General features: G+C 36.2%; 2 protein-coding genes, 1 long non-coding RNA gene and 1 pseudogene across 4 annotated transcripts; 2 read left to right on the forward strand and 2 right to left on the reverse strand.

Moving 5' to 3' along the window:
• Window positions 1–21,461: 21,461 nt before the first annotated feature.
• On the reverse strand, window positions 21,462–25,432 carry LOC142163294 (uncharacterized). The gene is made up of 2 exons (XM_075220566.1): window positions 24,866–25,432; window positions 21,462–21,542 (listed from the first exon to the last, which is right to left on the reverse strand). Exons 1-2 carry the CDS (start codon window positions 25,430–25,432, stop codon window positions 21,462–21,464), a joined length of 648 nt encoding a protein of 215 aa, XP_075076667.1.
• Window positions 25,433–26,964: 1,532 nt separating this feature from the next.
• On the forward strand, window positions 26,965–38,310 carry LOC107797388 (kinetochore protein SPC25 homolog; annotated as a pseudogene).
• Window positions 38,311–38,584: 274 nt separating this feature from the next.
• On the reverse strand, window positions 38,585–42,061 carry LOC107797389 (short-chain dehydrogenase TIC 32 B, chloroplastic-like). 2 transcript variants are annotated; one of them, XM_075219608.1, is made up of 7 exons: window positions 41,701–42,061; window positions 41,159–41,390; window positions 40,394–40,473; window positions 39,985–40,172; window positions 39,274–39,552; window positions 39,073–39,153; window positions 38,585–38,945 (listed from the first exon to the last, which is right to left on the reverse strand). In XM_075219608.1, the coding sequence occupies exons 1-5, from the start codon at window positions 41,921–41,923 to the stop codon at window positions 39,436–39,438; spliced, it is 840 nt and encodes a 279-aa protein (XP_075075709.1). In that variant the 5' UTR covers window positions 41,924–42,061; the 3' UTR covers window positions 38,585–38,945; window positions 39,073–39,153; window positions 39,274–39,435. The 2 variants fall into 2 exon arrangements, with proteins under 2 accessions (XP_075075709.1, XP_016475759.2); XM_016620273.2 differs by lacking the exon at window positions 39,073–39,153.
• Window positions 42,062–45,887: 3,826 nt separating this feature from the next.
• On the forward strand, window positions 45,888–47,547 carry LOC142163615 (uncharacterized). The gene is made up of 3 exons (XR_012694561.1): window positions 45,888–45,989; window positions 46,321–46,387; window positions 47,319–47,547. It is a non-coding gene; the product is annotated as an uncharacterized LOC142163615 (long non-coding RNA).
• Window positions 47,548–72,089: the final 24,542 nt, after the last annotated feature.

Raw genomic sequence — 72,089 nt, forward strand, 5'->3', positions numbered from 1 at the left:
ATGCAATGCAACTAGGCCGTTAACCCTTTCTATCATGCATTTGCTTCAGTTACATGCGTCATTCCAGCTTCTTGTAATTGTGCTCTCTTTTTTTCTTTTTTTTTTAATGGTGGTCGAATCTTATGTTGATTGCCTACGTATCATGTCTCCGCATGAATCAGACCTTGCGTAGTTCGGACCAAAAAGATAAACAACAATAAAATATTTTATTTTTTTTTGAATTTTCAATTTTCATAATAAAACAAACATGATTACAACGGTTTAAAAACTGACCATACTAACAGATTTTGACGAAAAGATGACCTACAGACTTGAAAATCAAAACATACCACACCCTAATCAAAAGAATTACAAACTAAAAAACAAACGGCCAGATTCCTTTCCCTATTTGCTAATTTTAACCAAATGGTTGTTTTTGCAAACGTGGCCCCTTCCTAATTTCACATGAATTTTGAGGTCGTGGAGGATTATTTTATGACACTACAAACTGGTCCGTTCTTTTACAAAAATAGCCTTTCGATAACTGAAAAATACTCTGAGGCTATCTCGGCAAGAACGGTTTAATACATCTCCGAAGCTGGAATGGCTTATTTTGACTAAAATCTAAGCTGTATTTACTTGACCACTGACTCTTTTTTTTCAAATTGAAAAGGCCAGGTTTTGCAAAGACGGCCTTTTAGCACCTTGGCGGCGAAGATTTTACGGCTGTGTGGGTCAATTGGCCAAAATCTAAAAAAAATGACCCAAAGGTGGTTGTTTATGCAAAGTCAGCCTTCTGGCGCCTCTTTCGGGAACATTCGGTTATTTTTGACAAAAACAGCATCACCCGACTTATTTATGATTTTTTTTCAAAATAAAAGACTCAATATTGCAGACACGGCCTTTCAGCGTCTCGGGGACGAAGATTTTAAGGTTGTTTGGGTAAATCGACCGGAAAACTAAAAAGGGACCTAACGTGGCTGTTTATGCAAAGTCAGCTTTCCGGCGTCCCTTTCGGGAATATTTGGCTATATTTGACAAAAAACGGCATCACCCGACTTATTTATGACAAAAATTAAAATTTTGACACATATTTTTTTTTGTTGCTATTTTTGCAAAAGGGGAGGTTGGACCCGATGAGGGCTGCCTACGTATCTCACGTCCTGTGAGAATCAAACCGGCTTAGTTCGGGCAATTAGCTGAACTATTTTAAAACAGGACTTTTTTTTCGTATTTGGCAGCAAATAACAAAACCACTTTCAAAGCACGACTCTTTTCATTTTCGTTTTTGGCATTTTCATAATCAAATAAAAAAACTATTTTAAAAATAAGACTCTTTTTCATTTTTCATGGCAAGACAAACTATTTTCCTTTTCTATTTTTGAAAATAAGACAGAACAACGACTCTTTTTTTTCTATTTTTCCTTTGCTTTTAGTAAAACAAACTAATAAAACATTTTTTTTCATTTTCTCAAAATTTCGGCAGAGTTTCGACAGTATTTGGGCATTGGGTTTTTCAAAAATAAACAATTAACTCCCTAACCGCTATTTCTCTTTTTTTTTCCTCAATTTCACAATATTCCTGATATGCAAAAGCCGGTCAGCATGCGGGCGCGAGACAAATAAATGCATGGAAAACAAATAGGATGCATCAGGATAGTCTTTTCATTTCAGGTTGCTAGTCCTAGACGGACCCAACCCCTGTGTTGAGTCCCCTAAGTCAAATGCAACATTGCAAATAAGCGTTCCTACTAGGGATCTGACATGAGGTTTTGTTATACTAGGTTTATCCTGGGTATATGTTCTAGACTGTGTACCCGAGCGGACAACTTGAGTCGAGGAGGGGGCTACGTACCGGGAACCAAAAGGCCATCCGGCTTAGTAACTTGTCCGGCCTCTTTCTTATTTCGGGTATTGACACTAACAGAATAGGGAGTCTCGACCAACAAGCACATCCCCGTAGGTAAGAAGAGAAGGGTTTCGGCACAGTTTATATACAGTTTAGATAATATCAAAGCGGTAAAAGCAGCATTTAGCACACATTAGGCTCAAACATGTAAAAATCAGATAGAGCCAAATATAACAATTTATCTAAGCTCGAATTCTGAACCCTGAACCAAAGATTCTGGCCAAGTCCCCAGCAGAGTCGCCAGAGCTGTCACACCTCCTTTTTCGCCTGCGCCACCACAAAGGGGCGCGGAAGGGAGTTTATTCCAATTAAAGGACAATCGAAATGGGATTTATTTCTTTATTTCAGAGTCGCCACTTGGGAGATTTATGGTGTCCCAAGTCACCGTTTGAATCCCGAATCGAGGAAAAGAATGACTCTGTTTAACAGTCTGCGCACCAGAAATTCGGATAAGGAATTCTGTTAACCCGGGAGAAGGTGTTAGGCATTCCCGAGTTCCGTGGTTCTAGCACGGTCGCTCAACTGTCATATTTGGCTTGTTTATCTGATATAATTCATGTTGAACATATATGCGAATTTTAACTTTTAACCGCTTTTATCATTATTATTATTATTATTATTATTATTTTATCGAGAATTGCAACCTCGCGAAAATATATCTCGAACCACGTCACAGTCAATGTACCCATGGTCGTCGACACACTTCAACTCCATTGAGATTTGGATTTGGGTCACATAAATGTGCATCTGAGTATAGGAAAATAACATTATTAAATACGCGCCTAAAGACTAACGCGTTGTTATTATTTTTTGTAGGGCCGTGAAATTTGCTAAACGGCCCATCCTGGAATCTAAGTATTTTAAAACAAATAATTATTGAGGGCCCCGCAATTTTGTATTTATTTTTGGCGAAGCACGCCTCCTTTATTTTATGGATATCTTAAAATGACTACATTTCTATTAAATTCGTCTCTAAAATAAAAGAGAAAAAATCCTAATTAATTATATGCTTAAAAAAACGTAACATATTAAATGCTAGGTTAAGGCAAATGTTCACGGAAAGGAATATTACTAAAAATTGAAATTATAAATACAATACGGAATCGTCAAATAATATATTCAAAAGAAACTAATTATCCCATAACCAGATTAAATTCGCATTGTTAGATGACTTGAACCATTAAAATTAATTATTTACAACTATTGGAAATTAGAATCAATCTTAATTACTAATGCGTATTTCGAAAATTTATTAAATTTAACATTAACTTGTCTTGTTTGAACTCAAATCATGCCATAATGCCTAATTCGCGAAATTAATTTAAATTCATGCTTTAACTAAATTTAGCTACATGTTTACGATTAACTTAATGTTGACAATATTAAAACCTTCATAGCTAGTGAACTTAATCAGTTTTGCCAAGCCGATTCAATAAAGACCAACTTATGTTATTTTCCTCTTATTCCAATTATTAAACAGTTTGACAGTAATGAGCATGCTTAAATATATACTACCTAATAATCAAGTTAAAGCAAAGTATTATCTAATACATCACTACAAGATGCCTAGTTATGCAAAGCGACAGAAATTTACAGAATAATAATACATGAAATAGCCTAAATACAATTAGTAAAAGAAACAAAGAAAAAAGCTAAATTAGAACTTCAAAGTTCCATTCTTCATATGTATTCATGCTTTCACATTTCAGCTTACAATATGCCAAAGTTATAGTTGCGTACCTGGTATTGCCAATACAAGAAGAAGAAGGTTAGCAAAGTAGTATGTAACACAGCAACAACAACAATAACTAGCAATAACCAACAAACGGAACACCCAGTGACAGATTTGAAAACCAAATAAAATCCAGCAATAACCAGTGAAGTAGTAGCAAATAACCAATCAAACTTAAGGAACAAACCACATGAAAATCCATAAACACCAACAATAATCAACGGGCAAAAACAAAGTGACCTTCTTTTTTAGATTGAAAGACCAGTTAATGTTTAACCCTTAATTCTCTCTTAATGTTCAGAAAATTCTTTCTTTTAAACTCTCTTCAAATCCGAATACCCAAAAATCTTTTAATATTTTCGAATTTTTTCTCTCTATTTTCAGCTAATTCTCTTCCTCTATTTTCGGAATTGTCCCCTTTTCTTATTTTGTGTCCAGCTTCCTATTTATTTACAAACTTGAAGCATTTAAACTAAAATCCCACTATCTTCTACCCATCCTCTTTTATCTTCCCACTACTTAATGTTTTGTCCCCCACTATATTAAACAAATATAGTAGTTCCCACTAACATATATCTTTCCCTTATTTAAATCACTTATTGTCCCACTACCGCATGTTTTGTCTCCCACTATATTAAACAATGTATTAAATCCCCACCATTATGTCTTGTCCTCCACTACGTATTATTTTAATATTATTTAAATATTATTTAATACTTAGTGGACAGAGCACTCAAAATAAATAATTGTTCAGATTTTCAATTCCAAAAATACCCCTCTGAAATTACTGAAATTACCATTTTACCCCTGGAAATACTGCAATTTACCATTCTAACCCCATCAGCTATAACCAATTCACCTTATCAATTCTAACCAAAATACAGCAGCTATAACCAATTCCTAATCAAATTTATGAACAAACTTAAACTAAATGATGAACAACAAAGAAACAACTAGAATTATTTTGATTGAACAATATTTTTTAACAACAAACCTACTTTCAGATTCAACAACAATAACAAACAAGTATATTCAAATCATTGAGCTCAAATTCAAATTAAATTTAAACAAAACAAATAAACAGATTCAAATCACTAAACTCAATAATCAATTGAACCTCCAACTAAATCTAACAATATTACAACCAAGATGAAGGATTCAAGTTATTAAACTAACACACTTCTATATTAAAAGTAAATTCTTTTAAATGAATAAAAACAAATTGAAGAAATAATCAAGAAATGATAAACAACGAACAAGAAAAGAATCAAACATATACTGATTTTAAATCCGAGAATACCAAACAAAGTACTGACAGAAATGAAACTTAAACCAACTAACCGTAAATGAACAACGACGAACTCGAACGGAAACGGAAAACTCGAACCAAAACTGCCAACAGCCAACGGATCTCGACTTCAACGACAACCCACCTTCTCTTTTAACCTTGACGAACTCAGACTGGACCTCGACGAGGTAGTCATGGTGAAGAAAAAGAAGACGAAGAAAAAGCAACAGCAACAACAACATCCATGCTGCTCGTTAATGGCGGACGGGAGGGGGGGGGGTTGATGGTTTTTCCGGCGACTTGGGGTGAGCTCGACGAAGGCAGCAACAATGGTAGCTTGGGTGGTGTTCATGGATGAGCTGGGACGAAGAAGAAGGAGCAGCAACGCATCATCCATGCTGCTCGTTAATGGCGGATGGGGGAGGGCAACAACAATGGTGGTTTGGACGTGACGACGATGGTGGTTTTAGGGTCGTCGAGCAGCAGCAGCATTTGGTGACTGCAGTTCGCTGGACGAAGACGATGAAGACGATGGGGACGGGGTGGTCGTTTGGACGCAGACGAAGGAGGAGGCAACCATGGATGTTGGTTGTTTTGGACGTGAGGCTGTTGAGGTGAAGCAGCGAGGGCAACCATGGAATGGCGAGGTAGTTTGGAGCTGGAGTTGGAGAAGTAGAAGAAGAGAGGAGGAAGGGGCAGCCATGGGAGCTGATGACGAAGAAGAAGAAGCAGCGAGGGCAGCCATGGGAGGAGGGTTTGGAAGGAGAAGAAGAAGAAGAGGGGGGGGCGGGTAGTTTAGGGTTTTTTAGGTTTAGGTTTTCCAAAAAATGAAAAATGAAAAATGGAAGATGGGGGGTTGGGATTTGTTTGGATTATGGGGAGGACCGAGTCGGGTCGACCCGGTGGGGTATTGGTTTGTGCCATTGTTGATTTAAATTAGAAGGTGGCCCAATCCGATTTTCCTTATATTTTTGTTCTCTTTTCTTTTACTTTTTAATTAATAAAACTAAAATTATAAATTAAGTTATAAACTAAATTAACTTATTAAAAATACTAATTAATTCCTAGCAACAATTATCATATAAAATGAAATGACAATTTAAAATACAATCACGCAATTTGGACATTAAAGGCTAAAAATGCAAAAGATGCCTATTTTTGTAATTTTCATTCTTGTAAAACAAACTTAATTACTCATAATTGTAAACTTAAATCCTAAACGCAAATGCAACGTATTTTTGTATTTTTTATTAATTTAGCAAATAAACATGCACAGACAAATGCAAACAATACAAGAAAAATAACACAAAACTCACAACAATTGCAAACAAACAAAAAATTATTTTATTTTTTGAATTTTTGGGAGTAATTCTCATATAGGGGAAAAAACACGTGCTTACAGTACCTTTAGTGGATGATTTGATGGATGAACTGAATGGATCTAGCATATACTCTAAGATTGATCTTAGAGCAGGATATCATCAAATCAGAATGGGTAAGGCAGACATTTACAAGATAGACTTCAGAACTCATTTAGGGCACTATGAGTTCAAGGTCATGCCCTTTAGACTGACCAATGCACCTGCTACTTTTCAATCCCTAATGAACCATATGTTCAATGCCTATCTGAGGAAGTTTGTGTTGGTATTTTTTGATGACATACTAGTGTATAGTACATCAGTAGATGACCATGTGGAGCATCTCAGAAAAGTGTTGGAAATACTAAGAAAAGAACAACTTTTTGCCAAACTATCTAAGTGTTCATTTGGTCAACCTAAAGTGGAATACCTGGGGCACATTATCATAGGGGAGGGGTGTCCACAAACCCTTCCAAAATTGAAGTTATGGCAAGTTGGCCAGTCCCTAAATCAGTAAAAGCCTTGAGAGGGTTCTTGGGGATAACTGGGTATTATAGAAGGTTTGTCAAATCCTATGGGATTATTAGCAGGTCATTGACTGACCTGCTGAAAAAGAATACTTTTCAATGGACTACAGATGCTGAAAAGGCCTTCCAAGCACTTAAAAAAGCTATGACAACAGCCCCAGTCATAGCATTAGCTGATTTTACTAAGGAATTCATAGTAGAAACCGATGCCTGCTCTAAAGGCATCGGAGCAGTACTCATGCAGAATGGGAGACCCCTAGCCTATTTCAGCAAAGCTTTGGCTCCTAGACATCTGGGGTTATCTACTTATGAAAAAGAATTCATGGATGTCCTATCAACAGTGGATAAATGGAGACACTACCTTCAAGGGGGCTATTTTATAATTAGGACAGACCATCACTGCTTGAAATCCCTGCTGGAACAAAGGGTCACTACTGCACTACAACAGAAAGGGTTAACCAAATTGTTGGGGCTAGACTATGAAGTGCAGTACAAGAAAGGATCAGAAAATAGGGTGGCTAATGCTTTGTCAAGAAGGCAGGAAGAAGAGGAGACAACATTGAATGCATTGTCAGTAGCTGAACCCACATGGATGCAGGAAATAGCTCACAGCTATGAGCATGATCCTGCATCCTTGCAATTGCTAACTGAATTGATAACTGACCCAACTTCCAAACCAGGATATACTCTCAGGGCATTATCAGATATAACCAGAAGATTTTTGTAGGCAAAGGAGTGGAACTGAGGGCTAAGATTTTCAGGGAACTGCATCAGTCCCTTTTAGGTGGACATTCTGGGCAGCAAGACACTTACAAAAGGGTTAGTATGGTCTTCTATTGGTCAAGTATGAAATGTGATATATACAAATGGGTGTCTGAGTGTGATGTTTGTCAGAAGATAAAAACTGAGAAATGTGCACTATCCTGGCCTACTACAATCTTTACCTATCCCTGATACACCATGGCATGACATTGCCTTGGATTTTATAGAAGGCTTGCCTTCCTCTACTCACAGGAATGCTATTCTAGTAGTAGTTGACAGATTGCCTAAATATGGCCATTTTATAGCCCTCAAACATCCCTACACAGCTAAAGACATTGCAGATTTGTTTCTTAAAGAGGTGCACAAACTACATGGCTTGCCCAAAACCATTGTCACAGACAGAAACCCTATGTTCACTAGCCAGTTTTGGCAACAGTTGTTCAAGTCTATGGGAACCAAACTTACTATGTCCACTTCCTACCATCCCCAGACAGATGGCCAAACTAAAAGACTACATAGGTGCCTAGAAACTTATTTGAGGTCTATGGTGTTTGCTAATCCTAAGCTCTGGTTGAGATGGCTTCCTATGGTTGAATGGTGGTACAACACCAACCATCACACAGCCCTCAAGGCTACACCATTTGAAGCCCTATATGGGATTCCCCCTTCACATGTACCATTAGGATCCCTACTTTATTCTACAAACACTCAAGTGGGTGCATGCATGGCTCAAAGGCAACATATTCTACAACAGCTTAAGGAGAATTTACAGGTGGCCCAAGCCCGTATGAAATTTTTTGCAGACAAGAACAGAACTGAAAGAGTATTAAATGAAGGTGATATGGTCTATCTAAAACTACAGCCCTACAACTAAGGATCAGTAGCAGTTAGAAAGAATCTAAAGTTGAGTGCTAAATATTATGGCTCTTACAAGATTCTTGAAAAGATAAGAGCAGTGGCATACCGGCTAGAATTTCCAGTGGGATCCCAGATCCACCCTCACGTTTCATAGCTGAAGAAGAGGGTTGGTCCTGCCATCAATTCTCGGCATCAACCTCCCCTTTGCGACGATGATGGTTATGTAATGGTGCAACCTGTGGCTATTTTAAGGAGACGTATGGTGAAGATCAATAATGTAGCTGCTGTGAAGGTTTTGGTACAATGGTCTAATTTGAGCCCAGAAGAAGCTATGTGGGAGGATTGGGGGTAGATTAAGAGCCAATTTCCTGATTTTATCAGTCAACTCCGACCTTGAGGACAAGGTCGTTCTGAACGGGAGGGTATTGTTATGTCGGAACTCAGCTGAAATGGGAAACCCTATTGCTAAATTGGGAATTTGAAGTGTATTAGTAAAGAGATGACGTGGCAGCAGGAGATGGAATTACTCATATTAGTTTAGACGGTTCAGATTAAAAGTAGTGTTATCAAATAAAAGGCCCAGATGAGTTGGGTAGTTTGGGCCGTTACAGTGGGTTGTTAATTACAGCTGGGCCGTTAAGTATACAACTGAAGGAGAGCACTGGTAGTTATGAAATCTGGTATTTCTCATCTCCTTCCCTTTCTCTTTCTGATCCTCTTGTCATTTCACTTTCTCTTCTTCTTACAGGATTCCACCATTGATGATCAGCTCAAGCTCTATTACTAATCATTGTAATCCTTGAAGTAATTGAGTGAGAGTAGATTGTAATAGCACAAATCAATAAAACTACTGAAATTTAGCCTTAATTATCTTCTTTCAATTCTAGTTCATTACATAAGGAACACTAGATGCTTCTGGCACGTGCTAGCTGTAAGCACGTGATTTTTGCCCTATATGAGAATTACTCCCAAAAATTCCAAAAATAAAACAATTTTTTGTTTGTTTGCAATTGTTGTGAGTTTTGTGTTATTTTTCTTGTATTGTTTGCATTTGTCTGTGCATGTTTATTTGCTAAATTAATAAAAAATACAAAAATACGTCGCATTTGCGTTTAGGATTTAAGTTTACAATTATGAGTAATTAAGTTTGTTTTACAAGAATGAAAATTACAAAAATAGGCATCTTTTGCATTTTTAGCCTTTAATGTCCAAATTGCGTGATTGTATTTTAAATTGTCATTTCATTTTATATGATAATTGTTGCTAGGAATTAATTAGTATTTTTAATAAGTTAATTTAGTTTATAACTTAATTTATAATTTTAGTTTTATTAATTAAAAAGTAAAAGAAAAGAGAGCAAAAATATAAGGAAAATCGGATTGGGCCACCTTCTAATTTAAATCAATAATGGCCCAAACCAAATAAAACCCCACCGGGTCGACCGGACCCGGTCCGCCCCATAACCCAAACAAATCCCAACCCCCCTTCTTCCATTTTTCATTTTTCATTTTTTGGAAAACCTATACCTAAAAAACCTTAAACTACCCCCCCCCTCTTTTCTTCTTCTTCTCCTTCCAAACCTTCCTCCCATGGCTGCCCTCGCTGCTTCCTTCTTCTTCGTCAGCTCCCATGGCTGCCCCTTCCTCCTCTCTTCTTCTATTTCTCCAACTCCAGCTCCAAACGACCTCGCCATTCCATGGTTGCCCTCGTTGCTTCACCTCAACATCCTCACGTCCAAAACAACCAATATTCATGGCTGCCTCCTCCTTCGTCTGCGTCCAAACGACCACCCCGTCTCCATCGTCTTCATCGTCTTCGTCCAGCGAACTGCAGTCACCAAACGTTGTTGCTGCTCGACGACCCTAAAACGACCATCGTCGTCACGTCCAAACCACCATTGCTGTTGCCCTCCCCCGTCCGCCATTAACGAGCAGCATGGATGCTGCTGTTGCTGTTGTTTTTTCTTCATCTTCTTTTTCTTCACCATGACTGCCTCGTCGAGGTCCAGTCTGAGTTCGTCAAGGTTAAAAGAGAAGGTGGGTTGTCGTTGAAGTCGAGATCCGTTAGGTTGTTGGCAGTTTTGGTTCGAGTTTTCCGTTTCCGTTCGAGTTCATCGTTGTTCATTTTCGGTTAGTTGGTTTAAGTTTCATTTCTGTCCATACTTTGTTTGGTATTCTCGGATTTAAAATCAGTATATGTTTGATTCTTTTCTTGTTCGTTGTTTATCATTTCTTGATTATTTCTTCAGTTTGTTTTTATTCATTTAAAAGAATTTAGTTTTAATATAGAAGTGTCTTAGTTTAATAACTTGAATCCTTCATCTTGGTTATAATATTGTTAGATTTAGTTGGAGGTTCAATTGATTATTGAGTTTAGTGATTTGAATCTGTTTATTTGTTTTGTTTAAATTTAATTTGAATTTGAGCTCAATGATTTGAATATACTTGTTTGTTATTGTTGTTGAATCTGAAAGTAGGTTTGTTGTTAAAAAATATTGTTCAGTCAAAATAATTCCAGTTGTTTCTTTGTTGTTCATCATTTAGTTTAAGTTTGTTCATAAAATTTGATTAGGAATTGGTTATAGCTGCTTTATTTTGGTTAGAATTGATTAGGTGAATTGGTTATAGCTGACGGGGTTAGAATGGTAAATTGCAGTATTTTCTGGGGTAAAATGGTAATTTCAGTAATTTACGAGGGGTATTTTTGGAATTGAAAATCTGAACAATTATTTATTTTGAGTGCTCTGTCCACTAAGTATTAAATAATATTTAAATAATATTAAAATAATACGTAGTGGAGGACAAGACATAATGGCGGGGAATTAATACATTGTTAAATATAGTGGGGGACAAAACATGCGGTAGTGGGGCAATAAGTGATTTAAATAAGGGAAAGATATGTGTTAGTGGGAACTAATATATTTGTTTAATATAGTGGGGGACAAAACATTAAGTAGTGGGAAGATAAAGGGGGATGGGTAGAAGATAGTGAGATTTTAGTTTAAATGCCTCAAGTTTGTAAATAAATAGGAGGCTGGACACAAAATAAGAAAAGGGGACAATTCCGAAAATAGAGGAGGAGAATTAGCTGAAAATAGAGAGAAAAAATTCGAAAATATTAAAAGATTTTTGGGGATTCGAATTTGAAGAGAGTTTAAAAGAAAGAATTTTCTGAACATTAAGAGAGAATTAAGGGTTAAACATTAACTGGTCTTTCAATCTAAAAAAGAAGGTCACTTTGTTTTTGCCCGTTGATTATTGTTGGTGTTTCTGGATTTTCATGTGGTTTGTTCCTTGAGTTTGATTGGTTATTTGCTACTACTTCACTGGTTATTGCTGGATTTTATTTGGTTTTCAAATCTGTCACTGGGTGTTCCGTTTGTTGGTTATTGCTAGTTTATTGTTGATGTTGCTGTGTTACATACTACTTTGTTGACCTTCTTCTTCTTCTTGTATTGGCAATACCAGGTACGCAACTGTAACTTTGGCATATTGTAAGCTGAAATGTGAAAGCATGAATACATATGAAGAATGGAACTTTGAAGTTCTAATTTAGCTTTTTTCTTTGTTTCTTTTACTAATTGTATTTAGGCTATTTCATGTATTATTATTCTGTAAATTTCTGTCGCTTTGCATAACTAGGCATCTTGTAGTGATGTATTAGATAATACTTTGCTTTAACTTGATTATTAGGTAGTATATATTTAAGCATGCTCATTACTGTCAAACTGTTTAATCATTGGAATAAGAGGAAAATAACATAAGTTGGTCTTTATTGAATCGGCTTGGCAAAACTGATTAAGTTCACTAGCTATGAAGGTTTTAATATTGTCAACATTAAGTTAATCGTAAACATGTAGCTAAATTTAGTTAAAGCATGAATTTAAATTAATTTCGCGAATTAGGCATTATGGCATGATTTGAGTTCAAACAAGACAAGTTAATGTTAAATTTAATACTTAGATTCCGGGACGGGCCGTTTAGCAAATTTCACGGCCCTACAAAAAATAATAACAACGCGTTAGTCTTTAGGCGCGTATTTAATAATGTTATTTTCCTATACTCAGGTGTACATTTATGTGACCCAAATCCAAATCTCAACGGAGTCGAAGTGTGTCGACGACCACGGGTACATTGACTGTGACGTGGTTCGAGATATATTTTCGCGAGGTTGCAATTCTCGATAAAATAATAATAATAAAAATAATAATATAAAATAATAATAATAATAATGATAAAAGCGGTTAAAATTTAAAATTTGCACATAAGTTCATATTTGTATAAAATCAGATAATCAAGCCGAATATAACAGTTGAGCGATCGTGCTAGAACCACGGAACTCGGGAATGCCTAACACCTTCTCCCGGGTTAACAGAATTCCTTATCCGGATTTCTGGTGCGCAGACTGTTAAACAGAGTCATTCTTTTCCTCGATTCGGGATTCAACCGGTGACTTGGGACACCATAAATCTCCCAAGTGGCGACTCTGAAATAAAAAAATAAATCCCGTTTCGATTGTCCTTTAATTGGAATAAACTCTCTTCCGCGCCCCTTTGTGGCGGCGCGCGCGAAAAAGGAGGTGTGACAGCTCTGGCGACTCTGCTGGGGACTTGGCCAGAATCTCTAGTTCAGGGTTCAGAATTCGAGCTTAGATAAATTGTTATATTTGGCTCTATCTGATTTTTACATGTTTGAGCCTAATGTGCTAAATGTTGATTTTACCGCTTTGATATTATCTGAACTATATATAAACTGTGCCGAAATCCTTCTCTTCTTACCTCCGGGGATGTGCTTGCTGGTCGAGACTCCCTATTCTGTTAGTATCAATACCCGAAATAAGAAAGAGGCCGGACAAGTTACTAAGCCGGATGGCCTTTTGGTTCCCGGTACGTAGCCCCCTCCTCGACTCGAGTTGTCCGCTCGGGTACACAGTCTAGAACATATACCCAGGATAAACCTAGTATAACAAAACCTCATGCTGGATCCCTAGTAGGAACGCTTATTTGCATCACGTTACATTTGACTTAGGGGACTCAACATAGGGGTTGGGTCCGTCTAGGACTAGCAACCTGAAATGAAAAGGCCATCCTGATGCATCCTATTTGTTTTTCGTGCATTTATTTGTCTCGTGCCCGCATGCTGACCGACTTTTGAATATCAGGAATATTGTGAAATTGAGGAAAAGAAAAAAAAGAAGAGAAATAGCGGTTAGAGAATTAATTGTTTATTTTTGAAAAACCCAATGCCCATATACTATCGAAATTCTGCCGAAATTTTGAGAAAATGAAAAAAAATATTTTATTAGTTTGTTTTACTAAAAGCAAAGGAAAAATAGAAAAAAAAGAGTCGTTGTTCTGTCTTGTTTTCAAAAATAGAAAAGGAAAATAGTTTGTCTTGCCATTAAAAATGAAAAAGAGTCTTATTTTTAAAATAGTTTTTTTATTTGTTTATGAAAATGCCAAAAACGAAAATGAAAAGAGTCGTGCTTTGAAAGTGGTTTTGTTATTTGCTGCCAAAAATGAAAATAAAAAAAAGTCTTGTTTTAAAATAGTTCAGTTAATTGCCCGAACTACGCCGGTTTGATTCTCACAGGATGTGAGATACGTAGGCAGCCCTCATCGGGTCCAACCTCCCCTTTTGCAAAAATAGCAACAAAAAAAAAGTGTGTCAAAATTTTAATTTTTGTCATAAATAAGTCGGGTGATGCCGTTTTTTGTCAAATATAGCCGAATGTTCCCGAAAGAGACGCTAGAAGGCTGACTTTGCATAAACAACCACCTTAGGTCCCTTTTTAGTTTTCCGGCCGATTTACCCAAACAACCTTAAAATCTTCATCCTCGAGACGCTGAAAGGTCTTGTCTGCAATATTGGGTCTTCTATTTTGAAAAATAATCATAAATAAGTCGGGTGATACTGTTTTTGTCAAAAATAGCCGAATGTTCCCGAAAGAGGCGCCGGAAGGCTGACTTTACATAAACAACCACTTTTGGGTCATTTTTTTAGATTTTGGCCAATTGACCCACACAGCCGTAAAATCTTCGCCGCCAAGGTGCTAAAAGGCCGTCTTTGCAAAACCTGGCCTTTTCATTTTGAAAAAAAAGAGTCAGTGGTCAAGTAAATACCGCTTAGATTTTAGTCAAAATAAGCCATTCCAGCTTCGGAGATGTATTAAACCGTTCTTGCCGAGATAGCCTTAGAGTATTTTTTCAGTTATCGAAAGGCTATTTTCGTAAAAGAACGGACCAGTTTGTAGTGTCATAAAATAATCCTCCACGGCCTCAAAATTCATGTGAAATTAGGAAGGGGCCACGTTTGCAAAAACAACCATTTGGTTAAAATTAGCAAATAGGGAAAGGAATCTGGCCGTTTGTTTTTTAGTTTGTAATTCTTTTGATTAGGGTGTGGTATATTTTGATTTTCAAGTCTGTAGGTCGTCTTTTCGTCAAAATCTGTTAGTATGGTCAGTTTTTAAACCGTTGTAATCATGTTTGTTTTATTATGAAAATTGAAAATTCAAAAAAAAATATTTTATTGTTGTTTATCTTTTTGGTCCGAACTACGCAAGGTCTGATTCATGCGGGGACATGATACGTAGGCAATCAACATAAGATTCGACCATTATTAAAAAAAAAGAACACAATTACAAGAAGCCGGAATGACGCACGTAACTTAAGCAAATGCATGATAGAAAGGGTTAACGGCCTAGTTGCATTGCATCCTCAATGTGTGTTTTTCCTATCTGTGAAAAACCCTAACGCTAACCGGTTGCTCTCATTTTTGTTCCCTTTTCAATCTTTAGAAAGGTGGTTGGTTGTGGTTCTGAAAGTAACGCTTCCCTGCAACACAAAGGCAAAAGGCAATGGCAGAGAACAACAGAGCTAAGTGGGATGGTACTGATGCCCGAAAGCGGTTGGTTGAACATGACTATGGGTTGGTAAAAGAGGTAAAAATGTTGAGACAACATGTGGCAGACATGTATCAGGCATGGATGACTGGGAAAGCACCACCCCCGCCACCGCCTAGCTTCTTGAACTCTGTCCTTACCCAAGCACCCAACACCATAGCGGATGATCCCCCATACTCTCCATATCAACCCACTTATGATAGCTTTCCCAGCCACCCGAGTAGCTCCATCACTCGTAAACGCTACTCCCCAACGCTATCCACCCTCACAAGCCTTTCCAAATACCCAGCTCCACAAAATGCCTATCCACCCTCACAAGCCTACCGAAAGCCCTCTGGATCAGGTTTCCAGCCCAATCAAGCATTTAGGAATGAGAGGTTGCTGAAACGAGAAAAGGCTCTCATCCCGATTGGAGAATCTTATGCAAGTTTGGTTGAAAAGCTAAAGCATGTTGACCTGATTGAGCCGCTCCCCAGATATACTCCAGATCCACGTGCAAGAAGCTTTGATCCTACTGCACGATGCGCATACCACTCCAATGTCCCAGGGCATAGCATTGAGAGTTGTCATTCGTTGAAAAGGGAAATAGAAAGAATGATTCACAAAGGAGTGATTATGATCGATAACAGTAATAAGGAGCATGGGATATTGACTAAAGCTGAAGATGTTGAAGCGGATGGTAGTCTTAGCAATATCGATGCGAAGCTCAGTGGCTAAGATGCTAGGTTTGATAAGTAGGAGGACGCTCCGTTCCTTGGTTAGCAAGAAAGAAGCTTTTGGTGGCTTATCTTATTGTCATTTCTGTTGTCCGGATTATTCTTAGGGTGGTAATCCAGATATTGTCTTGTGTCGAACGTTCTTATCTTTCCATTTTTGTCATAGCGGTTTGTTTAGTTTTGTCCAGGTTTGTTTCAGGATTTTATTCTGGTTTGTTTTTGTTTGTTTTATTATTCAAATCATTTCACCGTTAGTCTAATGCAAAATCCGGTCTTTAATTATTTCCAGTCATCTTTTGTTTAGTTCTTTTATCATTTTGTTCAGTGCCGATCCTAGTGACATGATATGCGCACACGGTTTGGGCCTAATCTTAAAAGTTAATCATAAAACCATTGGGAGGTGATAAGAACATTTAAAGGAAATAAGGACGGTTTGAGATTACTCGGAGCTCGAGTCATGTGGAACTGGGGCAAGTAAAACATAAAGAAAACCGTTAAAGGCAAGATTCGCCAAATTGACATGAGGTTCGTTCATGATAATGAGAGTAAGAGTGTTGCCCAACGGAGCTTTAGAGATGACAAATGAAAAGGCAAATGTGTGAATATAATTGTCAAGTCCAGCACCATTAGAAGAGGCTACAAATCTTTTGTGTTGTTTGCACTGGGCATGTTTTAAAGATTGGAATGACGAAGGCATTTTGTTCTGCTACCTAAACACTTTATCCTTTGTTACCCCTTTTGAGCCTTATTTGTTTTCTTTCATACCCCTCGTTCGGAATCAGTAGCAAAAATTAGAAAACACAAGCATGGAAAATAAAGAAAAAAAAAGGGAAAATAAAGCAACAAAAACAACAAAAAAAAACAAAGGAGAAAGAAAAAGAAAAGAAAAGAAAATAATAGGTAAATGAAAAAATAAAGAGGAATTGGGAACTACGTTTGACCTGATTCCTCAAAGAGGATACGTAGGCACTTCACGGCTCGGTCATAGTGTGCATAATGTAACATAGTGTAAAAAATAAAAATCCCCAAGCAAGAAACTGGGGCAGAAGTTGTGCTTGATGTAGAGAAAGCCGGTTCCGAAGGTTGTAAATTTTGAACCCGAATTGATTCGTTTTGAGCCGCTAATACCCTTTCTTTCTAGACCTATCCAAAACCCCACGTTACGGTCCAAAGAAAGACCATTTGACCAGTCTTCGAAAGATGCCAAGTCATACAAACGGAAGTCGGGGACAGCACCCCGATTCCCAATAGAGAAAAGGATCATGGACTGGAAATGAATTGATAGCCGAAAAAAATCCCCAGCAGAGAGAGTCATATCGGCAACACTCCAAATCCTCAGCTGGAAAGTGATACAAATGAGAGAGTCTTATCAGTGAAAATCTTCACGGGCACCATAAGGGGATGAAAGTTGAGAGAAAAACCAAAATGAGAGAGGCTTGATAGTGAAAACCCTTCGGGCACTACAAACCGAATAAAGATTGAGAATCAGATGGAAATCACCAGACGAAAGTTGTGAAAGGCGATTAACGACAGAGGATAGGCCATATGTGCATGTCATGACCATTAGAGTTGGTATCCGCATTTGATAGGTTTTTATTTTACAGTTTCCTCATTAGAGAGTCATCTCTTTCCTTTGTCTTTTATTCCGTTCCTTTTTATCTTTCTCCTTTCATAGAAAAATTCCCCAGTAGAGTCTGTTTGATCAGAACAAGTGAGAAATGACTTCAAAGTCTGCCATCAGCTTTCCAATTGTGCAAGACGAGATCTGACTAGTATATCCAAGTGGTATAGTCAGCAAGGAACAAGCGCAAGGCCAGTGTCAAGAAAGATATCCCCAGCAAGAGGGAATTGACAAAAAGATGGACGAGTATCAAGAGGGATATCCTCGCCGAAATCAAAGGTTATAGACCTCAAGGCCAAAGCCCGTGGATAAATCAAGAAAGAACAATGCGGAGAGCAATGTGCATGATTTGGGAAATTCATATGAGACCAAAAGGTCGGGGAAATGCCAGTTTCCGAACTATGCCACAAAAGAAGAGGGATATCCCCAACAGAAAAGGTTGTTTTCAGTGACTCGAATAAACAAAGAAAGTGGTTAATCAATGAACATGCAAGATCTGCAAGTGAAATCAGTTGTCATGAAAATACATGAGGTCAGATAAGGAGACTGAGAAAATGGTCAAGAGGTTTGGGAATAAGGAATCATCAAGAAGGTCAGAAGGTATCAACCCAAGCTTCAAGATGGACAGACAACGCATAGATGGAGAATGGTTGATGGCATCCCCAGCAGGAGTATCACAACCAACCACCACGTTCTAAACTGACCAAATTTTCTTTGATTTGAAGCAGGGACAGGGAATGCTACCGATGACGGAAAGATGCGCCACAAGAAAGATTGTCAAACTGGGGCAGAAAATTTTTGGGAAGTATAACACAAGTTTGGTGAAAAGCGGTATCCCCAGCAGTTTTCGGGAGAAGACAAAACAAGTTTTAAGGGAGGTAGTCTTCGAAGGAAGAAAATAACAAAACAAAGAAAAGAAAAATAAGAAAAAAATAATAATAATAAAAAACTAAAAAAAAGGACCAGTTTTGCAAAAGGAAACAGTTTGCAGAGGAATGAAACATCCTACTTAAAGGAAGTAGTCTTGGAAGGAGTAAGATAACATATTTTACTCAGCAGAGTTATCCTCAACAGTGTTATCCCCGGCAGTGTTACTCAGCGGTTTGCAGTGTTATCCCTAGCAGTCCACAGAGAAGACAGTACAAGTTTTAAGGTAAGCAGTTTTGAAGAAAGATAATTCAAGTTAGAAGGAAAATGTTGTTGAGGTCAGGAGCCCCCCTGAAGAACAGAATGACGATTTATTTTAAAGTTGTTGTCAAGGTCAGGAGCCCCCCTGAAGAACAGAATGACGATTTATTTTTCGAAGTTGTTGAAATCTTGCCCGCCTGAAGAAACGAATGGCGATTTATTTTCAAAGTTGTTGAGGTCAGGAGCCCCCCTGAAGAACAGAATGGCGATTTATTTTTCGAAGTTGTTGAAATCTCGCCCGCCTGAAGAAAGGAATGGCGATTTATTTTTCAAAGTTGTTGTTGAGGTCAGGAGGCCCCTTGAAGAACATAATGGCGATTTATTTTTAAAGTTGTTACCGAGGTCAGAAGCCCCTCTGAAGAACAGAATGACGATTTATTTTTAAAGTTGTTGTCGAGGTCAGGAGCCCCCCTGAAGAACAAAATGACGATTTATTTTTCGAAGTTGTTGAAGTCTCTTCCGCCTGAAGAAAGGAATGACGATTTAGATTTCAAAATTGTTGTTGAGGTCAGGAGCCCCCCTGAAGAACAGAATGTCGATTTATTTTCAAAGTTGTTGAGGTTAGGAGCCCCCCTGAAGAACAGAATGGCAATTTATTTTTAAAGTTGTTGTCGAGGTCAGGAGCCCCCCTGAAGAACAGAATGGCGATTTATTTTTCGAAGTTGTTGAAATATCGCCCGCCTGAAGAAAGGAATGGCGATTTATTTTTCAAAGTTGTTGTTGAAGTCAGGAGCCCCCCTGAGGAATAGAATGGCGATTTATTTTCAAAGTTGTTGAGGTTAGGAGCCCCCCTGAAGAATAGAATGACGATTTATTTTTCGAAGTTGTTGAAATCTCGCCCGCCTGAAGAAAAGAATGGCGATTTATTTTTCAAAGGTGTTGTTGAGGTCAGGAGCCTCCCTGAAGAATAGAATGACGATTTATTTTTAAAGTTGTTGCCGAGGTCAGGAGCCCCCCTGAAGAACAGAATGGCGATTTATTTTAAAGTTGTTGTTGAGGTCAGGAGCCCCTCTGAAGAACAGAATGGCGATTTATTTTTCGAAGTTGTTGAAATCTCGCCCGCCTGAAGAAAGGAATGGCGATTTATTTTTAAAGTTGTTGTCGAGGTCAGGAGCCCCCCTGAAGAACAGAATGACGATTTATTTTTCAAAGTTGTTGTTGAGGTCAGGAGCCCCCCTGAAGAACAGAATGACAATTTATTTTCGAAGTTGTTGTTGAGGTCAGGACCCCCCCCTGAAGAACAGAATGGCGATTTAAATTTCAAGTTTTGAAGTTAGGAGCTCGCCCATATAACAGAGGAATACATTTCAGTCTTTACATATAAGTTGAAGAAGTTGGGAGCCCGCCCATATAACAGAGGAATACATTTCAAGTCAGTAAAGCAGAGGAATACAACCGAAATCCCTAACAGGAAACAACAAGAATCCCCAGCAGAGGAAGGAAGTCCAAGACTCGATGGAAAATAATGCGAAGCTCCCGAGAAGGACATAAGCAGTTCAAGATCGGCAGTCAAAGGAGAATACAAGACAAATCGGAAGTAAAGAAATACCAGAGGAGTCACCGAGACATCAAAGCAACAAGAGACATAAGAGCATGATCTAGATAAGATTTTGTAATTCATAGACTATGGTCTAGTCTAGATTCTTGTTTTCTTTCAGCATGGTGTAATAAGGAGGTCAGCAAGCAGTAATAACAGCATGCAACAACAGTAACATTGCAGTCCCATGGTAGTCCCAGCTACCAAAACTTCCCGAACTACATTAACCTGATTCCCTTCTAGCCAGGGATATGTAGGAAACCTTTGAAGCAAAGGTTCGGTTAAATCTTTTTCAAAAAAATGCTTCACACGGAGTACTCGGATGGGCAAAAATCGCTCACTTTATCTTTGCACGAAAACTCTTCGTGTCTTCGGACAAAGAGGGGCAGCTGTAAGCACGTGATTTTTGCCCTATATGAGAATTACTCCCAAAAATTCCAAAAATAAAACAATTTTTTGTTTGTTTGCAATTGTTGTGAGTTTTGTGTTATTTTTCTTGTATTGTTTGCATTTGTCTGTGCATGTTTATTTGCTAAATTAATAAAAAATACAAAAATACGTCGCATTTGCGTTTAGGATTTAAGTTTACAATTATGAGTAACTAAGTTTGTTTTACAAGAATGAAAATTACAAAAATAGGCATCTTTTGCATTTTTAGCCTTTAATGTCCAAATTGCGTGATTGTATTTTAAATTGTCATTTCATTTTATATGATAATTGTTGCCAGGAATTAATTAGTATTTTTAATAAGTTAATTTAGTTTATAACTTAATTTATAATTTTAGTTTTATTAATTAAAAAGTAAAAGAAAAGAGAGCAAAAATATAAGAAAAATCGGATTGGGTCACCTTCTAATTTAAATCAATAATGGCCCAAACCAAATAAAACCCCACCGGGTCAGGTCGACCCGGTCCGCCCCATAACCCAAACAAATCCCAACCCCACTTCTTCCATTTTTCATTTTTCATTTTTTGGAAAACCTAAACCTAAAAAACCCTAAACTACCCGCCCCCCTCTTCTTCTTCTTCTTCTTCTTCTTCTCCTTCCAAACCCTCCTTCCATCGCTGCCCTCGCTGCTTCTTCTTATTCTTTGTCAGCTCCATCGTCTTCATCATCTTCGTCCAGCAAACTGCAGTCACCAAACGCTGCTGCTGCTCGACGACCCTAAAACCACCATCGTCGTCACGTCCAAACCACCATTGTTGTTGCCCTCCCCCATCCACCATTAACGAGCAGCATGGCTGCTGCGTTGCTGCTCCTTCTTCTTCGTCCCAGCTCATACATGAACACCACCCAAGCTACCATTGTTGTTGCCTTCGTCGAGCTCACCCCAAGTCGCCGGAAAAACCATCAACCCCCCCTCCCCCGTCCGCCATTAACGAGCAACATGGATGTTGCTGTTGTTGTTGCTTTTTCTTCGTTTTCTTTTTCTTCACCATGACTGCCTCGTCGAGGTCCAGTCTGAGTTCGTCAAGGTTAAAAGAGAAGGTAGGTTGTCGTTGAAGTCGAGATCCGTTAGGTTGTTGGCAGTTTTGGTTCGAGTTTTCCGTTTCCATTCGAGTTCGTCGTTGTTCATTTCCGGTTAGTTGGTTTAAGTTTCATTTCTATCCGTACTTTGTTTGGTATTCTCGGATTTAAAATCAGTATATGTTTGATTCTTTTCTTGTTCGTTGTTTATCATTTCTTGATTATTTCTTCAATTTGTTTTTATTCATTTAAAAGAATTTAGTTTTAATATAGAAGTATGTTAGTTTAATAACTTGAATCCTTCATCTTGGTTGTAAAATTGTTAGATTTAGTTGGAGGTTCAATTGATTATTGAGTTTAGTGATTTGAATCTGTTTATTTGTTTTGTTTAAATTTAATTTGAATTTGAGCTCAATGATTTGAATATACTTGTTTGTTATTGTTGTTGAATCTGAAAGTAGGTTGGTTGTTAAAAAATATTATTCAGTCAAAATAATTCCAGTTGTTTCTTTGTTGTTCATCATTTAGTTTAAGTTTGTTCATAAAATTTGATTAGGAATTGGTTATAGCTGTTGTATTTTGGTTAGAATTGATTAGGTGAATTGGTTATAGCTGACGAGGTTAAAATGGTAAATTGCAGTATTTCCAGGGGTAAAATGGTAATTTCAGTAATTTCAGAGGGGTATTTTTGGAATTGAAAATCTGAACAATTATTTATTTTGAGTGTTCTGTCCACTAAGTATTAAATAATATTTAAATAATACTAAAATAATACGTAGTGGGAGATAAAACATAATGGTGGGGAATTAATACATTGTTTAATATAGTGGGGGATAAAACATTAAGTAGTGGGAAGATAAAGGAGGATGAGTAGAAGATAGTGGGATTTTAGTTTAAATGCTTCAAGTTTGTAAATAAATAGGAGGCTGGACACAAAATAAGAAAAGGGGACAATTCCGAAAATAGAGGAGGAGAATTAACTGAAAATAGAGAGAAAAAATTCGAAAATATTAAAAGATTTTTGGGGATTCGAATTTGAAGAGAGTTTAAAAGAAAGAATTTTCTGAACATTAAGAGAGAATTAAGGGTTAAACATTAACTGGTCTTTCAATCTAAAAAAGAAGGTCACTTTGTTTTTGCCCGTTGATTATTATTGGTGTTTCTAGATTTTCATGTGGTTTGTTCCTTGAGTTTGATTGGTTATTTGCTACTACTTCACTGGTTATTGCTGGATTTTATTTGATTTTCAAATCTGTCACTGGGTGTTCCGTTTGTTGGTTATTGCTGGTTATTGTTGCTGTTGCTGTGTTACATACTACTTTGCTGACCTTCTTCTTCTTGTATTGGCAATACCAGGTACACAACTGTAACTTTGACATATTGTAAGCTGAAATGTGAAAGCATGAATACATATGAAGAATGGAACTTTGAAGTTCTAATTTAGCTTTTTCTTTGTTTCTTTTACTAATTGTATTTAGGCTATTTCATGTATTATTATTCTGTAAATTTCTGTCGCTTTGCATAACTAGGCATCTTGTAGTGATGTATTAGATAATACTTTGCTTTAACTTGATTATTAGGTAGTATATATTTAAGCATGCTCATTACTGTCAAACTGTTTAATAATTGGAATAAGAGGAAAATAACATAAGTTGGTCTTTATTGAATCGGCTTGGCAAAACTGATTAAGTTCACTAGCTATGAAGGTTTTAATATTGTCAACATTAAGTTAATCGTAAACATGTAGCTAAATTTAGTTAAAACATTAATTTAAATTAATTTCGCGAATTAGGCATTATGGCATGATTTGAGTTCAAACAAGACAAGTTAATGTTAAATTTAATAAATTTTCGAAATACGCATTAGTAATTAAGATTGATTCTAATTTCCAATAGTTGTAAATAATTAATTTCAACGGTTCAAGTCATCTAACAATGCGAATTTAATCTGGTTATGGGATAATTAGTTTCTTTTGAATATATTATTTGACGATTCCGTATTGTATTTATAATTTCAATTTTTAGTAATATTCCTTTCCGTGAACATTTGTCTTAACTTAGCATTTAATATGTTACGTTTTTTAAGCATGTAATTAATTAGGATTTTTTCTCTTTTATTTTAGAGACGAATTTAATAGAAATGTAGTCATTTTAAGATATCCATAAAATAAAGGAGGCGTGCTTCGCCAAAAATAAATACAAAATTGCGGGGCCCTCAATAATTATTTGTTTTAAAATACTTAGATTCCGGGACGGGCCGTTTAGCAAATTTCACGGCCCTACAAAAAATAATAACAACGCGTTAGTCTTTAGGCGCGTATTTAATAATGTTATTTTCCTATACTCAGGTGTACATTTATGTGACCCAAATCCAAATCTCAACGGAGTCGAAGTGTGTCGACGACCACGGGTACATTGACTGTGACGTGGTTCGAGATATATTTTTGCGAGGTTGCAATTCTCGATAAAATAATAATAATAATAATAATAATAATAATAATAATAATAATAATGATAAAAACGGTTAAAAGTTAAAATTCGCATATATGTTCAACATGAATTATATCAGATAATCAAGCCGAATATGACAGTTGAGCGACCGTGCTAGAACTACGGAACTCGGGAATGCCTAACACCTTCTCCCGGGTTAACAGAATTCCTTATCCGGATTTCTGGTGTGCAGACTGTTAAACAGAGTCATTCTTTTCCTCGATTCGGGATTCAACCGGTGACTTGGGACACCATAAATCTCCCAAGTGGCGACTCTGAAATAAAGAAATAAATCCCGTTTCGATTGTCCTTTAATTGGAATAAACTCTCTTCGGCGCCCCTTTGTGGCGGCGCGGGCAAAAAAGGAGGTGTGACAGGTATATGGAATTTATCTTTAATGGTCATATTGTTTAGGGCTTTATAATCAATACAAAATCTCCAACTGCCATCCTTCTTTTTAACCAATAGTACAAGAGAAGAAAATGGGGACTGACTAGGTTGTATAATTCCATTATTGAGCATGTCAATTACTTGTTTTTCAATCTCATTTTTCTGAAAAAAGTTATACATGTAAGGTCTTATACTCACTGGACTTGCTTCTGCCTTCAGGGGAATGTAATGGTCATGGTTCCTTTGAGGAGGAAGAGTTGTGGGCTCAACAAACACATCTGGAAATTGCATCAACAACTTATCAATGTCTGCAGGCACCTCCTCTCCACTCTTCATCTCTGCAGCTGTTACAGTAAAAAGGTGAGCCCAAATTGCTTGTCCTTTCTTCATATATTGTTTGACTCCTTTGCTTGACATTCCTTGTAACTCTCCTTGACTGTATATGCCTTTCAATTCCACTCTCTTCCCCTTGTGAGTCACATGTACTTTGTATGCAATGAAGTCTAGTAACACAGGATTATGAGTCTTCATCCAATCACCCCCAAATATCATGTCATTTCCCCCTAGCCTGATAAGTCTAACTGAGTCTTCAAACTCTACCCCTTGAATCCTCCATTTGAACCTGTGGCAGATGTGTAGGCTCATTAGGTGATTACCATTAGCTACTGTCACTCTTATAGGAGCAGCCTCATTGATCACACACCCCATCTTTTTAGCAGTTTCTAAGTCTAAGAAACTATGAGTGCTTCAAGAATACAAGAGGATGGTCATTTGATTCTTCTTGGATTCTCCCCTTAGCTTAATAGTGTTTGATACCTGAGTTCCTGATAAGGCATTTAAACTGAATGCCTCATCCAATATTTCTTCCTCTGGGATCATCTCTACCATAGCTTCCTTTCCTACATGTTCTTTTTGCTGGACCATCACCTCTTGTTCTTCAGAAGCAGTCATTGCATTAATCTGCTTATGTTTGCATTGATGGCCTAGGAAGTACTTGTCTCCACATTTGTAATACAATCCATTGTTTTTTCTATACTCCATTCCTCTGTTAGTGTTGCAATTCTGTGTACCTCCTCCCCTGTTAACCATTCCTAGATTCTGTGCGCTGAATTGATTAGAGGTTGTGGTAGTGGTCCCTTTTCCCCAAGTGGTCTTCCCTTTTCTATTCTAAGAGTCAATTACCTTCTCCTGGTGTCTAGCCTTTTCAACAGCTTGACTGAGTGTGTATGGATTCAACATCTTGACTGTATGTCTGATGTCCTCTTTCAGTCCTTCCACAAAGAATTCTAGGAAGAACCCTTCAGGAATGTTGGGGTTCCTAATGAGAACCCAAGCTTTCAAATCCTCAAACCTCTCCAAGTAGTCATTGACTGACCTTTTTTGTTCAATATTTTTGAATTCTCCAATGAGATTAAATTTACTATTATCTGCATCTTGAAATCTTTTACAAAGTTCTTCACAGAATTCTTGCCAAGTAATATTTCCTTTGCTTAATTGATAGGAAAAATACCAGGATTCAGCTCTCCCATTGAGATGAAGAACAACCTCCTCCAACTTCTGCTCTGCAACTATGATGTGATTGAAGTGGAAATATCTCTCACACCTCCTCAACCAAGAACAAGGATCCAATCCTGCTGCTCCATCAAAATAAGGAAACTCCACTCTAGAACTGGAGTTGGAATGATGGTTGTGATAAGGTCTCTCCATTGTCATGGAATGGGTATACTGGTCCATTCGAGTTCTGTTTCCTTGTCCATCAAGAGGTTGAGCATCTGTTGGGACACTACCCAATAGGCCTGCTTGATTTGGAAGCAACTTCTCCATCACTAACCCCATCTGTTGCGCCAACCCATCCATCTTAGCATCCATGGACTCTGCATTCTTCCATGCTTCTGCTATGTGGTTCTGTAGTTGGGTCTCCAATTTCTTTATGTTTTCCTCCATAGTTTTGGATCTAGTTTCTGTAACTGTCATAATTGTTGGGCCAGGAATGGGCTCTGATACAAAATGTAATGAACTAGAATTGAAAGAAGAGAATTAAGGCTAAATCTCAGTAGTTTTATTGATTTGTGCTATTACAATCTACTCTCACTCAATTACTACAAGGATTACAATGATTAGTAATAGAGCTTGAGCTGATTATCAATGGTGGAATCCTATAAGAAGAAGAGAAAGTGAAATGAGAAGAGGATCAGAAAGAGAAAGGGAACAAAGAAGAATCGAAGGGAAGGAGATGAGAAATACCATATTTCATAACTGCCAGTGCTCTCCTTCAGTTGTCTATTTAACGGCCCAGCTATGATTAACAACCCACTGTAACGGCCCAAACTACCCAACTCATCTGGGCCTTTTATTTGATAACAATACTTTTAATCTGAACCGTCTAAACTAATATGAGTAATTCCATCTCCTGCTGCAACGCCATCTCTTTACTAATACACTTTAAATTCCCAATTTAGCAATGTGGTTTCCCATTTCAGCTGAGTTCCGACATAACACCTTATTATATAGTTATAGCAATTAAAGAAAGCACGAAAGTGGATAAGGATAGCAATAGCCAAAAAGCCTAAAACCAAAATAGAGCTCTTAAATTTTTTTACTATAGGAACTCATCAAATGTCACCAAATTAAATATCAGCAAAGAAGGCTCAGCTTTTAGAAAATTTTCAAGTTTAGTGTCGCAAAAATTTGAATGGAAAAATAAACATGATCGAATTAGTAGTTGTGCCGAAATGCACTAGGCGTTGAAATTTTATAAATAAGTAGTCACATATTCAGATAAAAAGATAAAAATGAAAATAAATAGTTATCGTATATCAATATTTTTCCTTTAAGCTATTTATAAAATATTACTGCTTTTTACATTATAAGAAAGGAAAATCGCGGGCTGGGGGAAACATCTCCCAGTATTCAAAAATCTCACGCACACACAAATTTCCCTGTCAGACATCACAAAGTGGAGGGACACAAAAAAGGGTTTGAGAAGAGATGGAGAAAGGAGTAAGGCAAAGTATAGGATCAAAGATGGAGGAACTTAGATTAACATGTGAAAGGGATTTCCCCATTCAACAGCAGCGTATAAATGCAGGCGCCACCTCCTTTGAGGAATCCCTGCATTCAATCAACACCCAAACTCAACAAAACCTTCAATTACAAGGTTAACTTTTCGAAATGTTAAATTTCGATTTCTAGCGAGTCCATTTTTAAAAAGTTCAATTTTTCGGGCGCGCATTTTCAGTTAAATTAAAATATCTACAGCTTTGAACTTTCTCACTGTTGGATTGCTAATTGGTATATTTTTGCTTTGATACTTTTGTCCCGGCAGCAAAAGTTGAGAAATTGAAACTGATCTTAGAGAGGCGGAGGATAATTTAGTAAAAGCACTTGCAGGTATATCAATCTCTCACACTTTATGTGTCATACTTCCATTATTAGAGCCCGTTTGGCCAAAATGCCAAAATTTGCTTATTTTAAAAAGGCAGAATAGCTTAAATAACATTTATATTTGTGCCATTTTGTCATGCCAGTCCCCAAACTTAACAATATACCGATTGAACACTTCCACTCTTTTAAACCGTGTATAATAAATACTTATAACAGGCTGCCACGTCAAAAAATTACAATGCCTAGATGCCATGTCACGTGGTAAATTAAAAATAATTAATCAACTATTCAGATGCTTTTTCGTTTCCTCTTATACTTACCCCATTGTCTTCTTATTTTATGTTTCTACTGTCATATGGGTTTTAGATCCGGAACTTTGGCCGGAATTTTCGCCCACAGTGACTCTTATATTGTATTGTACCTCGTCGATTGGGAGGTTGTCACTTCACGACAGGTGGTGGAAAGGCCAACATATCGGTGAGAGTTAAGGTTTTGGAACTGGAGGCGGCGGACGAGGCCTTGAGGTTTTTTAGGATTTGGAGGATGACGGAATCGGGTTTTAGCTTGGATTTGAAAGGGAGGGCGTTGGAATCAGAGTCGGAGTCGTGAGCTGCTCGCCGGCGTTCTTCTTGTCCGCCATTGATGACATAGATTACGGCGGCGTTAGTGGATAAGTGGAGTTAAGGACCAAGGAACTGTGTTCACAGAGCTTAATCGGAGGTAAATTGAAAAGTGGGGGCGTAAAATCGAAAAGAATAAGACCGGTGAAAAAGATTGGCCATTCAAACACCATGTGAATCAAGATATTCACTGGGTTGCTATGATATGCGCCATAAAATGCAAACTGCTTCTCTAAGTCAAATATTCCCATACTTTCCTTCACCCTATCCTCCTTCTGCCTTTGCTCCTATAAGGTAATCGGGTAATTATGAAGAAATTGGGCTTGAATGATTTGACCCTCTTTTGGGATTATAAAGAGGAAAGTTGATGGGAATAGGGATGGGGAAATTACTGTGGACGCTTTTAGAAGAATTAGGAATTGTTCTTACCTGGTGCAAACAATGATTTGCATTTGCATTTGCAGGCGGTATTTAAATCAAGAAAAACAAGAATCTTTTTGTTTTTTGTTCGGGGAAGAAGAAGAAGCGTATAAGAAAACAAAAAGGGGAGGGGTGGGGGAAAGAAGCTAACAGGAAAAAGAAAAATGGGGTGGGGTGCGGGGAATTTTGTTTTTTGCTTTTTTACATATTTTATTTTATTTTTCATTCTTATTTTAATTATTTCTTATTCAAAATGTCATATTCATGCTCGTTGTCCACTTGAACTACACTCGTATTGTCCGGCTCAACCATTTTGTTGCCATACGTGCTTGGTCAACGGTCAGAAGAGTTTAAAATATAGGTTTTGATCAAGTTTAAGTGTCTGGATGAAACTTTGTAGATTACGAGGACTGGGATGACTAACTGAAACAAGTACAAGTATCTAAGAGGCTATTCTGCCTTTTAAAAAGTACTTTTTTTGAGAAGTATTTTTTCCGAAAGTACTTTTGCAACAAAACAATTTGTGTTTGGCCAATTCATTTAAGAAGTACTTTTTGCAACATTTTGTAAACAAATTGTGTTTGACCAATCTTTCTAAAAAGTGCTTTTGAGTGCCAAATTACCAAAAAGAATAGTACCAAGGTCTTATGATTATTTTAAAGAGAAAAATGAACTTAAATATTTACCGTAATAGACTTTTATTATTTTGTATTTTATTTAATTAAAATACAAAACTTAAAGTAAACAAACATATTAAAGATTTAAATCAATTTTACATATATAGTTATACCAAAACATATAATATTATCTAGTATAATAACTTATTGTTGCACGATGATTTGAATAATCAAAATACATCATTCAGTATGAATTAGAATTCTATTCCACAATTTACTATATACTGATAATTCACTATGAAATAATAAGTAAAATCACTCATACATGATAATATTTTTCAACAATTTCATCTCTACTTCTATCAATCAACTCTTCCATATTAGTTGAAGACTTGCTTTGTATTTCGAAAGGAATATCATAAGGTCCATCTCCTTCTTCAATCTCTGTCGTAATGTCTTCATTAACATAATGGTTGAATTCCTTATCGGTAGAAGAGCGTCGCCGGATGAAATTATGTATAGCCACGGTAGTTGTAACTAGATGATTCTGAGTGTTAAACTTGAAAGATGGCATTGAGCGTAAAGTAGAAATAATTTTAAATATATAAAAAAAAATTATTTTCATAAAAATAATAGTTAGGTATGTTTAAATTCAAATTCAAAAAAAGTAGCTAATTATTAACAACACATAACGTATATTTTTTTTAAATTTAAATTAAAAATGAAACTAATTCTTACCTAACTAACTAATTTTGTCCTAAATTTCCAAGCGGCCTATTGTGAGGCTCCCACTTGGTTCAATGTGGATGCCTTTTTTTTTCTTTTAATAATATATAGATAGATTATGCGATGCAATTGTAGATTTATTACCTATTTGTAGGTAATTTTTACAAGTTAGATTTGATAATAGTTTTAAAGATTCGGGAACTAATATCCTATAATAGAAGAAATTATAAATGATTATTTGTAGGAAGAGAATTGATAATCCAAAGAAGAATGTAGATAATTTGCTTTAGTGTGAAAAAAGAAGATGATAATTTGAAAAGTTACAAGACATTACACAAAGAAAAAATCAAAAACAAGAAAAGTCAATAAAAATTTGGAAAGTTGCAATATGATTCATGTATATGATATCTTTAATTTTAAAAGAATGGTAAAAACTAGTACTTAATAAATATGAAAAAAAAACTCAAATTAGTAAGGGATAATTTGAAAAATATAAATTTTGAGGTGAGGACGGTTTTGTTTTGAATAAATTAATTTTCTGCTTCTTCCCAAAAGCAGAAAAACTGCTTCTGCTGCTGGCTAAAAGTACTTCTCTGTCTTGGCCAATCAACTTAAATTTTTTAAAAAGTACTGTTTTGGGGAAAAAAAGTACTTTTGGCCCCCGAGAAGCTTGGCCAAACAGGCTCTTAGTCTGTTCCAAAAAGAATGTCATACTTACTTATCTAAAAATAATTTAATTTAAAATTTTTTATTTTACCCTTAATCAGATGATTTATAGTCTTAGTAACATGATTTATAGCCACACAAATGTTTATGACTTATTTTGCACCACAAGTTTCAAAAGTTTACTTTTTTTCTTGAACTCTACGCTGAATCAAACCCCACCACATAAATTGGGTCGGATGGAGTAGTACTAGTGCTTAATCTTTTCTTTTCATAAAGTACAGTAGTGTTTAATCTTTATTTGCATTGCTATTTTTCTGTGATCTGTCGAACAATTTATGAACAAAATGGGCGTGTCTAGGTTGAGGAGGGTTTTGTGTTTCATATTACTCACCCTGTTGACATTGCTGTCCTAGTTACTTGTCCAAATTTCGTTTATATATCCAAATGCTTACCACATCCGAGGATGGAAAATCACTGGAGTTAATCTTTTGTTGTCGCCTCTTCATAATAGTCATCGCAATGGAAAAAGGGTGATCATAGATTTTAAGAGTAGTGTTGACAGAGGTGAAAAGCATTGAATAACTGACTATGCTTTAACTGCAAAGTGCAACAGGTGCACGCTTTAGCGGAGGAAAGACACAAATAAAGAAAAAAAAAAAAAATATAAACATAAAAGTTTATAAGATAACGGAATCTGAAAAAGCCTACATTAGGCAATATTTTGAAGTAAATTATCAGAATAATGATTGTAATCATCTTATATACTAAATTTATAGTTCATATTCTTAGATAATAACATACTCATTCATAATGTCTTCTTAACAATTGATGTGTCACTTTGCGGGTTATATTAATTATTTGTATCGCCCTTTACAAGACCAAACTTGTGTGGGCAATAACGTGCACACCTAAGTGCCTTAATATACTCATTAAAATGCTGCCTAAGTGAGACAAAACGCTCAACTTGCATTACTCCTACTCCCGACTTCAAGAATAAAGTGCGCCTCATGTGAGGCTTAGCAACATTGCTTGAGAGTGCTTATGGAGTTTTGCGTTTAGGCATAGTTCTTTGGAAGTTCTAAAGAATTACTTTTTATGATTAAAAGAAACTAGTATTTTGAAGACACGAGAAGGAAATTTCAGGATATTTGTAGGAAAGAACAAGATCTAATGGATCATTTAGATTAAGAGAGGAAAACTTATCTACAAGAAGCTGATAGTTCTGAATGATATCATTCTCTTCTACGTAGCAATGCAACTTACTCCACATTCCAAATTTTTAGGTTAGATGAACTGTATACAATTTGAATTTAGATCATTTTAAGCTTGTGGATGTTGATTGTGGACTTCTCATTAGCACTTCTAATTAGGTTAGTGAACCAGCAATTGCAAATGACTTAAGTATGACAAACGTGCTAATACATTGTACCTTTAACACTCTGATTGTAGTAAGGGTGAGAAGCATTAAATGTTGAAAGTTGAAAGCTCAAAGTAACGACACCTTCAAGACTTAGAGCGTATAAGAGGGAAGGATTTTAACTTTTAAGAGTTTTACCGACTTCTGTTTGTATTTGATGGTAAACAAGAAGAATGTATGAAGATTCACATGGAAAGTACCTGTGACAGGGCAAATGCTTGGGATTCTTTTCTTTTGTCTATTATTACTCATTCATGATGTTACCAAATGCTCCAGTTCTTGCTCTCAAGTTGATTAACTCTTCATGGTGAATAATTTAAGAGGTGAATGAATTAAGGCACACATATAATGCATACCTTATAAAAAGAAAACACTTATATGTATCTTTAGCAGGAAAATCGGTTACTCATTATTCATCTTCTTAGTTTATTAAAATTTTGTATGCTCATGCTGTCTTCTTTTCATTCCTTTTTTGTTAATAAGTTTATCAAGTTATCTCATTTTCAGTAAAAACCCGAAAAGAGGCAATGAGAATAGCAATAGCAGACTCAATATCTGCTACAACAGCTAGAATGGAAAAACTTAGAGGGGCTTTGGAAGATAAAAAGGCCAGGAAACTTGAATATGCCGCCCTAATATCTCAACATTCTGATGGTAAAGTTTATCCTTGTAAGAGTTATTCTTCACTCATTCATTAAGAAACGGGAGTTGTTGTTTTTTGAGTTTTGTAATTTACACAAATAGGACATGGAAATGTTTCGAGAAGTATCCTTACTCAACTTTTCTTTTCTGGTACTAATAATATTAAGACAAGGTGACAATGTGAGTATTTTCTTTGCATATCAATACCTACTTCAAGGATGTTTCATTCTCATTTCTTGAAATTTTTTTTGTTGCACGGAGGTTAAATCGTTGGCCAGATCTTGGGGAGGTTAGAGAAAAAGAAATTTGCTCTTGTTTACCCAATAATTCTTGGCATAGATTTGTGTATAATTGTCTATTTTGCTGACAATAGTCACCACTGATAATCTATCATATCTCTGCCTAGTATGACCATAGTCGCCAAATTCTTTTATGTATGGGATACCAAACCTGCCATTTATACTTTACATCACTATCTGACTAATAATAGTGCAGTCTTCTTTTCAAATCATTCTGAATTCCCTTTCTCGAAAAAAGTTTCCCTCGCAAGAACTTTGGCCAAAATCACTTGTTATTTTCCTTTAACCAGAGAAATGAATCATACAGAACTTCTGTGTTGCACACTTGTGATGAAACACTTAATTTAAAAGAATAGTTTGTGGGAGCAGTAGAAAATCATTCCTAGGCGTGCTGCCCTTTTCTTTTCCCTCACCTTCATTCTAGCTTAGCATTAAATTCTAGAAGAGGGAATCTACTTGAGAAAGTAACTTATTTGCCAGTTAAATTACCTGAAACTGCACCCGGGGCAGTCTAGCGACCTATGAAGCTGGAAATGACCATGGGCGACTAGGATTCAAATCCCAGCAGAGGTTAAAGAAATACTAGGGGACTTCTTCCTATCTGTTTCAGATTTGATGGACAGAGTTACCTGGTAGTGCACACAGATTGGCTCGGACACCATTGTTATACAAAAAGAAAATACCTGAAACATTAGTACTTCACACATCATTGTTGCACACTTGATTAACATATAGGTTTAGTGCCTCTCTTTTTTCCTTTTACTGAAGGTAGCCTATCTTGGTCTGTTTACCTCACATTGAGGAAATTTTAATAGCTGTCCTTGTAAGTTAACTCGTGTTCTCTTCACCAACCCATTCATTATTTTACAGGTCTTTCTTAATTTGTCCTGTTAGGTCTAACTAGTTCAATTAAGTTGACTTAAGTCCTAGATACTTTCAGAATGTGCTGTATTACTTTTAAGTAGTACTTTAAGTAAAGAAAGATCTAGTTTTCTAGTATATTTGTTGTGCAGGTTGGTGCTCCTCCAACTTTATTTGCATAATATCACATGCTCTTTGTGACAAGCTAATGGTGGCTATCACAAAATCATGCCATCTCTCCTAATAAGAGCATTCTAAAGTATTTGAAATGTTATACCAACAAAAGTTAAAACAGACTCTTTTTTATATATTCGTCAAATGGCTGAGTTTATCGTTGCTTCTGAATCAAGTTCTAGTTAAGTGTAACGGAGCCTGATCTTCTCTCTGAGTGCTTTTGTGCCTAGTCAAATAAAGGTATATGATTTGGCCTGAAGAAAAGGTATATGTTTTGGTGGAAAGGAGTATGAAGAAATAATGATAGTTCTCTCTTGTTCCTTTGTGATATCTCAAGCTCTAAAATATGTCAGTCATGAAAATGTTCAATTTAGTTCTTTTCATATTGTCCTTCCACAATGCTCCTTTTATTTATTGCAGTTATTTCTGTGTTGATCATGTTGGTGCTGCTTTTATGTGCATAATTTCTTATCTATTTGTGCTGTTTCCATTAAGTGCTTGATATCCTTGTTTGGTAATTGAGCTGTGCATTTCTTTTCTGTTGGGGGAAAAGCTCTGGAAGCATTTCAAGAAAAGCTTAACCAGAATACTGAACATATAGAGGCAATAGAGGAGGCTACTCTGTGGTACAATAAGGTGCTTGATTTACGTATAGAATGTGGCCAAGGTACGCAGAATCTAATGCTAGGCGCTTTTTAGCATACTAGAAGATTAAATCTTTTTCTTGCTGAACATGTTAGAAAAGGAACAGCTCTCTATTCAGATTCTGAACTCTAATATAGATACAATTATCCTTATTCGAACATTGATGGCCTACATCTAGATACAATTTTCTTTAGACATTTATGTCCTACATTTTCTGCAGGAGTAAAATTCATCTTTACTAATGTAGATGCCAACAATCCAGATAAGGAGTACTCCTTTACTGTCCGTCATGAGGATGATGTATATACTTGTAAGTCTGGATTTTTAATCAACTTTAATTAATTGAAGGTAGCTCTGAATTATAACTCTTTCCTTTGCTTGGTTTAGTGATTGATTGCGATCCACAACTGCATGACGCAAAAGAGCTGTTGATTGAGTTAAATAAAAGTGATGGACTATTCAAGTTCGTCCGGACGATGAGACTGAAATTTCTAGAAGCTGAAGCACATGGTATGCCCTGTGTCTTGCCTGTTTCTTAATTCTTCTCCTGATTGCAAACTTTTAAAAAAAAAATAAATCATGCCTGTACGTCATTAAAGCCTAAGTGGTACCTGTAAGCCCCATAAAAATGGCATGTTCGTTACAGCCTGCAGAATCACAAGTATGATAGGAGTGTTTTCATGCAAATGCTGTTATTGTTTCAGAATTTGGATATATTCGCTAAGCTACTCTGGGGGGAATGTTTTTATTCTGTTCCTTCCAGGATTAACATCTCAAGATCAGGATGCTACTACAATCCCTATGCCTGCCCCGATTTCATTCATTTCAACTGATATTAGTGATGAAACTTCACCCCAGAAAGAGGAGCCTCAACCTGATGAATATAAGAGAAACTCCATGAAGCTTGCCCGCGGTAAACGGGATAGGTCATCCGTCCTCTCTCCTGTATCTGCATCATCTAATCACCGGTCCCCTCGTTTTAAGGTATCTATCTGTTAACTTTGAACATATTTTGACAATTCACTCAAATTAATTCCAGTGTTTGTTTATCCTGTGACTCTTTTTCCCTTGGGTAATGTTGAATCGATACCAAATAAGTCTGTTTTCTTGATTGTACTATTCTGTTCATAAATGCTGTGATGTGAAACCACCTGTGGCAAACTGATGTGAAAAAAGAGACCACCTATGGCTGGAAATGGTTATTTAGACCTCAAATTGGATTGGGACTTAACACACACATGCATGAGAAAAGTCAGGTAAACTTGCAAATGGTCATCTTGCCCACTGTTGTTATATAACAAGGATCAGTCCAGTTTAGCAATTTATCAATTTCTTATATGAAAATTTTATATTACAGAACATCAGGGAAAAAGAATAAAGATATGCATGTGCTTGAATGAAGCTAGTGCAGCAACATGATTTTGAAGTGTGGGATACTGTTGTCGCAGAAAAACATGAAATAAGAAATTTAGAGTTAAGAAGTGGAATCTGCATTAGAAACATCATTTATTATCAGTGTCATTTAGGCTTTTTCATTTTAACACTGTATAATATTAATGGTTCGTCAACTTGGAGCATATGAGGAATATGATTATCTTTAATCTGTAGGTTCAATACTTCAATCACACAGAATTCATATGTCCATTTCTGAGCTAAACACATTTAGTCCCTCCCTTGCACGCTAAATAAAGTTTTACAGGAAACAATTTACAAACATTTTCACTAATTTACACCATTAGATGAATAATCACAGAGAAGTGAATTAATTCGAAACAATTTTATTCATTATGCCTTCTCGTGAATGGTTTTTGACCGAAATATCTATTATGTAACATCATTGCTTAAATAATCATCTCATAACATCAACAAATTCAATTAGATTGAATTTGAAAAAGCACTTCATACAGAATGAGTACCTAACGAGCAAAATTTTCCTATTTGGAGGTCAAGAAATGATAACAATTAGCCTTTTGTTTCATCTAAGTTTGTTGAAGCACCTTCTTGAAGTTGATCAGCCATCATAAGCCTTAATTGGCCAGCACTGACCAGCAAATACTCCCTTTTCACTTTAAGTGTCTTACCAGCAAATACTCCCTTTTCACTTTAAGTGTCTTACTTTTCCTTTTTGGTCTTTTTAAAAAAGGATGCTACCTTTTTATATTTTGTAAGTTTATTTTTTAAATACGAAGTCTCAGGTTCAAATCACAGCAGAGGCAAAAAATACTAGGTGCTTTCTCCTCATTTGCCCAAGTCTTGTTTGCAGAATTACCCGGTAGCTATGTTGATGGGAGGTAGTAGCTACCTGGTGGAATAATCGAGGTGCGTACAAGCTGACCCAGAAACCACCGTCAAAAAAAAATTATTTAGTTGGTTTTTAACTCCAACGTTCTCATCTAACCCTTAATGTCACTCCTTATAGGATTGACATGGCATGTTTAAGACCACAACATTGTAATAGTATATTTAGTAAGTTATATACACCTTTAGTTTAACACCTTAAGATTTAGAAGTCTTCACTCTTCATTACATTCTTAAACTTTGTACCTAGTTGAACTAAGATACATAAAATGAAATGGGATTTTAAGTACCTAAAGAGTGGAAATTAACGAGCCAACAATAATGAAGGGGATGCTGGAGCCTCACAGCCTTCCTAGGGTTTGAATTAGCTGACTTTGTTTCCTAGGTCTAAAAGACTTCATTGATTTTGCTGAAGTATATTATCACAGCTTTCAAGTTATCCATCCGATTATCCTTTTATTTATTTTTGGCCTTTCTGTTGGTTGTTTCTGCAAGGCCTTATAGTGTACTCCCATATGTTTTAATCTTGTATCTATTGTAGAACAGAGACTGCTGAGTGTTGCAGTTGTTTTTTATCTGGTCCGTCTACTCTTTATCTCATTTCTATTTTGGGTATGAGTAATTGATCTGTATCCTATTGATGGAAAGTTGAATAGCAAGAGAGACGAGCATCACAGATTGAACACTCCCCCAACTAGTTTGGGATTGAGGCTTAGTTGATTGATTGCTAACAATGCAACAGTTGGTAGTAGGAATGCAACCAAACATTTCTTTCTGTAATATGCATTTCATTTAATGATAAAATCTATTACATTAATATTTAGTATTTTGGGATTAAGGTTATTTGCATTGCTGATTTGAAGGCAATCTCAAAAGAACGTAAACAAAATCAATAGTTTTTGTAATGCCTGAAAAAGTTGATGAATTTGATGTGCGTCCATTTTAGAGGTAGTATTGTACAATCTGAAAGTTATTAGTATGTGAAAGCATAGGTGGTAAAGGGGTATTAATGGTGTTTTTGAATGTAGCAAAATGGTAGATTGAATGTTCAAAGTGCAAAGAGAAAAGGTGAAGCATGCCATGGTCCATAATTGTCAGGGACCACCAAAAACGATGAAAAGAGAAGTCTTCATAATTCCAATGTAATTTTTACTCGTATCGTTTTATTGTCTGATTACCTTTTTATTTTTGGCCCTGATGGATATACAAGTGTATATCTGTTTATTTACAGGTCTCTCCCTCTCCCAAAAATTTAAGAAAAAAGGATTGTCATTCCAAATGTCGAAGCAATCTTCGTTGAATTAGTGCACGAGTGTGCTTCCAAAGTTTATGAGCTTCAATTTAGTCATTTGCTAAAGCTGAGCAGTGACATTCGTCGCAGTCTGCAAAGTATTTTCCACTTACTCCCCTTGTTTGTGGGTTCATTGCTACATAGCATGTACTTGCTGAACCCTGCCATTCCAATGGAAAACTGAACCCTCGTTAATAAATTCAGGTAATCAACCAACGGAACTACTAATACTAATTCGTCATATAAGCCAATTTAATGAACAATTAGTGGGTGGGAGTACCATCACACCTAATATTTCTATTTTTTGGTGATAATGAATGCACTTATCCAGTACCAAAAGCTACATTTACTCTTGATTATTATATCTTCCTGAAATGTTTGATACAAAAGTTATTTTCCCGTTCATTTTTAGAAAAAAATAAGGTAAAAGTATCCACAAAGAAGAATTGTATGAGATTTGAAAGGATATTCGACAAAGACGAGCAGAACCTGTGATGTTGACTTTAGAAGCTTTGCTGCCATAAAATAGAGAGAATCTGTTTAAATTTGATGAAGAAAGTCATCGGTACATTTAGTTGTCTCTGTTTGTTTCTGTCGCAAAATTTTAGAGAAAAGCAAAAGGAAACATGAAAAAGAAAAAAAAAAAAAAGCTCAAAACGACAAAAAAGGGAAATGCATGCCTGTGATAAAGCCCTTGTGATCCCTTGTTATTCCAGTTTTCACAATACTTGGATGGACAGCATTCATAGCTACATTTGCATTTCTTGCCTGTCCAGATTACAAAATTCACTTTCAATATCAAGCCCAAAATACAAAGCCGAAAGCACTCTAAAATATTTGAATGATAGAGTTACTAATATTTTTTTCTAGAAATTCAAAGGTGAAAAATTGCAGTTCTTACTAAATCATTCCATTTCTCTTAACCCCAAAGATTCACAGAATGGAATGAGTGGTAATGAAAACACCTTGGTGCAAAACCCCCTTTTTATATTTGGACAGGCAAAATGACTAGATAACTAGCGCTATAATTTGCCAATACGTTTGTGTACAGACGACTATTTTTCTGATACAAGAAACGAGACTTTTTGTGGCGACTAAAGTCACCAAAAAAAAAAAAAACATTCGTGGCGATCTGAATATGGTTGAGGATAGTGCCAAACGAGCTATAGTGTATGAAGAAATACATAGGTACATATTCACCTTTAGCTGTCTTGACAATTCCTTGGCATGTAAAATGTTAGGTTTGAGCATTTGACAGAAGTTGAAATGATCTCTTTTCACCCAGTTATGAACTACAGAAGTAACATTTACAATCCTTCCTTCAATGCCTGTTTGATCTGCTGTCTCTACCATCTTATTTAGTAGCATCTCTGTCAACAGAAAATGACCTGTCCAACACCATATCCTTTTTAAGTTCAATCCTCATTGAGATTAACTTCGATGCACTCACAGTGCATAGTTTTTTACTCTATCAGGTAAATTCGACCCGGTAACTGCTTAGTAAGTCGCAGTATATTGGAGTAGTAAATAACTTGCTAGCTACAACTAGTCAAAATACATTGATATTAGTGTTGTTATTGCTAAAAGTGGACTGTAGAACAGGAATTACCTAAGTAATTTGTGGCAAAAGTGAGCTCAAATTTGTCTTCAGAAAACTCCATTTTCTGTGAAAATTTGCCTGCATTATTTCTGCATGATAAAATTTCAGACCAACCATCAGAGAGACAGCTAAAAGAATCAGTCACACAGAAGAAAATACAAAAGGAAAAAGTAGTACAAGTTGTTTAACCAAAAAATGGGATTCCGGTCAAAGCTTTAATTTAGAAGAACTCGGGTTACTCATAATCAAAAGAATATATGAAAGAAAGTACTTTGGCTAGCAATAATATAATCAGAAGAAAAACAAGTAAATCAATATATTCAGATAGTATTTCGTGTCCCTACAATTGATCAGTTATATCCCTTTTATAGCTATTTGGGAGATATGCGTTTTGTCTTTGTCATAATAAAGCTATTATGAGTAATTAAAGACATTGAATGCTACGTTACACAATCATTGTATTTAATACAGATTCTATAACATATTCAGTATTTAATGCTCATTAAATACTATATTTGTACTCTCATATATTGTCAGATTCATTCCCCTTGATTCCTGGACCTAAATGATTTAAATAGGTACGGGCGCCGAGTCCTTTGAATATCTGCCCGTGCCTCTTCCTTTGCCTTTGCTCGTATCTGTTGCAACTCGTGTCTCTTTGCCAGCTGTAACTCTTTGACTAGTTTACGTGTCTTGACACGTCATTTTTATTTTACTTTAATATGTAAACTCAATTTTTCCCAATACACAAAGTTAAAATAGAAATTGACATACATGAGAATGTGAAGAGGTAGTCCTAAAGACAAGAAGTGTGCCCAAAATCTTTGAATGGAAGAAAATGAACATAAGTCTATCTCCAATAAAATTATGTGAGCCCGAGGACTCTCTTTTTGTATGGCTTCTTTTACCATGGCTGCCTTCTTCAAGTCCCTTGCAGGAATAACTATTCTTACACCCCTTTTTGCCAGCACTCTTGCTGTTTCTGCTCCTATCCCAAATGTTGCACCTGTAATTTTTCATTCATCAAAATCCAAAAAGAAATTAATACTAACATTTTAAGTCCTGTGCACTGTTGGCGCAAAATATATTTACACAATTATGTCACTTATAAGGTAATTAATTAAAATTGATAACTAAGCCGTTGTCACAAGGTTAAAATTCACTGAAAGCCTAAAACTCTGTCTAAGCTTTACATGACAAAATGAGTCCATGGAGAGAACACTAAATAACTAATACAGGGTCATTAAAATTGTAATTTATGAAAATGAAGATAAAAGAATGTATGACCAGTGATAATAGGGGTTATGAAGACTAACCAGTGATAATTGCAGTGAGCTGAGAAGAAAGGGAAAAGGAGCAATTTTGAGTAACTTGCTCTGCAGTGGTTTTAGAGCCATAACCACTTGGCCCATCAATACCTACTAAATATTTAAAAGTAACCTTCATCAGAGCACAGCTTGGAATTTTAAATTGCAAAATTGCAGCTATGCTTGACAACCACGTATATATAAATGCCTTGTAAACCTTATGGATATCCATGCACCTATATATGCAAGAAAATATTACTCCTTCCGTTTCATATTAAATGAGGCAGTTTGACTCGGCACGAAGTTTAAGAAAAAAGAAGAAGACTTTAGGAACTTGTGGTTGTGGCATAATATTTGTAGCTTATATTGCAGATTATAAGGTTGTGGCATATTTTAATTGACCATAAGCTTCTGATTTGTCTTTTTGAGCTTTTATGCATAGCACACGCACGTAATTATGGGCAAGTTTTCTTTCTTGCTTCGAATAATTGCTGTCTGCCCTTATTTGTTTTGCCTTACTTTTTTTTTCTACCGTAATGCTTGTTCTGCTTTGGGGAAAGGTTAAAAATTTTTGTTGTTTCAGGGCACATACTTTAGCTGCTGTTTCCAACTATGTCTGTCTTTTTCTTCTTTGAACTCCGGGAAAAAAAAAAGATTATGGAATGTTAACCTGAGTGGTTTTGGTTTTAACGATTGACAAATGGACACATACATCAATCAGGTTCATGGACAGTGTACACAAGTCCCGATCAAATTCAAGCAAAAGGCATATACGTGCAAGGAATAAATACAAATGGTTATTTCTGATAATCCCTGAACGAAAAGATTGCATATTTGATAAGGAGTGAGACTCCTTACTTGAAGAGAGTTCTATCCTAGATAACAAAAGAGTTAGAAGTTGAAGTTAACTAGTACTCTTCCACCAAGGAAGAGTAAAATATTAAACCTCTAATTAATCCTTATTCTACTAACTCTATAAATATTATTTTTGTTCTCTTTTACATGTGACACACATACTTTGAAGTTAAGCAACAAATGAGAGTAAAACAGCAAGGTAGTTTTTGAGCAATTAAAAGTACGAACTTGAAGCTATATGAACCAGATTGAATAACCAATTTGATATGTCTGTCTTTTATTCTAGTTCAATTTTAGTAGGAACTTTTTAGTTGTACCTTTCAGCTTTTCTTAGAAGTATTTGTATTAAGTACTTGAGTTGTACTGTTCAAGTTAGAGTTAACTTGAAGCAGTCGCGACAGCCTGTGGCGTATTACTACAAGGGTTAGAGTTTAATCCTTAGGTTTGCAAGAGGTTTGTAAACATTAGTGTTTGGCTCAGAGCTGTAGTAAAATGCTGCGGAAAGTCCTACTGGGAAGTAGGTCGTATTTTTTTCACATTTCGAGCCGGACAATTTTTCATGTAAAAATACTTATGTTATTTACTTTCTGCATTACTTATTTCGCAATTGTAGTTTATGGAACGCATAAAAGAGCCAGGTTCTTCTATAATTCAGTGCACGCAAAAATTGGACACTACACAAATCACCCCCTCCCCCTTTTGAGTGGTATTGAAGTATAAAATATCAATTGGTATCAGAGCAGGTTATCATTGAAGAGGCTAACACCTTAGGAAAATATCAAGATGTGTGTACCACCTAGAAATTGGGAAGGGCAATCCACTGGTAGGCCACCACTCTTCAATGGCCAAAACTACTTATGGTGGAATACAAGGATGAGAGACCACATGCAGGCAGAAGATTACGAGCTATGGGATATAATTACTAATGGTCCACTGCCAACTCTGAAGAAAAATACTGAAGGTGAGGATGTTTCGAAGACAAGAGTTGACTGCAATGCCGAAAACTTGAAGAAGTAGGAGAAAAATGCTAAAGCCAAGAAATGACTTGGACTTGGTCCTGATAAATATAGCAAAATCCAAGGATGCTCCACTGCCAAGCAAATATGGGACACACTGCAAGTAGCCCATGAATGAACAACTCAGGTGAAAAAATCAAGAGGAGTCTTGTTGTTTTCCCAATATGAAAACTTTGTCATGAGGGATGGAGAAACCATTTAAGAGATGTACACAAGGTTCACTACCTTGACAGATAAATTAAAGTCTCTTGGAAGGAATATATCTGAAGAAGAAAGGATTGAGAAGATCCTAACTAGGGTTTTACCAGTCACATGGAAAAACAAGATCACTGCGAATCATGAATCAAAAAATATTGCTACACTTCCTTTGGATGAGTTGATTGGAAATCTCAAAGATTATAAACTTAGGAGGCTAACCATGAAGATGGATGTACCTAGATGTCAAGATGTCAAGAAATACCTAAGGAGAGAAAAAGTTCTTCAAGAAGTGGAAGTTACAGTAAGGCCAAAGCTCCAGAGAAGCAGGCAAGTGGTGGATGCTATAAATGTAGATGATCACATGATTAAGAACTGTCCCTTGTGGGAGATTGAATGAAAAAGAAAAGAGCTGAACGTAGGAACATAAAGAAAGAATAGGTTCATCCCATGAAAAGCAACAAAGGATCAACCAAAGTAGTGGTTGCTGCTTGGGAAAATCTCTTAGATGAGAGCTCAGATGATGATGAACGAGTTTTAATGGTTATTGGAGAATATGATGAAGAACCTGAGGTAAGTGTCCTTAAATTAAATGGTAAGATTAAGTTTCTGTCTAAAGAAAGATTATCTGAATTATTGTTGGAGTTAACTAATGAGTTTGAAGATGTGAACAATAAAAAGGAACAATTATCAAAGAAGTGTGTTATTTTGAAAGCAAAGTGCAAAAACATGAAACTTAGGTCTTATAAAACTGAAAATGAAAATACTATTTTAAATAAATAGGTTCACGCACTTGACACAACTATTTTAGAACTTAGATTTGAAATTGAAGTTAGGAACAAGTAAAGAAATAGCTAGTGACATACAACTCACACTAGAAGAAGATTTAAGAAAGGTGAAAAATGAGTTATATAAAAGGGATGAACATGTAAGAACTTTAAAGGAGGACTTGACTAAGGTTAAACATAAGCTAGATAGAACATGTAAATGGAACATGTCCTCTGATGCTGTGACGACCCGACCCGTCGTCTCATGAGTTACCGCCCCGTTTTTTCCATTTTCTATTTCTTTATGCTTCATTATCAGTGTTGGGTGTGAACGAGTTGATTTGGATTGGTTTTAGTAGGAAATGAGACACTTAGTCTCTTTAAGGAAGGTTTATTTTGGAAAAGTCAACCGGACATTGACTTATATGTTAGAGGGATCGGATTTGAATCTTGATGATTCGGTTAGCTTCGAGGGATGATTTGTAACTTAGGAGTGTGATCGGAAGTAATTTTGGAGGTCCGGTGTAGAATTAGGCTTGAATTGGCGAAGTTAGTATTTTGGCGAATTCCGGTTGATAGGTGAGATTTTGATCCGAGAGTCGGAATGGAATTCCGAGAGTTGCTGTAGCTTTGTTAGATGATTTGGGATATGTGTCCAAAATTTCAGATCATTCGGACGTGGTTTGGTCGGGTTTTTGATCGAAAGTGTATTTCGGAAGTTTTTAGAAAATTAGGCTTGAATTCAATGCGTTTTGGGTAATTTGATGTTGTTTGAGGTGTTTTGATGATTAGAAGATGTTTGAATAATGTTATAAATTATGTTGGCATGTTTGGTCGGGGTTCCATGAGGCTCGGATAAGTTTTGGAAGAGTTTTTGGAAGATTTTTGTCGTTTGAGCACAAGCATGTAATGATCCAAAGGTCCATTTTTAGTTCTAGAGATCAAAATTTTATTTCGAGATTTCCAGAATTTAAATAATGAATTATAGGAGTGATCTGGAAAGTTTGGTCTAATTTCATCAAGTCGCGATTGGGTTTTTGACACGAAACATGAGTTAATTGTTTAACGAGCGAAATGGATATCGCACTGAGCAAACGAGCTCCAAATTGAGTTTCGATTGAAGGACTATGTTCGTATCATTATTTGTGACTCATAGGAACAAGAATCATCAAATTCCGAGTTCGTATGATGGAGTTAGAGTCATTTTAGTAAAAAGAAAAGTGTTGCAATTTCTTTGACTGCTGCTGTATTTTTTTTAGCTGCGTGAACAGTAACCGCGCGGGTGAACAGTGACCACGCGCATGAACAGTAACCGCACGCGTGAACAGTACTTCCGAAAAAATTCTGGGCAGTAAGTTTATAAAACACTTCATCCGCGATTTTGGGTCATTTTTCCTCCATGGTTGATCATTTTGAGAGCTTCTTGGTGGAGATTAAAGAGGGATTCAAGGGGGAACGACTTGAGGTAAGTTTCTTGGACTTAGAACTCGTTTTTATTGTGAATTCCACCTAGAGATTCATGAAATATAAGTCTACAAATCAAGAACTAGGGCTTGAATTTTGAAACCAAACAATTAGGATTTGATGGGTCATTTGAACTCGGATTTGGGAGTTCTTTGTATGTATAGACTCGTGGAGAGACAAGGAATCTGGTGATGTTAATTTTCTGATTTTTTGAGACGTGGGCCCGGGGCTCGGGTTTTGTCAAATTCGTGAATTTTGATTTTTTTCGATTGCTTTTGATTGGGTATTGTCTCTTTAGCATAATGCGACATATTCTTTGTAATTTTGGGCAGATTCGTTGCACGAGGAGGGTAATTTGAGAGGCAAGGGCATAGCGAGCTAGACTTTGACCGTCTTGAGGTGAGTAATTGATGTAAATGATGTCCTGAGGGTTTGAAACCCCGGAATTTCACATCGTAACGCTATAATGAGGTGACTTGCACGCCAGATAACGGGCGTGGGGTAGAGCACCATTGGGGATTGTGACTTGGTCCGTCCCGAGAGATGTTTGTACCGTGTTTTCTACTTGAACTAAATTGAGAATCATCCTTACTTAGATTTAATTGTTACATTTGGGCTTCTTGCCAATTATTTGAATCCTTCAGGGATTGATATCACTGCTTTCGCATATTTTGCATATCATTTGACCTCAGTCCAAGGTTTTAAATACTGTTTTGCAAACTCAGCCATCTTTCTAAGATTTAAAAAATTAAATGATATTTCTAAATGATATTTCGGGCTGAGAACCACTGTTTTACAAATGCCCAAGGGGCTTATGATGGTTTCTGAACTGAGCATGGATCGGGCTGCGCGCCGCAGTAGTATTACATTGATATTGAGGCCGAGAGCCTGGTTGAGTACATTGATATTGAGGCCGAGAGCCTGGTTGATTATACTGAGATTGATATGAGGCCGAGGGCCTAGATTTGATGCCACAAGATGGCTTGATATTGCGCTTGGGCTGTAGGAGCCCCTCCGGAGTCTGTACACACCCCCAGTGAGCGCCGTCGACGATAAATAAATGGATGGCTCGGGCTGCAAGCCGTAGTGGGTACTAGAGTGTACCATCATATGCATTGCATTGCACTAATGCATTTATTTTTTTCTGTTATACCTGTCTCAGTATTTGGTACTCTGACTTAATTGACTTGTTGCTTCACTATTTGTTGTTCTAAACTGCCAGTTATAGTTTACTTTGTATTTTTCCATGATTTCTTATTCTCAGCCTTTATTTATGTTTATTACTCACTGAGTCGGAGTACTCACATTACTCCCTGCACCTTGCGTGCAGATCCAGGTACACCACAGGCTGAGTGAGGATTTGTTTAGCTGAACAGCAGTATCCGGGAGTATTGAGGTAGCTGCATGGCATTCGCAGCCTTGATCTCTCCCCTCTATCTCTATCTTTTATTCTGCATTTTTCCTAGACAGACTTGTAATAGGTGGATATTTTGTATTAGAGGCTCATATTCGTGACACCTGATTTTATTGGGCTATGGTGTGGTATTTTAATTGAACTTCCACAGATTTTATTATTAATTATACACTTGAATGTAATGACTTAGTAAATTCTCTGTGATATTTATCTATAATCTGAATAAGAATTTGGGTTAATGTTGTTGAATGGTCGGGCTGCCTAGCACTGTGTTGGGCGCCATCATGACCAGGGCTGGGGTCGTGACAAGTTGGTATTAGAGCCTAGGTTAATTGGTCTCGCGAGTCATGAGCCGGTTTAGTTGAGTCTCGCGAATCGGTATGAAGACGTCTGTATTTATCCTCAAGAGGCTGCAAAACCTTTAGGGAAACTTCATATTCTTGAATTCTTATCGTGCGTCCTTGATTCATCTTGAAAAGAAACTTTTGAAATTCCTTCCACACGTTCGTATGCGCGCATGGGCGCTCAGTATCAGATGTGCCTCGATGGCTTGTGATTCCCCGATCGAGGGGCGAGGTGTTATCTCTATGAGTTTATGGTGGGCCAGTATGGAGGACTTGAGGTTGGATCTTTTCCTATGGCGGGAGCGCCGAGGTGCTGATTGTGTGAAAACGTGTTTTTGAACTTATATGTTCGGTAGTGGCCCTGTTAGTGGAAATGATGGTTGTGGCTATGTGATGAGTATGTTAGTACTGCGAGGCGTATCTATATGATTTGGAAGCGACGAGAAGGGTCTGCTAAATGATGGAAGAACTAATAGATGCTTGAAGTCCATCGTGATTCAAGTTATAGCCCGAGTTATGGGCGTGTGAAGAATCTTTTCATGTCTCCTAGTTGGGAGTGAAGTAAATTTCATGTTGCGGTATGAGTACAGACTCAAGAAGATCAAGTGACTACGTAATGCTTATGGCGGTGGAAGGTATGCAGAAATGTTAGTTGGGGGCAAAACAGGTAGGTCATCTCCTGCGGGGTGTTCTAAAGTTGTGTTATCCTTATGTTATCTATTAGAAGACCTCAATTGCAAGTGAATAAAATGTGTTGAAATCTAAATTGGATCGCCTAGAGAGTGGGCTTAACTGTTGTGTGAGTGAATGCGAGATTTGCAGTAGAGTTAAAAATTCTAAATGATTTGTGTTTCCACAATCTTATGAAGGATCGAGTTTAATCTCACTATGGTATTGAGGCAATAATGGAGTATATGCGTTATGAGTATAGTATGTTGTGATCTATGGCTTCGAGCCAAGTTGGGGAGCTTGCTATTAGTTAGCGGATTGTGCGGTTATGTACTATGTTTGTTCCGATTTGATGCATACTGGTGAATCAGTTCTGGTTGTGGAAATTGGGCCGAGAATGGCACGGGTGAAGGAAATTTTTGACAAGATGTCATGAGCTCGGATGAGTAGGAGATAAGTTTCGATGTTTACGGTAAGTTGGTATTGTCTTCAGCGTCACATAAGATCGGTGTTTTGTAAAAAGGGTTTTGCATCCTGGTTAATAATTCTTGATCGCTCTTTAGCGTTAGTGCGACCGGTGGTTTGGATGTACGCTCCAGATATTGTTGTGGTAAGTTGTGGGAGTGTGTCCCATGGGAAGATTATATAAGTGTGGCATGTGATCACTTGATTGATTAAAGATGTAAACCAAGTATGAAGTTTGCAACAGTGTGATGTTGAGTATAGTTTTCTATATGCTATTTTGTATGCCATGCTTCCTATTTTCTAAGGAAAGTCCGTATTAGTGCGTGGGATTGATAATTCCTTCCAGAGTTCGTTTTCTTTTTTTGGTTCGAATTGGTAGCCTGTTGGCATATTGGGGCATCATATGTGGCTTTTGATTATGTCTGGGGTGGCTTATTGCCTGAGCAGTTCGTAATGGGTGAGACGAGATCATTGAATTCGAGATCAGTGCAATCTAAGTATATGAAGTAAATTAAGGGGTTAAGACCATTGTTTGGTTCAGAATGAGGTGATAGTTCTTGCCAGAAGTATAGACCCAATGAATTATTGATTCGGCGGTGTTATGAATTTATACAAATCTCATCCGTCGTATCGGTATTGTAAGAATTTGAACAAGACCTATGTATGTCATGCAGAGCATGGGATGTGAAATGATTTTTCTTCTAGATGGGATCAATGGAAGTTCTTGACTAGTTGAGTACGTAAACGTTCATGGTTCGGAAAGGATGTGAAGTCCTCATGTTACCTTAGGATGGTATGGTATATGCGATATGTTGTGAAGGGTTGAGATTTGCGTGTGTAAGGTTACAGTTCAGTTCTGAATGGAAATTCATAACATTCTTAGTCGGTACGGGCAGCTTTAGGTGATTAGAGAAATGAGCTTCAGATGATTAGGGTGAATGATTTTCAGATGATTAAGGAAATAGTATTGCTAATTGAAAGTGATTTGATGAGAGTATATGTCTCAGAAAAAGGTAATGTGATTAAACTGATAATATTTCAGTAGTATTGCGGCTTGTTCTTGGTGGGTCCACTGGTGGTATTCGGGTTTGCTTGGTAGCACAGGGAAATTTTGAGTATCTGTCGTGGAATGATTGGGTATCAAAGGTGTGCATGTATTCGCACGGTGGAAACTGGAATCAGGTATGATGATTTGTGTGCCATATGGAGTTGGAGACTGGGAGTTCTCATATACAGGCTAGGTTGTGGTGGTGGATCGTGTGTATTCGGCACCGTTTAGCGGCAATCGGGATTTGGAGGCTCGAGTGGATCTTTGTTTGCTGGTATGTTAGATTTTGGATGTGATGTCAGAATTCAGACTAGTTGTCTTAGTGTTGAGTGATTCTGAATTATTGCGCTACGGGCAATACCGAAAATGCCATGGGTTGAGTGATGAAGTGCATTGGATTATGTTCTAGCAGAGTGGTTTATATTTCAAAGGACCAGCGGACGGTTGGGAAGGATTGATTTCTTAATTGGGCATTCGTGATGGATGTCAGTGCAAAGGTTGCTATCATTAATTCAGTTTCGGTGTTGGGGGACTTTTCAGATGAGTTTCATATGGCTAGGCATGTCGCCGGGCGAGGTTGTTGATTTCGGTATTAATTTGGTGGCGAGCACCGGATCGTCTGGCTCCGATAGGAGTTGTAGTAGTGGAAGTCGAGCGGGATGAGTAATTGGGTGTTGCTCGGTGAATAACGTACTTGTTATGTTCTATCAGGTTTGCGTGGTGTGTGTTATTTGTTTCACCATGGTTGTAATGATTTGCTTTGGCTCCAGACATCAATTGAGCATGATTGTCGATTTCAAGCATAATGACTTGAGGTGTTTCCTGTGGAGTAGTATTTGGATAGGAACGCGCGTTGCAGCAAAGCTATGTGGAAATATGACATTGTGGGTCAAATTTGTGTGTCCTGTTTCTATGATGTGAGACAGGGTCTCAGCCTTGTGTTGTGGCAGTACTGGTGAGGTTGAGGTACAACTCTCTCAGTTGAGTCATTTTCATGAATTGAGTATGTTCGGACCGTTTCTTATTGGTGCACGTATTATGCAAGTTGTGGCTTAGGCATGTATTGATGTGTCATGTCACCTGAGTAGTGTGTTTGGTTAGAAGAGATCGTTGAAATCATTAATGAATGCGAACAGATTCGATTTCAGTATGTGTGATGGGTAAATATTGAGGTTCGGTTCAAAATTTGCTATGGTAATTACCAGGAGAGAAATGACTTCATGAATGGTTGACATAGGAAATGGTTATGATTTATTGCGTGTTTCCTTTATCATTGGCAGTATGTGAAAGTGTTGGAATGAGGCTTTAGTTGTTAAGAGGTTTCCTATCGATATTCGATTATTATGTGCAGCTACTGTGAATAGAAATTATCGTTCCGAGTGTTTGAGTTATGTGGTATATCAGATAATTGCACCTGATGTTGCAGGTATGGGTTATTACAGCTGGTTCGGGCTTATTCTGAGTATGGATGTGAAGTTCTAATCTTGTGTATGATTTCGGAAGGTGCAGTGTGGTTCTATGGTTTATGGACTAGATGGATTATAAAATTTCAGCTATGTTGTGTTATCGGACCTATGTGAGATAGGGTAGTGTGGGATCACCCACGGGTATATTCTTGGTAAAGTCGTTCAGCTATTGGTTGGCTTCTAGGACAACTCTGGGTACGCTCGAGGACGGGCGTTTGTTAAAGTTGGGGAAGATGCGACGACCAGACCCGTCGTCTCGTGAGTTACCGCCCCGTTTTCCCCATTTCCTATTTCTTTATGCTTCATTATCAGTGTTGGGTGTGAACGAGTTGATTTGGAATGGTTTTAGTAGGAAATGAGACACTTAGTCTCTTTAAGGAAGGTTTGTTTTGAAAATGTCAACCGAACGTTGACTTATGTGTTAGAGGGCTCGGATTTGAATACCGATGATTCGGTTAGCTTCGGAGGGTGATTTGTGACTTAGGAGTGTGATCGGAAGTAATTTTGGAGGTCCGGTGTAGAATTAGGCTTGAATTGGCGAAGTTAGTATTTTGGCGAATTCTGGTTGATAGGTGAGATTTTGATCCGAGAGTCGGAATGGAATTCCGAGAGTTGCTGTAGCTTCGTTAGGTGATTTGGGTTATGTGTGCAAAATTTCAGGTCATTCGAACGTGGTCTGGTCGGGTTTTTGATCGAAAGTGTATTTCAGAAGTTTTTAGAAAATTAGGCTTGAATTCGATGAGTTTTGGGTAATTTGATGTTGTTTGAGGTGTTTTGATGATTGGAAGATGTTTGAATAATGTTATGAATGATGTTGGCATGTTTGGTCGGGGTTCCATGAGGATCGGATAAGTTTTGGAAGAGTTTTTGGAAGATTTTTGTCGTTTGAGCATAAGCATGTAATGATCCAAAGGTCCATTTTTAGTTCTAGAGATCGAAATTTTATTTCGAGATTTCCAGAATTTAAATAATGAATTATAGGAGTGATCTGGAAAGTTTGGTCTAATTTCATGGAGTCGCGATTGTGTTTTTGATACGAAACATGAGTTAATTGTTTAACGAGCGAAATGGATATCGCACTGAGCAAACGAGCTCCGAATTGTGTTTCAATTGAAGGACTATGTTCGTATTATTATTTTTAACTCATAGGAACAAGAATCATCGAATTCCGAGTTCGTATGATAGAGTTAGATCCATTTTAGTAAAAAGAAAAGTGCTGCAATTTCTTTGGCTGCTGCTGTATTTTTTTTAGCTGCGTGAACAGTAACCGCGCGGGTGAACAGTAACCACGCATGTGAACAGTAACCGTGCGGGTGAACAGTAACCATGCGCGTGAACAGTAAACGCACGCATGAACAGTACTTCCGAAAAATTCTGGGCTGTGAGTTTATAAAACACTTCATCCGCGATTTTGGGTCATTTTTCCTCCATGGTTGATCATTTTGAGAGCTTCTTGGTGGAGATTAAAGAGGGATTCAAGAGGGAACGACTTGAGGTTTAGTTTCTTGGACTTAGAACTCATTTTTATTGTGAATTCCACCTAGAGAGATTCATGAAATATAAGCCTACAAATCAAGAACTAGGGCTTGAATTTTGAAACAAAACAATTAGGATTTGATGAGTCATTTGAACTCGGATTTGGGAGTTCTTGGTATGTATAGACTCGTGGCGAGACAAGGAATCCGGTCATGTTAATATTCTGATTTTTCGAGACATGGACCCGGGGCTCGGGTTTTGTCAAATTCGTGAATTTTGATATTTTTCGATTGCTTTCGATTGGGTATTGTCTCTTTAGCATAATGCGACATATTCGTTGTGATTTTGGGCAGATTCGTCGCACGAGGAGGGTAATTTGAGAGGTAAGGGCATAACGAGCTAGACTTTGACCGTCTTGAGGTGAGTAATTGATGTAAATGATATCCTGAGGGTTTGAAACCCCGGAATTTTACATCGTAACGCTATATTGAGGTGACTTGCATGCCGGATAATGGGCATGGGGTAGAGCTCCATTGGGGATTATGACTTGGTCCGTCCCGAGAGATGTTTGTACCGTGTTTTCTACTTGAACTAAATTGAGAATCATCCTTACTTAGATTTAATTGTTACATTTGGGATTTTGGCCAATTATTTGAATCCTTGAGGGATTGATATCACTGCTTTCGCATATTTTGCATATCATTTGACCTCAGTCCAAGGTTTTAAATACTCTTTTGCAAACTCAGTCATCTTTCTAAGATTTAAAAACTTAAATGATATTTCTAAATGATATTTCGGGCTGAGAACTACTGTTTTACAAATGCCCAAGGGGCTTATGATGGTTTCTGGACTGAGCATGGATCGGGATGCGCGCCGCAACAGTATTACATTGATATTAAGGCCGAGAGCCTGGTCGAGTACATTGATATTGAGGCCGAGAGCCTGGTTGCTTATACTGAGATTGATATGAGGCCGAGGGCCTAGATTTGATGCCACGAGATGGCTTGATATTGCGCTTGGGCTATAGGAGCCCCTCCGGAGTCTGCACACACCCCCAGTGAGCGCCGTCGATGATAAATAAATGGATGGCTCGGGCTGCAAGCTGCAGTGGGTACTAGAGTGTACCATCATATGCATTGCATTGCACTCATGCATTTGTTTTTATCTGTTATACCTGTCTCAGTATTTGGTACTCTGACTTAATTGACTTGTTGCTTCACTATTTGTTGTTCTAAACTGCCAGTTATAGTTTACTTTGTATTTTTCCATGATTTCTTATTCTCAGCCTTTATTTATATTTATTACTCACTGGGTCGGAGTACTCACATTACTCCCTGCACCTTGCGTGCAGATCCAGGTACACCACAGGGTGAGTGAGGATTTGTTTAGCTGAACAGTAGTATCCGGGAGTATTGAGGTAGCTGCATGGCATTCGCAACCTTGATCTCTCCCCTCTATCTCTATCTTTTATTCCGCATTTTACCTAGACAGACTTGTAATAGGTGGATATTCTGTATTAGAGGCTCATATTCGTGACACTGGATTCTATTAGGCTATGGTGTGATATTTTAATTGAACTTCCGCAGATTTTATTATTAATTATACACTTGAATGTAATGACTTAGTAAATTCTCTGTGATATTTATCTATAATCTGAATAAGAATTTGGGTTAATGTTGTTGAATGGTCGGGCTTGCCTAGCAGTGTGTTGGGCGCCATCATGACCGGGGTTGGGGTCGTGACATATGCACTTTTATGGCTACAAAAACACCATAGTAATAAGATAAGGGGACTTGGCTTTAGGAATACTGCACCTAAATAGGATCCCAAAAGTAAGTACCTTATACTCTCTGAGAATAATATTTGCACTCACTATGGTAATACTGGATACTATAAGAGTGAATGTGCTACAAAAGAAAAGTAAGTCTAAGGATCAAAAATTTGTTCTAGGGAAAACTAAGCTGCCAAGTCGGGCAAGAAGAATCTGATTTATCCTTTTGCCTATAGAAAAGGACCCAAACTAGTTTGGATTCCTAGTACTAACCCCTAATTTCCTTTTGCAGGTCCAAGTGCAGGAGAGCGGTTAAATATGGTACATGGATAGTAGTTGATTACATGACAGGAAGCAAGAACCAGTTTCTTTCACTTGCAGCCCTTAAAGGAGGTAATGTCTCCTTTGAAAATGAAAAGAAAGGTGAGATCATTGGAGTTGGAAAGGTAGGTAAATCTGACTTTCACTCTATTGAGAATGTATACCTGATAGATGGACTGAAATACAACATGATAAGTGTATCACAACTGTGTGATAGGGGAAACATGGTAGTTTTCACCTCTACAAAAGCTTTGTGATAAATCTTACCACTTTTTTTGTAGGAAAAAAGAGTGAATAACATATATGTGGTTGATCTGTCCGCACTCTCAGATAATGAGCTTACTTGCTTGAGTGTGTTGGATAGTGATCCCCTCCTCATTAGAGACTTGGACATGCAAGTCTGAGTCAACTCAACAAACTAGTCTCCAAGACTTGGTGATAGGGCTGCCTAATATTAAGTTCAAGGTAGATAAAGTTTGTGAGGCTTGTGCAAGGGGGAAACAAGTAAGATCCTCTTTCAAAAGTAAGAAAATAGTAAGTACTACCAGATTGATGGAACTAGTCCATATAGATCTGTGTAGACCAATAAGGAGAATAAGTAGAGGTGGTAAGAGATATATTATGATACTTGTTGATGATTACTCTAGGTTTAATGAGACACTATTTTTAACATCTATAGATGAAACATTTGACATGTTCACTTAATTTGTTACAAAAACTCATAAACGACTAGGTAATCAACTTACATCAATTATGCCTGATCATGGTACTGAGTTTGAAAATGCTAAAAAATTTGAATTTTGTGATGAGCATAACATAGATCATAATTTTTCTGCTCCTAGAACTCCACAACAAAATGAAGTAATTGAAAGAAAGAATAGGACTTTGGGAAAAATGGCTAGGACTATATTACTTGCTAGTAAATTGCCTCATAACTTCTAGGCATAAGCTGTGAACATTGCATGCTACATCATAAATAGGTGCATGACTGGACCTATTGTTGAGAGAACTCCTCATGAGTTACTTAAAGGGAAAAAGCCAAATATATCCCATCTTAGGGCATTTGGATGCAAGTTCTTTGTGCACAATAATGGAAAAGACTCCCTACGAAAGTTTGATTCCAAAAGTGATATGGGAGTATTCTTGGTATATTCTTCACATAGTAAAGCATATAAGATATACAACAAAAGAACTATATGTGTAGAAGAAAGTGTATATATTATTTTTAATAAAACTAACATTCTTTCTGAGAGGTAAGAATAAGATAATGCAGAGATTGGACCGATAAGAAATTCAAATGATAAAACCACAGTCGAGATGAAACTGCACCACAGGAAGGAACAAGTCCTTCCCCCTAGGGTAACCTGACATGGGGAATTGACCAGACAGGAACTGACCCTCAAACCTCGAAGGAACATGTCTATGAGCATGTTCCTCAGCAATGAAACAATGAAGGAACATCTAAAGAATAATAGTTCTTGTGAAACCTTACAAGTATCAAAGTTCTCATCCCATTGGGAACATATCACTGACCAAACCTCTCGAATCAAAACCAGGTCTTCTTTAAAGAATCTTTGTGGTTTTGATGCTTTCTTATCTCTTGTTAAACCTAACAATGTCTCCAAGGCTTTGTAGGAGGCAGATTGGATAAATTCAATGTAAGATGAACTCAACCAGTTTGAGAGAAGTTATGTTTGACATCTAGTACCAAAACCCAAGGACAGAATAGTGAAATGCACTAAATAGGTCTTCAAGAAAAAAATTTGATAAAGAAGCAGTAGTTAAAATGAACAAGGCAAGATTGATGATTCAAGAATATAGTCAAGAGGAGGGCACAGACTATGATGAGACTTTTGCTCTAGTTGCAAGATTGAAAGCAATTAGACTCCTTATATCCTTTGCTGGTTACATGGAATTCACTCTCCATCAAATAGATGTTAAGAGTGCCTTCCTTAATGGCTATCTAAAAGAAGAAGTGTCTGTCAAGCAACCTCCTGGCTTTGAAAGGAAGGAATGTCATGAGCATGTGTACAAGTTTGACAAAGCACTTTATGGGCTCAATCAGCCTCCAAGAGCATGTTATGAAAGATTGTTCAATTCTTGCTTGAGCATGTCTATAAGAGAGGTAAAATTGATAATACTTTATTCTTGAAAGAAAAAGGGAAAGATCTCTTGGTTGTCCAGATATATGTTGATGATATAATCTTTGGAGCAACAACTGATAGGTTAAGTAAAGAGTTTGCTAAGCTAATGGTGAGCGAATTTGAAATGAGTATGATAGGTGCCCTTAATTTCTTTAAATCTTACAAATTAAATAAAATTTAAATGGAACTATGATCCATCATCAAAAGTATATGAAAGAGTTGCTCAAAAGGTTTAAAATAAAAGATTTCAAAGAAATTGACACTCCTATAGCAACAACCACGAAATTAGATTTGGATGAACCTGATTCATCCATTGATCAGAAGAAGTATAGAGGAATGATTGTCTTCTTGTTATATCTCACTACTAGTAGACCTGACATTGTTTTCAGTATAGGTTTTAGGAAAAACTTGAAGAGTCTCACTTGAAGGCAGTCAAGAAGATATAGAGATACGTAAAAGGCACAACTGATCTTTGCCTATGGTATCCAAAAGTTAGTAACTTTGATTTAGTGGGATATGTTGATGCTGATTATGCAGGTTTTCAAGTGGACAAAAAAAGCACTTCAAGTATGTCACATTTTCTTGGCTCATATATTGCATTTTGGTCCACCAAAAAGAAAAATTCTATGGCTTTATCTACTACTGAACCCGAGTATGTGACAACTACCTCATGTTGTGCTCAATTGTTGTAGATTAAACAAAAATTAATGGACTTTGGAATTGATGTAGGATGTATTCCTCTCTTTTGTAACAATACTAGTGCAATCAGTATGACCAAGAACCCGGCCCATCACAAAAAAATCTAAGCACATAGGCATCATTTTCTAAGGGATAATTTTGAGAAAGGTTTGATCATTGTGGAATTTTATGTTACAGATAAGCAAATAGCTGACATCTTCAAAATTTTTTGAGTAGAGATTACTTTGAAAAGAACATATTAGAATTAGGGATGATTAAGATCACCTAAAAAAACCGGTTCTAACTCAATGATTGGTTAGATAATTTATGAATTTTGTAAATAATTAGATTAAGCATTTTTCAGTCTCATACTTTTATTAGTATACTCCAGTGTCGTGTGCTAAAATTGCTCACTGATGTCTAATGATATTATTCTTATTTTCTTGGAAAAATAGATCTTACACAAGAGAACTTTCAGTGAAGAACTTGGTTCCTCGAACTTATAAGGTATGCATTCTATATTTCTCATAATTTAAAATAATTGCATATGAATCATGATTTGAAAAGAGTCCCACTTTATCCCAAAATCTTTTTAAACCAATCTGATATAAATGAACTAGTTTCACCAAGAGACCCACGCGCCATAATTGCCAAAATCTTTGGGAAAGAGTTCAACATCTTTTCAAACTGAAACGCCCAATTCGAAAAGACTTCTTGACTCTAAAAAGCTATCGTTAGACACTCAAGATTTCCCTTTTAAATTGATCTGACCTTACCTTTTTTTCCATCTCACATTTTCTAACGATCAAAGCTTCAAGAACCTCAAAACCTCTCTAGAATTCTCTCATCTTTCTACACTGATCAAATGGCAAACACATCTGAAAACTCCAAAATTTTGAGAATCATTCTTCACCATCCAAAGAACCCTCACCCATACCTTCAACCACCTAAACTCCTAATAAAAAGCATATTAAGATGCTTACACGCAAAACAATGGCTGGTAAAAAACATGCTAAGAAATCGAATAAGATGCTACAAGCCAGTCAAGTAGAAGAACCCAAAAAATCTTATGAGTCCTTCTGGTCTGCGACTGAGGGAGAAGAACCAGTTTCATATGAAATTGAACAATAACTTTCTAGGTTAAAAACTTCTGATGTTTCTTCTAAAATTGCTGAGAATCTTGAAAATAGGTTTGTATTGGTTGGTTCTATTGCTGGTGTAGAAGCTGCTGAGTCTAGAAATATTGGGGGTAAAAATTAAAAAGGAAAAGAAAAAGAGAGTGAGGGTGTTGACGTATATATGAGTGAAAAGGGAGAAGAAAGAGTGGTTGGATCTTCTTCACCTACTTTTGTAGATTTGAATGAAGAAACATGGGCAATGGTGTTATGGAGTGAGGAGAGTATTGACGAGGAAGAGATTGTTGGAAGAGAAGGAGGTTGTGGTTCTGGGGACACTACTGCAGCAGAATGGTTGATTAGGTTGAGGAAAAGGTTCCAAGAACCTGTTCCTTCTAGAAAAGAACCCTCCATGACCTGCTGCAGAAAGTTTCTGACAGTTACAATCCAAGGAAGAAGAATAGTGCAGGAGCAAAAATACCTGGAAAGGAAATGGTTGGCAAGAAGAGAAAGACTACCTCTTCTATCCCTATAGAAACTCCTCCCATAAGAGGAAAGAACTACAAGGAGCCAGAAGAAGAAGAGTGAGGCCAACTTGAAAAAGGTCTTAGCTAAGAGTGCCAAAAAAAACTGCTGCCAAGGGGAAGAATAAAGTTGGAGAAACAAGTGAGGCAATACAGATAGAGGAGATGGACCTGGTCCTTCATGATGAGGATGAGTCAAATGAAATGGAGGTTGTGACTCCTAGTGCTAAGAAAAGAATGATTTCATAGAAGAAGTCTCTAGAAAAGTTTGTTGAGGTAGAAAACTCTATTTTGTCCAAGAGAAATAGGTATTCTAGGAAATCAAAGAAAGTTCAAGTAGTGGAGGAAAAAAGTGAAGAAGAAGAGACTGATGAGGAAAAAGATAAAGTGGCAAAGTTCCAGAAAAGAACCATTTTGAAGGGGATGCTCCTCAGTGATTTAGAGGAAGAAAGAATGGTACTGATGTTGGAAAAATTGAAGTTACAAGGTTAGAAGAACATGGTCTTTCAGTTGGAAGGAATGTTTTCCATGGCTGAAATGGTGGAATTCTTTGCCAATTGTGAGATTGGAAATGTCATGGTCAATAGTGAAATGAAATGAGTGAAGATAAGCTTTGACAATAAAGAGCTAGGAGAGATTCTGGGTAATACCTGCTGAGGGATATAATGACTACATCAAGTTGAAATGGCCTAGTCTAGAAAATTTTCTACTTCACTAACCATCACCGAAAGTCTACTGATAGGGACTTGGAGCAAGAACCCAGGGCTGTATATAAGAGTGAAATGAAGGATGCTAACAAAGTGCTTTTTGAATTTGTAAACAAAGTGGTTCTGCCTAGGCAAGAAAGAAGGCATATTGTTACCTTCATGGACCTGGTCCTTATAGAGTGCTTGGATAGTGGGAAGCACATCAATTAGCCATGGTTCATAATCCAACTCCTTCATAAGGTTGTTTGTGGCACCAAAACTCATGCCATTCCCAATGGCTTTATCTTAACTACTGTGCTTGAATACTTCAAGGTCCCCCTCAAGAAATGAGATATTTGTACTAGTAAAGACTATTTTGGGGTCGGAACTTTGATTGATCGTGACTACCAAGTCCATATTGTGCCCAAAGAACCTGGTTTGTCCAAGAGGGTACCTAAGAACAACAAAGTTAGAGCATTGGAGAAAGAGAGTGCAGCTAAGGATGCTGAGATTGAAAGGCTGAGGAAAATGTTAGCTGAAGTAGAAGCTGAGAGAGACTCTCTCAAGTTTGAGCTTGCAAAGGAGAAAAAGAAGAATGAGGGTATTCTTCAAGATATGCTGAAACCGCTTCATGCCAAACCAAGAACATGGTCCTTCCTAGTCCTAAACCCTTCTTTGCCCAATTGTAACCAATGACCCAAGTAGGATTTCTCTAATTGTTTGTTGATATTTCTTAGATGGTTAATATCCTTAGATTGAAAAAGAGAAAATTAAATCCATCATTGCATTTGAAGTAGCCTCAGTGGCCATGAGTAATATTTGTTAAAATCTGGTTACTTGACTTAATTATGCAACTTTCAATGACGCCAAAAGGGGGAAGATTGGACTGTGATGCTTATAACCTAATGAACCTGGTCCTTGATGATTTATGACTTTAAATGATAAGTTTTCTGTCATTGAGTTTGACGTTGAGCTGAGTTGAAACAGGTTCCATACTTATGAAAAGCACAAAGTTTGTCATCATTAAAAAGGAGAAATTTATTGACCTGAGCGTTTTGGTTTTGATTATTGACAAAGGAACACATACATGAACCAGTTCCATGGACAATGTACACAAGTCATGGTCAGATTCAAGCAAAAGGCATGTACGTGCAAGGGATAAGTGATTATTTTTGATAATCTCTGAACAAAAATATTGCATATTTGATAAGGAACATGACTCCTTACTTGAAGAGAATTCTATTCTAGATAAGGAAAGAGTTAGAAGTTGAAGTTATCTGGAGCTCTTCTACTAAGGAAGGGTAAATCATTAGACCTCTAGTTAATCCTTATTCACCTAACTCTATAAATACCAGTTTTATTCACTTTTACAGGTGACCCACACACTCTGAAGTAAAGAAATAATTGAGAGCAAAAAAGCAAGGCATTTTGTAAGCAATTCCTACGAGTTTCAAAAGTGCGAACCTAAAGCTACATGAACCAGATTGAAAAACCAGTTCCATTTGTTGGTTTTTTATTCTAGTTCAATTGTAGTAGGAGCTTTTAAATTATACCTTTCAGCTTTTCTTAGAAGCATTTGTACTAGGTGATTAAGTTGTATTGTTCGAGTTAGAGTTAACTTGAAGCAGTCGCAATAGCCTGTGGCGTGTTGCTACAAGGGTTAAAGTTTTTAATTCTTAGGTTTGCAAGAGGTTTGTAAATATTGTTGTTTGGCTCAGAGTTATAGTGAAGTGTTGGAGAAAATCCTACTGTAAAGTAGGTCGTGATTACCTTCGAGCCGGGTGTTTTTCCACGTAAAAATACTTGTGTTCTTTATTTTTTGCATTACTTATTCCGCAACTATAGTTTAAGGAACACATAGAAGAACCAGGTTCTTTTATAATCTAGTGCACACGAAAATTGAACACTACACAAATCACCCTTCCACTTGTGTGGTATTGAAGTATAAAATATCAAGGAAGAAAAAAAGATCCACTCTTATTTTGTTGTTACTTCTTTTGTCTAACCTTCTTTGGTCACAGCATGGAAAAAATGCACATCTTTTTATGGAAACATACTTCAACAATGTGTAGCACAATTTTGACATGTCTATGTCAACTTGATATCTACTAGAAATTGATTAGTCCAATTAACGAGGCATATTATAATTAGTGCGTGTCTGAGATATTTTTCATCAGTCCAACGAATTATGGTATGGTTCTTTGCTTTTTCATATTTGTAAAAACAGATTTTATTTTTATTTTTTTAACAAAATATTTTCGTTTTTTAAAAACTGAAATTTTAAAATAAAAATAGAAAAAAATAAAAATAGGGATCGGGTTATGGGTATTTTAAAAAACGGATCGGATAAAAAAAAAGAAATGAGTCGTTTTAATCTGGTGTTGCCACATGGTACTCCATCCAAAATAGGGGTATTTTTGTTTCAAAGTATGATAATAGGGGTATTTTTGTTCCAAAGTATGACGGTAAGAATATGGATAGCCCAATAGTATAACGAAGGGTATATGTAAACAATATTTGAAAGTGGAAAAGTATATTTAGCCCTTTGCCGTATTAAGATTGAAGTAAATATGATGCTAAGATTTTAATAATTTGACCCGAATAAATCACATGGCAAAAACATTTGAGGTTGCATGGAAATCTGACGGTGACTTGTGCTTGAATGCTCTACTCTTTGTTTGTGTACATATACAATCCATTTTTTTTTGTTACTTAACGCAACATGTGAAAAGAATAGCAGCACATGATCGAATAGTTTCCTAGTTACCTTCTATTTAAACATCCTATAATTCAAGTGAAATATAGATGTTACCCCATGAATGTACTCAAATAAGAAAAATCTCATGAACAACGCAGAGACATGGGATTTGATATCAAGTACATTTACTATATATAACACTCACACGTGGACATATAGATAAACTAAATAACGATAATTGGTTGCCCGAATGAACCAAGAAATATGATGAAGAATAACTACATATATAATTTATGTCGAGAGGTAAGTAAAGCACAATTCTCATGATGAGAAATAATAGAAGAGAAAAACATGGATTTTTTTTTTTTTTTTTTTTAACTTTTGAGACAAAAGTGCAAAGCGTGCAACCGTTCCATTCACATATAACTTTTGTCTTTAAGAGGCCCCATTTATGTATACTAATAGTTTTGCTGAATTTCATCTTTCACTTTGAAAAATGATGGCAAATGCTGGAGATTTGAAAGACTAGAAAAGAACATTGAGGTTGACTCCTCCAAAATGGAGTTGTGAACTGGCTATGCACTTTGGTCCCATGAGTACCCTAATTGTCAAACAACTCTCATTCACTTGCCTCAAGTGTTGGAGGCATTTATCTTTGTAGTTTCACATGTAATCTTTCATTTCTATTTCTTCTTCCTTTCATTTATTGATATGTCGATAAAAAATAAGGGTGACCATCGATGAAGATGGGAAACAAAGGTGACTATTGGAACGATTTCATGTCTGACCAAAAAAAAATATACTTCCGGTTAAACTATTAAATCTTATGTAATAAAGGGTTAAACCTAGTTAAAAATAATATATTTAGATTTAAAACTAGTTAGCATAAATAACATGAGATAATGCTGGAGGGGAACTGAAAACAGTGCGCATTTAATATTCCAAAGGATTTGAGCAATAATAGAGGAACATCAAGCAATAAATAGCAATAAATGCCATTTATGTAAATAAGGAGAATGATTCACCCAATATTGAATGAGTGGATGATTCTTCTTTCTGACAGTGATGAATGACAGACAAATCCTAGAATGTTGGAACTATTCTCGATCTGACGGAAAAGTATGAAATAATAGATGATGAAATCTTAGTAAAAAGGTAAAGTTTGTATATTTGCTAGAGAGAGAATCTTTTTCTCAAAAAGTGTTCTTATCAAATGAATATTACATGTCCTATCCTCTTATCTCTTTTTCTATTTATATGAGACATATCTCTAATCAACCCTAATAACAATGGAATATTCTCTTTAATATCTTATTACAAAAGCTAGCCGTTAGTATTCTGTCCTTGATGCTTGACCTCGATCATTGTTGATTGCCCGGCCACGAATCCCAATATTTCCTCTTCGACCTCGGCCGCATCTTTTTCCTTAATACCACTTTATGCTAAATTATGTTAAGACATATTTTGGCCTATACATTTCATCCACTTGAAAATTCATGTAAAATTATCAATTCTACTTTTTAATACTTATTAATTCCATATTTCGGGGAGAAAGTTTCATAATCCCACTACAAGAAAAGGCTCATGTTGTGGGGGGTATTTTTAAGTTTTGTGGCGGTTTTTGACCCCTACAAAATGAATTGTGGCGGTTTCAAAAAACGCCACAGTTACCTTCGCCACGAGCATTTCTGTGACAATTTTGTAAAACCTCCACGACAACCGCCACAATATAAATTTTTCATTTGTGGCGGTTTTTAAAGGCAATTGACGGCGGTTTGTAACACCCAAAATATGATCTCTGTGTTTTTAAAAAAAATAATATAAGAGGGTTATAAACCCCCACAATTTGTTCTCAATCTTTTAAAAAAATAATCATTGGCAGCTTATAACTGCCACAATAGTGGAAAATTTTAATTCAAGTATTCAAAAAATAAACTCAATAACTCATACAGCATAAATCCAATTCCATTAAGAATATCTATAGTAACAAACATCAACACATTCAAATTCATATCACACTAAAGTTATAAAAACACATATTTGATAATTTAAATATTATACATTCTACAGTTGCCCATAATAAGTAAATATGCAGATGTGCTAAGTATTTGCTTGGCGATTTGTATTGCTGTCACCTGATCATATTCTCACATCCACCGAATAAAGCAGGCTCACTCTACACATCGCATGCTGAAACAGAGAATTTTGATCAAAAACTTATAAAGGAATAAAATTTTGCCAACAAGCTAAAAGGAAGATCTGGGTATATAAATAAACAAGTTGTCTGATTCTTCTTACAAATAAATCTGTTACTTGATCCAACAATAGCATTGAACTGAAGTTGTTAGATACTCGCATGAATAAGAGCTAAAGTACAAAGCTATTTCCTTGGATATCATCACAACACTTACATCCACAAACTATTTACTTGATAGCATAAATTCTTGCCATATATTCACGAAAATCATAATATAACTAATAAATCATAAGTTAACCACTATAAGCTTTCTAACATTTAGAATCAAACAAATAAATTATAAGCTGTAATCTATCCTAATGATTAACAAACTTGCATCAAAACTGAAGGCTAATAACACTAAGAAATTGAAGCAGAAGAAATGAACTGATAGGAGTAGTTAGTTAAACAAACCAAGCATGTTAAAATCTGTTGGATCCAACTTCAAACAAAAGAAGCAACAAATTAAAAGGCGCAAAACTTTTTCTAAGGCATGAATTCCACTAGTATCTGTATTATCAGTAAAAACTACAAGAGAATATATAACAAATTACTTTTAGTTACTTAATGTAACCTGAGGAAAAGATGTGAAAAGATTTAGGAGATGAGTTAACAAGCATAACTTACCACTCAATGCCATCATAACAACATATCAATCTGTTAAACCAAAATATGCATAGATTAGCATTCAATCAAGTTGGCTTCATCAAAGTTTTTGTCTCTAGAATTACTCCACAGTAAGAGATCCTTTTATGGGAACACATACGAATGCAATATATAAAAAATAAGGTGAATCAAATGTTAATATCATTTCTGAACATAGCTTTAAACCAAATATGAATATCATCTCTAAACATACCTATAAACGAAATAAATAAGCACTACTTAAAGATGCAATATTGTTACCTTTAGATAAAACACCATATTAAATAAAAAATTTATTCGAATTTATATGCATTTGTTGCTAAATAAGTAGCAGTATTTGCCTCGACTACATCATCAATTAGATGGTCTGTAACTAGTTATATCCCAACTCTTAGTATGGCTCATTCTCATAACCTTCATCTTCCACAACTTCTTCTGTATCATACAACTCTCTTAGCTTTAGGTTTACTAAAAATACTTCATCCTTAATTGAAAACATCATCTACATAGTACACCATATTTATGCTTGAAATACTTCGATGTAAGGCTCATCTTCTTCACCCTCAATCTCAAATAATTATATAGAAAGTTGGAGTTCATTTTCTTTTTTCCAAATAAATAAAACATCAGTAGCATACAAATAATTACCTGCCTAATGATCTTTGTATGCTAGAATTATTCAAATTTGAAGGCATATATAAAATATGCTCAAAAACTTATGCGAGCCGTACATAAACTAGTTTTTACAATAAAATGAGTCAACTTACCTGATAGCGGGTTTGAAGTTACACCATGTCCAGTGCTCTTAAAAACGTGCACATCTGTAATAATGATATGATGCAAGACATATTACTAGAGGAAGTTTTCATTTGCAGTAATTCATTTTCTAAGGAAAGTGAAAAACTAAACTACTAAAGTATGAGCTAGAGAGGGAAAAATTTGTCACCATAGCAAGTAAAAGATATGTATTCATTAAAGACCTTGTACTGTCTTGATATTCCTCAATATAGAAGTGACAAAAATATTAGGAAGTTCCCTGACTGAATAATCGACAGAATAAAATGCATTTATGCTCTCCCATCAGCGCCGACTCTAACGTGATGAGGGGTAAGACATGGGCCTTAGGCCCGCAAATTTGGGGGGGGGGGCATTTTTTAAAACGAATAGGCTTATAGGTATTTTAAAAATGATATTTAGTATTTTTAATACAAAATTAGAGTTTTTAATATAAGAGGAAATAGAGCTCTTTAGATATGTAAATAAAGTAATAATTTGACATATTCAAAATGGATAGATGAATAGTTTTCTCAATGTTTCAGTTTTACTCCTTCATTAGATAATGTATAAAAAAATTCACGCTCCCTTTCTTATTATGTCCAAGTCAATCTTTCCTTTCTCCAATATCTTTATATTTCAGAAACCCCTATATATTTTCTTTCTTTTTAATATTCTTACTCACTTGCTTTCTCCAATATTTCATTACTCACTTTATTTCTACAAGATATCATTAGCTCCACTATTCAACAATACTTTTAAGCTTCCAATAATTCTATACTTCTATTGCTCTATAAAATATTATCTAATATCTACAATATCTCGAGAAAGATTAAATGAGCTGGCTATATTATCAATTGAATAAAGACAATTAGAGAAAATCAATTATAAAAAAAGATTATTAACAACTTTGTATCTCAAGAAGTTAGAAGAATATACTTCAAATAAAAACGTATGCTATAACTTTCTTTTAAAAAATTAGGCCTCATATTAAACTTTGGCCTTAGACTCTGCATATACTTGAGCCGCCCATGTCTCCCATATTATATTATTTGTGGATCAATCAATTTCAACATCACACAACAGAACTAAATTCTAATTGGAATCTGGAAAAGCTTTACCTTAAACAAAGGAGCTTCTTACTACAACACCGAGTAGTCTGTAGCCTGAAGCAAAATATCTAATGGTCTTTTCTCGAATATCAATGCTCTTTAAAAAAGAGAATAAATTTCAAGCTAGATTGTCCATAAGGGTTTCATTACTGGTTCAAGCAATAACTATAACTGAAAAACCCAAATTCTACTGCTACTGAGATAAAGAAAAAAAATGAAATTAAGAGGAAAAGAAAAAAAGAAAAAAAACCACCTTTAGACGAGCAGTGACATTCTGAAGTTGATTCGCCCAAATGAATACTTCACTTCAGAAATTCCCAAGACACAATGCAATACCAATAAATCGTATTCCTAGCCTGAAAACACCTTAATAAAAAACTACTTAAATTAAAACAATGGAGCAACACAAAAGACATAATCCGTGATTCAAAAATCATAGCAGGAGCCATAAATTGAGAAGAAGAATAATACTTACAAAATATAACTAATATGGACAGAAAATTGCGAGAGAGCGCATCTGAAGGGAAGCAATGCACTAGAGAAGAAGCAGTTCAGCCGAAGTGTTGAAAAGGGAAAACCTAGGGCTAGAGGCATAATAATGGAATTAAAAAAGGGAAAGATTCGGGAAATATTTTGGAAAAGGAGGGAGAACTTACCGCGTTTACTTTTCGAGCAAAAAAAAAGGGAAATTTAAGGTAACAAATAAGTTTTTGAAAAAAATAAGTATTTTTCCAACAATAAAAATAATATTTTTGAACATAATAAAATTGCTAAACTCCCTAGATAAAATAAATGTAACAACTAGTTACGGATGTATTGATATCGTACTAATTATTTAAAATTTTAATTAATGAAATATGAATATCTTTTGAGATGTTAAATCTAAATATATTTTTAACTTTTAAATATAAAAAAATTGAAAAAACTATTTTTGGGTAATTTTGTTTATAACAACCAAATAAGATCTAAATGTTAAATGTTAATATAGGTGTATAACAATTAATCGTTAATATAGGCCAAAAAATATGGACATATGAGGCTGTTATAAAGAGGTTTAACAATATTTTTTTTCATTCTACTATTTAGCTACTGGTATCATATTCTTAAAATTTGTGAAAAAAGTTCATCCACAATAAAATCAATATCTTAATATTGAGAAGTGACAAATAAAGCGAGGAAAAAAAGCCTTTGAGTTTTTAGAAGTTGAAAATTAAACTAAGATTAATTAGTATTCCTAAATTGTCTATGCTATTTATTACTCACTCTGTTCCAGTTTATTGAACCCATTTCCTTTTTGGTCTATCAAAAAAGAATGACCACTTTCTAAATTTGGTAACAATTTAGCTTAAACTTACAATTCTACCCTTAATGTGAAGCTTTTATAACCACACAAGTATCCTGGGCCTCTTTCTGACTTGTTTAGGACCACAAATTTCAAAAGTCTTCATTTTTTCTTAAACTTTGTGCCCAGTCAAATAAGTTCACATAAATTGAAACGGATGGAGTAGTTTATTTAATTCTGTCTAATTAGGATTCACAGTCGGAATCATGTAGGAATAGGTTTTCTAAATTCCAGTCAAATTTGGTTTTTAGTATTATAAATAGGGGTGTAGCTACATAATTTTTTAGGTGGAGAGATAGCATCGATGTAGAGAGATTCAAGAGTTTATAAATAAATAAAAAAGCCTCCTACCATGTTTGGTCTCTAGTTTGATAAATTTCTTCCGTATAGCCTTTGTTGAATTTTTTGCTTGTGCTTAAATTATTTTTTGGGGTATTTCAATCCTTTAAATTGGTATCGGAGCCTATGTGAGATCTGTCAAAGCAGGTATGAGATCCTAAAAATATATGGATATTCTATCACTTGGTTTTCTCATTTTTTTGTGTTTGATGGCAAAAATAATTTTGAAACTTGGTATCAACAGATAAAGAATTTTTTAAATATTGTTGGATTATGGTCCATTATTAACGAAGGATTTGAAAACTCTAGAAGGCACATCATTGATGAGTAACACAACTACGTAATTGAAAAAAAAAAAGACAATTGGATTGTGAGTGCGATATTATCTTGCCATCAAGGTCAAACTGCATATATCTAACAAATCTTGCATGCAAAGTAATTAAACGAGGCCTGGACAATGTCGTATATTACCACCTAGAATCCACCCGAGGTCCCTCAGACCCCGACCAATCATACCAGCCAATCCCAAACCATAATATGGACCTGCTTGAGGCCTCAAATCACATCAAACAACACTAAAATCACGAATCACACTCCATTTCGAACTTGATAAACTTTAGATCTTCGATTTTCTTCACTCGATGTCGAAACCTATCAAATCACGTCCGATTGACCTTAAATTTTGCACACAAGTCATATTTGACATTACGGACCTACTCCAACTTCCGGAATCAGAATCTGACTCCAATATCAAAAAGTTCACTTCCGGTCAAACTTCTCCAAAAACCTTCAAATTTCTAACTTAAGCCAAATGGCCCAAAATGACCTACGGGCCTCCAAATCCACTTCCGATCGTACTCCCAATACCAGAATCACCATACAGAGTTATTCCCAGATTCGAAATCCCAATCGGACATCGATAGCATTGAAATGCACTTCAACCCAAATTTATGAAATTCTTCCAAAATGTCAACTTCCACAATAGGCGCCGAAACGCTCCCGGGTCATCCAAAACCCGATTCGGACATATTCCCAAGTCTAAAATTATCATACGAACCTGTTAGAACTTTTAAATCCCGATTCCGAGGTCGTTTACTTATAAATCGACCCTTACTTAATTCTTTCAACTTAAAGCTTCCGAAATGAGAATTTTCTTTCCAAATCCACTCTGAACTTCCCGAAATTCAATTTCGAACATGCGTACAAGTCATAATTCCTGAAGTGAAGCTAATCATAACCTCAAACTACCAAACGACGCGCTAGAGCTCAAAACGATCGGTCGGGTCGTTACACTTAGCACTATAAGACTTGATGATTTAGAATGTGATTTCGTGACATATTAGATGTCCCTTAATCAACAGAGATATAAAATAGTGGAGGAAGTATTGCTACCGAAGGAGATCAATGATCAACCTACAAAAAAAAAGACAACAAATTTTGCGAAATAAATCAAGAAGGTCAGAATTCAAAAATAGAGGAGCAAGAATCGAAGGAAAAGTTAATAGATGATTTAGTTGCAAGTGGTGCACCACTGAAAGAGGATGGTGTTTACAAGAAAACTTACTTGATAGTCAAGATGATCCTAGTAATAAAGAAGTATAATGATACACCAAGAGAAAGTTTCTGGTGATCTATTCAAGATTGAGGCGGAACTAGCTTGGGATTCAGAACCATAATAACTCATGATTACAGATATCGAAAATGGAATAAATTTTGTGCCATTATTCGAGATTGCATGTTTCAAGGAGTATGATGAAATGTTTATTGATGGCATTACTCTAAAAACTATAGGACGACTAATTGGAATTGAATGGGTGTACAAGGCCAACCACAAGGCAAATGGAGAAGTAGATGATTTCATAGTAAAAGAAAAATATGTTATTGATATTTTGAAAGGATGTATCATAGGTAAAGCCAAATCAATTATGATCAATTTTGAAGAGAAGATGAAATTGACTAAGGATTGCGCTTCTGATTTTGTTGATGCAACATATTTTAGAAAATTAATGAGAGCCTAAAGTATTTGACTTCTACAAGGTTTGATGTTACTCGTGGCATGCTCAAGTTTGAAGATCTTGGATTATGGAAGACTGTTGGAAATTAAACCGAGATTAATTAGTATTCCAAAGCTCTCTGGGATTTGGTATTTGTTACTCTATTTAATTCTATCTAATTAGGATTCACAATCGAATCCATGTAGGAGTAAATTTTCTAAATTCTAGTCAAGTTTGATTTGTAGTATTATAAATGGAGAATTAACCCAAATAGTCGCTCACCAATTATTTAAACTAAAAATCGCCGGTGGAGGTATAATGTGTGTATATTTTGTATATTATATGTGTATAATCAATGTATAATCTATGTATATGGCTAGAAAAAAAGTAAACAAAGAATATGAACGGCTATTTGTGTAAAAAAGGGTGTAGCTACATGGTTTCTAAGGTGGAGAGGTAGCTTCGATGTAGAGATATTCAAGAATTTATAAGTGAATAAAAAATTCCCGTTCTCTATCTAGTTTGTTAAATTTTTTTTGTATAGCCTTTATTGATTTTTTTTACTTGTGGCTAAATTATTTATCGGGGTATTTCAATCCTTCATTAGCTAAAGATGAATATACAAAAAATAAATAAAAATCTGAAGACAATAAAAGAAAAACTAATAACTAATATAAGGAGATAATGGAAAACCTCTGCTTTTGTGTCTACTTTTTGTAGGGGAAATTACATAAGTTGCCACCCGAACTATGACCCAAATCCCGCTTACACACTTTCTGTGGACCATAATAACCTTACACACGCAACCTTTCTAAAGTGTGCCTAGTACACACCTCCTTT

The sequence above is a fragment of the Nicotiana tabacum genome, chromosome 8 (assembly GCF_000715075.1).
Source record: "Nicotiana tabacum cultivar K326 chromosome 8, ASM71507v2, whole genome shotgun sequence".
Classification (NCBI taxonomy): domain Eukaryota; kingdom Viridiplantae; phylum Streptophyta; class Magnoliopsida; order Solanales; family Solanaceae; genus Nicotiana; species Nicotiana tabacum.

Coding starts and splice junctions, on each gene's coding strand:
- LOC107797389 (XM_016620273.2), bottom strand. CDS start 41,923: ATGGATATCCATAAGGTTTACAAGGCATTTATATATACGTGGTTGTCA. Junction 40,474..41,158: donor CTACCTCTTCACATTCTCAT/GTATGTCAATTT, acceptor TTTATCATGCAG/AAATAATGCAGGCAAATTTT. Junction 39,553..39,984: donor AATTGTCAAGACAGCTAAAG/GTGAATATGTAC, acceptor TAATCTGGACAG/GCAAGAAATGCAAATGTAGC.
- LOC142163294 (XM_075220566.1), bottom strand. CDS start 25,432: ATGGGGTGTGTGATCAATGAGGCTGCTCCTATAAGAGTGACAGTAGCT. Junction 21,543..24,865: donor AAAATGAGATTGAAAAACAA/GTAATTGACATG, acceptor TGGTGGTTTTAG/GGTCGTCGAGCAGCAGCAGC.